At 41.3% G+C, this 72,089-nt stretch overlaps 2 pseudogenes; one reads left to right on the top strand and one right to left on the bottom strand.

The window, feature by feature from the left end:
- Positions 1 to 23,919: 23,919 nt before the first annotated feature.
- On the bottom strand, positions 23,920 to 24,038 carry LOC148514035 (5S ribosomal RNA; annotated as a pseudogene).
- Positions 24,039 to 27,100: 3,062 nt separating this feature from the next.
- On the top strand, positions 27,101 to 27,219 carry LOC148514036 (5S ribosomal RNA; annotated as a pseudogene).
- Positions 27,220 to 72,089: the final 44,870 nt, after the last annotated feature.

Here is a 72,089-nt window from a genome sequence, read left to right on the forward strand (position 1 = left end):
TGTGTGACTGAGGCTAGTCAGGTAGGGGATATTGAGGAGGTTGAGGAGCTGGCGGTTCAGGATCCAATCTCTTCTGTGGAGGAGAATGAGGAGGATCCTCGTCAGTGCACACGGACCAGGACTTGCCGCAATGTGACATTCACTTATGCGCAAAACATGGCCCTGGTGACTGAGCTGCTATGGCATCACCGCCAGCTGTTTGGCCGTGACGCATCCAAGGTGTCCTCCCGTAGGAAGAGCAGCATCTGGCAGGCGGCCGTCACAGCCATAGATGCAAAGGGGCCAGCACACCGCACCTCTGACACATGCCGCATGAGGTTTTATGACTGTAATGTTGTAGTGAGTATTTCTGATGCAAATGTGTTTTAACATGCAAAATAGTTGGGTAATCAATTTTACAATTACAGCCAGAAGAATGGAAGTGTTTGTTATGCTTGCAGCAAAGATTCTATAGTACCCCCATTATTTATATGAGCAATACTGACCACTAATACTGATTTACTATTTGTACATAATTTTATTGACAAAGTACTTTACATACTGTTCCTGACATCATGCGTTGTGTGCGCAGAATGTTTCCGTACAAAATCCAAAAATAAAACATTTGTAAAGGCAGAATAAAAAAATACAGTATATATAAAACATTATTTACATTTTACAGTGCAGAAGAGGTCTTCCCCACCTCAGGCCAACCCTCTGCAGGTATCAGTGTGATGAACAAGTGGCAGGTATGTAATTATTCACTGTGTGTTTGGTGAAGGGACAATTCAAACAAAGGTCTAATTCTTTATAGCTTCTCTTTAGGACCTTCATCCCGCAGGAGACCACCACGAAGGCTGTCAGTGGTGTCACCATTGCCCCCACAGCAGCTGCTGGGGACTCCTGAACGGCCGGTTCTTTCTTCTCCTCAACTTGAAGGTGAGTAACATTCCTATATAGGTGACACAACATACACATTACACAACCACTTACACATAATGTTAGCAGTGTAGGGTATTGTATATTCTTCTTAAAATGCAGTATTTATAAAGTATACATTTTGCCTCAAACAATCACATGTTAGCTATTACATTATACTGCTGTGAGGGAGGGGGGGGCAGCATCGGACCCAGGCCCCCGCCAGGCCCCTCAGAAAGCTCGTGCCCGGGTAATTTGTACCCGCTCCCCCCCCCCCCTCTCGGCACCCCTGTACTTGCGAGGGAGCAATGTTGGTGGTGGTGGGGACGTTACAATGCATCCTAATCAGAAATAACGTCACCATTACTGTATAGTGTGTGGGCACCTTACGTCTTTGTGTTTGGTAAAAATATTACATTTAGTAATGGCCCATACCAACCCACCACTTACTGTGTTTCATGTTTTAGCAAGGAAAAGATCCATGCTAGACAGATATTATATTTGCTGGTATGGTCAACACCACTTACATTTCTAGAGCCTTCAGTAAATGTAGATAAGAAATAATCAACCACATAACAAAAAATAAAATAAAAAAAATCCTTACACACAACTGTACTTTCTTCACAGAGGAGAATATCCAGCAGCCAGCCCCGACACAACAAGTGCAGGAGCCTGAAGCAGAGGAGATATCCAGCAGCCAGCCCCAACACAACAAGTGCAGGAGCCTGAAGCAGAGGAGGATATCCAGCAGCCAGCCCCGACACAACAAGTGCAGGAGCCTGAAGCAGAGGAGGATATCCAGCAGCCAGCCCCGACACAACAAGTGCAGGAGCCTGAAGCAGAGGAGAATATCCAGCAGCCAGCCCCGACACAACAAGTGCAGGAGCCTGAAGCAGGGGAGGATATCCAGCAGCCAGCCCCGACACAATAAGTGCAGGAGCCTGAAGCAGGAGAGGAGGATATCCAGCAGCCAGCCCCGACACAACAAGTGCAGGAGCCTGAAGCAGGGGAGGATATCCAGCAGCCAGCCCCGACACAGCAAGTGCAGGAGCCTGAAGCAGAGGAGGATATCCAGCAGCCAGCCCCGACACAACAATTGCAGGAGCCTGAAGCAGAGGAGGATATCCAGCAGCCAGCCCTGACACAACAAGTGCAGGAGCCTGAAGCAGAGGAGGATATCCAGCAGCAAGCCCCAACACAACAAGTGCAGGAGCCTGAAGCACAGGAGGATATCCAGCAGCCAGCCCCGACACAACAAGTGCAGGAGCCTGAAGTAGAGGGGGATATCCAGCAGCCAGCCCCGACACAACAAGTGCAGGAGCCTGAAGCAGAGGAGATCTATATTTTAAATATAACTGAGATCCCTGTCGCTCTGCGCACACCACCTAGTCAGCCGACTCCTGCACCTCAATTTAGCCCAACATCTCCGCATCCAACCCAGGAGCAACAGTTTGGGGTCAACTGGGCCACCCAGCAAACTACAAACAAAGACCTGCTAAAGAAGCTGGTAGAAAATATGAGCAGTTTGGCATACCACACCAACCAAATCTACAGGTGTGCCAGCCGACAAAGCCAACACCAAAGGCAGCTTATCCATACAATGGATCTCAGCCACAGTGACATGAACAGATACAATAACCAATATCTGCAAATAATTGAAGCTAATTTGTCTAAACAACAGAGCATGCTGCACATGATGGAGACTCAGGCCCAAGCCATCAGGGAGATGAATGCAACTATAGGCCAATTTTCTCAACCTAGTGGCAATCCATACTGCAGGCAGAAGCAGCAGCTCGGGGGGCACAACCCCAAATACCACCCCTCTTAACTCACCATGTAGGCGGTAATCCCGCAGGTAGAGAGCACCTCATCAGCCACAGGCCAGAGCAGCACCAGAGGGCAGAGGGGATAGAGAGTGATTGGTCCACAAAGTGCCCTAATCCTAAATAGAATGATTACATTACATTGAATGGATTTTTTGGTTGGCTATAAGTATTGTGTTTAGCATTTGGTTAGTACACTTTACTATTTTACATTGTTTTGCAAACAGTTTCCTGCAAAAAAAATAAATATTTTAAGCACATTTAGTAAAATGGTGCAAACGTTACTCACATGTTTTTGTCATTATTAAAACACAAATGATTTAAATTTGTACATTATGTCCTGCTTAAATTAAGAACCGACACTTTAATGCCACATATATCAGTGTTTGGGTACTTGGGGCAGTGTCGAACTTGGGCATTAAGGGCCCACAGGGGAATTGCAATGATAGGGGCCCATTGAAATGTGGTGGCACAAAGATAAGGGCTATAGCCAGCCATAGAAAGAAGGAAAGATGAATAACTGCTCCAGTCACCTCTTCTGAGTCATTTTTCTTTCCCTCTGGCACAATGAATGTAGCATGGGGAACATTTTAGCCAGTTAGTGTTTGCTTACAACTATTAACTGGTCAGTTTTAATGCTAGAATCCATTGCCATAGTGGAGTGATAAGTTGTCCAGGACAATATTGCAGCCTCCACTCAATGACAATCCCCATTCACTTCCCCTCTCATATATCCATGAGTAAGTGTGGCTACTGTACAAGCCGTACTTAGGGTACCTCTGGGCTGCAAGCAAATGTGCACAAGTCTATTGTAAGCCCAGGTCGCGAGTTGCGGTGCTGGCAACGCTGTGGAAACGCTATTGCAAGGACGACTCGTGCCCTTTATGAGTCTATGGAGCTTATTCAGACCCGGTCATTAGCTCTACGAGCTCGCAACCGGGTCGATGTTGCTCCAGTGCGCATGTGCATGACGGAGCCAGCTCCGTCGTGCGCATGCACGAGACCCGGCTAATGACGGGTGATCCGTCGTTAGGGGTCTCGTAGCAGACGGGGCGAGCTGTCGATGTTGAGGGAGAGCTCTCTCCGTTTGCTGGGCGGGCCCGGCCAAACGGAGGCATTCTTGTCGGAACGCTTGCCGTTTGGGGGCGGCCCCACTGACCTCATCAGTGATGTCAGTGGGGAGCTTCCTGCTCAAACAGAGCAGGAAGCTCCCTGGGGCTTAAGGTTGACGAGACCCTACCTTAGGGTCTCGTCGTAAGCCCTGATGGTCGCGATGGTCTTGACCATCGTGACCATCACCCTTAGCGGTCATTAGAGCTGTGGGTGTTAACCCACAGCCTAACGACCGACATGGAGGCGGCCGTTCGGGATGCAAGCGGCCGCCCTGTTTCAGAACTACCGCTTGCATCCTACGACCGCCTCTGAATGAGGCCCTATATTCTTTATCAGTAACATGGATATAAATATCAAGAAATCCAAGACAAAATACAAAATTACCATTTTGCTACCTGGACATGTTGAAGGATGGATGTCCATGAGTGTATAAAGCAAGTCATATACTTATAAACAGGATCAAACAAATTGTTAAAACAGAACGATTACACGTTTCATAGATAACTGCTTTAAACACTGTGGCTGTGCATTGGTTGTTTTCATACAGTAGATATTTGCAGCAGAAGGATTGCACATGGGGAACGTCCTACATGGGTACTGTGCAGAATAGGACACCATTTGGCATTTTGCAACTCATTTGTGCAGTAACACTGGCTCTGATTCAGCAGGGATCGCTATTCAGCTTATACACACGTATCACAGTTGCTAATATCAATGGTGATATGTAAATGTTTGCATTCGTATTGCAATCGCAGCCTGACATAAGGACGCCCACTTCCCCTTACTCACATCCGTATACTAAGCCAACAAAGTGAAACAATCAATAACATCGAGTAACATTGGACCCATAAGCACAATAAAGGTAGGTCAGACCTTACTCAGGAATTGCTAACTTCTGCGCACGCTATGAGGCCTCATGATGCATCTGGTATCGCAGTGGATAATTTATGCATGCCCCTGAAATGGCGTGTGAATGCACTGGCACATCTGCAGTCGCCCAATCACCCCCCACAAATGGTACTTCCTGTCAGTCACTCTCTCATGGGTCTGCGTATCCTCTGCGATCGCAGTCCTGATCGCAGCATCTGGTTCGCGCAGTACGATGCATGCGCAGTGCAAATTAATTGGCTGATTGCATGCGTATAAGCAACTGCGATCCTTGTTGTATCAGGCCCATAGTTATGAAAGGTTACCTGGGAGAAAAGGAGACCATCTAAGAATACAGCTGCCAGTATTAAAAGCAGAAATTTGGTGACAAGTGGAATATTGTTGCATTAAGGAGTATAGAATGGGAAATGCAGTGTTTCTTCAGGGTAGAAGAGACGGCCCTCTTAGCTAGTACTGCAGACTACCCATACAGCTCCTCATGTGTGAGTCCACACACACATCAGCTCCCTCCTGCCCTGCATGCATCCACGTTACTTAACTGCGACTGCACTTTGTTAGTAGCAGTGAGCGGCACACTTAGGACCTAATTCAGAGTCGGTCGTTGCGGCCGCACGGTCGTACGCCACCGATGTTCGCTAAACTGCGCATGCGTAAAGTTCGCAATGCGCGTGCGCAAACTAGCCGCTACGATCAGAAATTTCTCCCTCCTTGAACACAGCCAGGTCGGTAGTTTGAGTGACAGATTGAGGCGTTTGTGGGTGGTAACAGGGGAAGGTGCTTGAAAACGGGGGAGTGGAGATCCGAACGCAGGCGTGTCTAATTATGCGAACGGCGTTTTATGGGAGTGCATACGGTTTATGGGAGTGCATAATTAGCAAAGTAGCGTCATGGCACATGTGACATGGGAGGTTTTTTCACTGACATAATCGTAGAGCTTAAGAGAGGGTATGGTCAACCTTAAGCTCTACGACCAGTTCCGATGGTTACCGATGCTCGCGATTAATCCTTATATGCCCGGAGATGACGTGTAATGCGTATGAGAAGGGGGCGTATTTTTTGTCATCCGACCGCTTCCTCCCCTTGGTCGGCCAGTAACCGATCCGAACTAAGGGACGCAACATGCGAGTGCATCATTTGCATATCCGGCCCCTTTTCCCGTACGACCGTGCGGCCGCAACGACCGACTCTGAATGAGGTCCTTAGTATCCAGCAGAGTAGATTATCACCCTGGGGATCTGATGATTTTGGTTTTGGTTGGTGGGGTGTTTTGAGACAATCCCCCCCCCCTTAATTTGGCTCCTATACAGTAAATGGTCAGAACACACCCTTATAGTCAGATATCGCCCTGCACACTTGCCTCGGTTATTCCCCGGCTCTCCTGCCGGCAGTGTCACAGAGTCTGGCTGGTGCACTGCGCTTTCTGTCCTTTGCGCTGTCTGTTCCAGGCTGCTGCTCTTCAGCTTCTTGGCCAGGTCCATTAATTTTCATTGCGTAGTGTGGCAGTATCACCAGAGATGGCGTTGGTGAGCAGCAGATTCTGTGTGGGATTGGAGAGATCCTCCCACACAGGTTTGAAATACTGAGTGGTGATACACCTGCCAGGGGGAGAGAGCTCAGGTGTGAGCTAATGAGAAGGCCGAGCAGTCAGGCTGCTGGGGACAGTCTAGGGGAGACTGTAGCAGCCAGGAGAGCCCAGTGAAGCTAAGCGAGCCATTGGGGGCCAGGAGGCCTGAGTCCGGATCTAGCAAGAGGCAAGGGGGGACCATCAAACTCTCAGACTGTGGTACTATAAAGCAGCGAGGCTGCTGGCTAAGGAAGCTATATCAGGCCAGGAGGCCAGGGTCCAGTTCTGCACGTGGCAGGAAGGACCCCCATTTACAGAGACTGTGTTGGCAGACTAGTTGCACCCTTATAGAGAGGGCTCAAGAAGTGAGCTAGATGCCCTAAACAGGGGGTAGGTTGTTTTGCTATTTTCTGTTTGTTATTTTCTGTATCCTGAATTCACAAGCTGGAAGTAAAAGCATCATTTGTTTACTTGAAAGCCGTGTGTGGACCCTCAATAAGCACCTAAACATTGCACCCATCCACCCTCTGCCGAGCTAAATACCCCAAGTCATCACAGTAGGCATAGCAGTGCGCAAACTAGCAATTGCGATGGAAACTGCATTTGCAGAGGCCTCGCAGACTGTTAATAGAGTAATTGACAGGAAGTGCCGTTTGTGGGTGGAGACAGGGGGGTGGTCGGGTGAACACAGGCGTGCCAGTGCATTGCAACGCCGATGCATGGGCATGCATAAATTAGACACTGCAATCATATACATAGTGTGAGGTCTCATAGTGTGCAGGGCAGTTAGCAATTCCACAGTAAGCACTGGTCAACCGCTAGTATGCAAATGTATCTGAACCTTTTCAATGTTACAATGTGTATACAGTACTTTCCAGGAAGTGCAATTAGCATCAAAACCTGTGTTGAGACCATTAGCAGGTGACAGACATCACATAGTGATTGTTTGGCTGTGTTAAGGCCCCCATACATCAGAGATTGATTGCAGCAATCGTGCAATTTGCAATCGATTGTGTATAAAAATCTTTCCCTTTTAAAATCGATTGCAGATTGCAGAATTGCCAAAATCGATTGAAAAAGGGAAAGATTTTTATACACAATCGATTGCAAATTGCAGGATTGCTGCAATCAATCTCTGATGTATGGGGGCCTTTAGTAGTAGGAATGGTGTAATGCATATGTTCCATTATAAAACAACTCTGCTTTTGCATACTTTTGATCCTTTTGTTTTCAATTCTAATTGTTTAAGTTACTTGCTTTACATGGTTTTTTTGGTTATTTTTACAAATGTTTATTTTTTTACATGAGGACATCATATCCCATCAGACCCCCACCACTCCTCCCCCTCCTTGCCCTTACCACCCCTCCCCTTCTGTCTCACCAACTCTGACTTCTCCCCTGCTTCTGGAGAGGAAGTCATGGCCCTCATCCGGTCCTCCCCTCCTTCCACCTCCCCTCTTGACCCTATCCCTTCCCATCTCCTCTCCCACCTGTTTCCTTCTGCCTGTTCCCATCTGGCTCACCTCCTTAATCTCTCCCTATCATCTGGCACTGTCCCTTCTGCATTCACACATGCTCTTGTCTCCCCCATTCTTAAAAACCTACCCTTGATCCTAACATACTGTCCAACTATCGACCCATCTCTCTTCTCCCTTTTGCTTCCAAACTCAATGAGCGTATTATCTACAACCGCCTTACCACCTTTCTTTCCTCCCTCCCACCCCCTCCTTGACTCATTTCAATCTGGCTTCCGATCTCTCCACTCCACTGAAACTGCCCTCACAAAAGTCAGCAATGACCTCCTTGCTGCCAAATCCAAGGGCCACTACTCTGCTCATTCTCCTTGACCTCTCTGCTGCATTTGACACTATAGACCACCCCCTCCTCCTGCAAATCCTTTACGCTCTCGGTTTACGTGGCACTGCCCTCTCCTGGCTTTCCTCCTACTACTCTGATCGTTCCTTCGATGTGTCCTCTCATGACGTCTCTTCCCCCCCACTTCCACTAACAGTAGGAGTTCCCCAAGGTTCTGTTCTTGGACCTCTCCTTTTCTCCCTATATACATCCTCTTTAGGTGAACTCATTAACTCCTTTGACCTCCAATATCATCTCTATGCTGATGATACTCAAATTTACCTTTTCACCCCTGAGCTCTCCCCCTCGCTCCTTACCCGTATCTCCAACTGTGTCTCTGCTGTCTCTTCGTGGATGTCCCAGCGCTTTCTTAGACTTAACATGTCTAAAACTGAGCTGATCATCTTCCCACCCTCTTCCACTACATCACTTCCCACAATTTCATTATCTGTTGATGGCACAACTATCTCCTCTAGCCCCAAAGTGCGCTGTCTTGGAGTTATCCTAGACTCCTCCCTCTCCTTTAAACCGCACATTCAGCACCTCTCGCAATCCTGCCATTTTCACCTAAAAAATATATCTCCAGGATTAGACCCTTCCTCACCCAGGATGCCACTAAAACCCTCATCCACTCACTGGTCATATCCAGATTGGACTACTGTAACCTCCTCCTAGCTGGCCTCCCAGTCTCTCACCTCTCTCCACTACAATCGGTTCTCAATGCTGCTGCTCAGCTCATCTTCCTCTCCAGACGTTCTACATCTGCTTTCCCTCTCCTTCAAGCCCTACACTGGCACTCCTTCCCCTTCAGATGCCAATTCAAGGTTCTTACATTCGCCTACAAAGCCCTCACCAAATCCTCTCCCGCATACATTTCTGACCTTCTCTCCCTTCACACTCCCTCCGTCCACTTCGCTCAACTGATGCATGCCGCCTCTCTTGCCAACTGATTACTTCCTCCCACTCCCGCATCCAAGATTTTGCCCGTGCTGCTCCCTACCTTTGGGATGCTCTCCCTCTCCCTATCAGACTCTCCACCTCTCTACAAATCTTCAAATGGGCTCTCAAGACCCACTACTTCATCAAGGCCTTTCAGCACTCATCCTAACCCACCTCATGCTCTTCCCTTCCTATCTTCCCCTTCTGTTTCACGCTTGTCTGTCTGCCCCTCCCCTTTAGAATGTAAGCTCTCATGAGCAGGGACCTCTTCCCTCATGTGCTTCTCTTTACATTTTATTCTACTCTTTACTCCCCATTAGGGCACCTAACATGGGACTGCCAACTCCCGGCAGCTTATTGTGAGTGCTTTAATCACTATTTCAGCAATGTATATAAGTCGTGTCCTTGTCCTGAACTATAATGTACTGTAAGTTACTTGTTTCTTGTTCACCTATTAGTTCTATGTACCATGTAAAGGCGCTGCGGAACACTTGTGGCGCCATATAAATAAAGGATAATAATAATAATAATAATAATGTGTTTATAGTGTAGTGTAGTGCAGTGGTGGACAAGCTGGGCACCATGGCATCCTGGGGTGTCTCGGGACACTTGCAGGGGTGCCTGAGGTTGGTGGTCTGGCACAAAATGCAAAAAATGTACTATGTAATGTAAATATCTGGACAAACAGAATGACAAACCTGTCCACCACCACATTCTGTAAGTGAACTGAAGATTGACAGGGAAGCATATTTAATTTCACTATACTACATTTTTATCAAAAGATATCACTAACAAACTTAAACTTAGGGGTGCTTTGAATACATTGCTAAAACTAGTGCACAATAATTCTTTAAATGTTTTTAATCGCTGGTGTACTGTGTTATAGTGTAGTACCAGAGGCATGTATACCAAACTAACCTTCTTAAAAACAATTGTGAGCTTGTCTATATTAAACGTCATGAATAAATACATTTGCATATATGTACGTGTTATGTTAAAAAATGGTAAGGCTTAAAATTGCATTAACATTTTTTTTCATGTATGCATTAAAAATAACAATATATAATTCAAACAAAAATTAGCATTTGCCATTTTATGGCCACATAGACAAAAACATGACATAAACAAACAATGGTTTTTAACATTCTCAAATTTTTTGAATGATTTGGAAGAGGGCCACACTTGCAGATGGGTGATGTTGATATTAATGCGACTGTTGCTGCAACATATGTCCAAACACCACTTCCTACAAAAATAATAAAAACTCCAAATGTGTCTTCAACAACTTAATGAGACCCAACAGAAGACAAGATACCAGTACCAGTCCTTAGTAAAAGAGAGTTGCATAAAAGAGGCAATAGTATCCAGATTTCATAGTAGATAAAGTTCATTAAAGAAAATGGAAAGATCTGGATGTGAAATTTTACAAAAAATCAATATCTGCAAAGACGCTTCACTACAGATTCAGGAGAAGATAAATCCTGGATCTGGGTGGTCCCGCGTGTGCCCTGGCCAGAGCTAGTTTCTAGTTGCCTCTGCCAAAAACCTCCATTCTAGGGCAGGCAAAATTTTAACTTCTTGGGGGTCAAATGTAATATTTCAGGGAGTGGACATCCTGACCTTTTTGCTTGCTGGATTCGCGATTTTGCTCCTGAGTCTGTAGCGAAGCTCACTCCATCTAATTTAAATATATGACAAGACAAATTGTTTAAAAAGCATTAACAAATTTACAAATAACTAATAATTAGATTAAAATATAAAAAAAAAAAAAAGGTAATAAAAAATATAATTAAACAAAATAATCAATAAACACAGTGGTTCACAAACTTCAACCTATGGACCTGACCAAAATAATTACTATAATGTTATCTAGCAGGTATACATGTGTATTCTTTACTCACTGACACATTGCCATATTTACATTTTATAATTAATTTAATAAATGACTCTTAGTTTAATCTTACCGTTTACGCATATAATTAGTAGTATGAAAATTGGAGCTCACAGATTGGATTTTTGGAAAATTTCCAGCCAGATCATTCCATATTCTTTTCCAGGAACTTTGGTCCCACTATGAAACCTGGATAATGCCTCTTGTATCAGCAAATCATTCTCCCTCTTTATAAGACCTAGTACTTGAATCTTGTCTTCATTACAGATTGTTGGGTCTCCATCAGTTGGTACAGACACATTTGGAGGTGATGTTTGTGGATGAGGGATATTTGTTGATGGCCCAGCAACAGGCTCAACATCCACATCTGCAAGTGTAGACATTGCTGCAGGGGCAGCATACAAGTCCTTTCCAAATCCTTCAAGAAATTCGAGAAGGTCAAAACCAGTGTCTTCTTCCATTTTGACCACAAAACAGCTATCACAGAGAGTTCAGAATCCATCTAAGGATTTTTCTTTTATAGTAGGATGTGTACGCGAGGTGCGTAAGAACGTAATTAACATTCGCCTATAAATAGGCAACCCAAGAGCAGGTCCAGCCTTTCAATTGAATGGCAGAGATGCCGCTCATGCGAGTGACTGCTCATCCGTCTGGTAAGACACTTGTGTAGTGAACAGAAATACATTTTGAGACTGTGCAGCATTCTGATATTAAACAAAACTTATACTGTCTCATATGCAGCCATTTTTGTGTAGTCAGCCAATCACAAAGCACCATGGTGTATCTACAGTATGTAATATGAAAATACAGCCAGTGCCATCATGAGAGCCACATGCTTCAGCCGACTTGAACTTCGCCTTCTAACACAAATTATGGATCACAGGCTGGGGCATGCACCACCATATGTGTGTAACCGCACAAAGATGCAGGCGTACCGCGAGGTGCATAGGTGCCTCTGGCGCTTTGGATGCAGATGCACAGTGATGCAATTAGAGCTTCGGTGGTCGGATCCTGAGATGCTGCCAGCCTGATGTCCTGGCACAGTTACGGGCGATCAACGTAGAGTAAGTATGAGTAAATATGTGTATGCAAGTAAGTTAAGTATGCATATATCCATGTTTAATCGCAAAACATATGGCTTGCAACTGCATGCATGTGTGGTTGTTAGACATGTGGACATCTGTTTGGTACAGCCATTTTGTTTAATTTGTAGTGCATTGTGATTGTTTGGTGAGTATATAAGTGTATCTCTCTCTATTTGTTATTAAAAATGTTTTAATTACATTATAATCATGTCCATTGTTGTGTTTTTTATGTTAATTTTAATTGTTTACATATCTTTTTTCAAAGGACAACAGCAAGCTCTTCGAAGAAGATGCCGAAGAGTGGATCGAGCAATATCGCCATCCCCTCCACACTCCCCCTCCCCTGAACAATCCCATTCCCATAGCCACTCCCTCCCCCCTGACCAACATCATTCCCCTAGCCACTCCCTCTCCATTCCACTAGCTACTTTCTCTCCCCTGTTCAACCGCATTCCCCTGCCGAATCTCAATCATAGGGGGAGTCCTGCTTTGCCACATCCTCAACCCCAGGGCAAAGTGGCATAATGGTGAACTGATGAATGTTGAGCAAGGTATATGATAAAGTAGACATAATTAACCTTAGATGTGTAATTAATTTTAGTATTTGCAACATTTACAATGTTAACCAGGCAAATCCTTGAATTGCTTCCAAACAGGCCCCTACAAGGCAGCTAGTCACTCACACTGCAGTTTGGGTGGTCTGAAAGGGAGAGTGCAGGACCCATTATGCACATGTGATTAACGTATATAACATATCCTGAGATGAACATACATCTCAGAATTGAGGCCATACTATTTTGTCATGTCATAATTTCATTGTTAGGGCCACATTTATCTTCTAGTCTCAAACATTCTTGTTGTGTATGTGATTGGTGCTCCAGTTAATCAGCTGATAACTTTTTTTAAAGTCATATGCAACTTTTCTAAAAATCAAAAAGTTTCATGCATGCAGGTACAAGGGCCAATGGACCTCATTCAGAGTCGGTCGAAGCGGCTGCACGGTCGTACGGGAAAAGGGGCCGGATATGCAAATGATTCCCTCGCAAGTTGCGTCCCTTAGTTCGGATCTGTTACTGGCTGACCAAGGGGAGGAAGCGGTCGGATGACAAAAAATACGCCCCCTTCTCATACGCATTACACGTCATCTCCGGGCATATAAGGATTAATCGCGAGCATCGGTAACCATCGGAACTGGTCGTAGAGCTTAAGGTTGACCATACCCTCTCTTAAGCTCTACGATCATGTCAGTGTAAAAACCTCCCATGTCACATGTGCCATGACGCTACTTTGCTAATTATGCACTCCCATAAACCGTATGCACTCCCATAAACCGTATGCACTCCCATAAAACGCCGTTCGCATAATTAGGCACGCCTGCGTTCGGATCTCCACTCCCCCGTTTTCAAGCACCTTCCCCTGTTACCACTCACAAATGCTTCATTCTGTCACTCAAACTACCGACCTGGCTGTGTTCAAGGAGAGAGAAATTTCTGATTGTATCGGCTAGTTTGAGCACGCGCATTGCGAACTTTACGCATGCGCAGTATAGCGAACATCGGTGGCGTACGACCGTGCGGCCGCTTCGACCGACTCTGAATGAGGTCCAATGTCACTGACACCGTGTGGGAGGGCACATCATCCACAGCATAGTTGGTACACACTGGCTGATGCAGATGAATGTTATATTTATGTGTTTGTTTGCTGTGGTATAACAAGTGTGCAAATATGCTGATGTCCTTATTGTTTTTATTTTTAATTTCAGATCCAGAACGTCAGAGGCGCTGGGATGAGGCCATTCGGGGGGAAGTTGGCCAGATAAAAAATTGCCTAAACAAAATGATAGGGTCTCTGGACCGTTTTTTAAATGTCTTATAGTTTTTTTTCTTGTTAATTCATTAACAAGTTTTATGTTAAAAATAAAAGTTAATTTTGGTTTGCAAATACAATGTGTTGTGTAATTATTATTACACATTACTTTATTATAATTTTCAAATTATATATCTATATATACCTTTTGTAAATTAGCCAGAACAAAAGTACAATTAGCATTCATTGCAGGTGCACAACAAGCAATCATTAGTATCAGAACATCGATTGCTGTGGAAACTGCTTTAGCTGCATTTGCCAGTAAATAATCGGTGATTGATTGTGTGCGCTTCAGCTTCCTATTGTAATCGCTATTATATAATGAAGGGACGTGGGCGGCTTCATTTGCTGCTGTGCGTCTTTATTATTCACTGCGGTCATATTGTGGTGGCAGTCATCTGCATGTTCTCGCATGCACAGAATACGTGCGTTCGCAATTTTGTGAACCAAGCTGAATCAGTCCATTGATGTGATAAAATTATTTTAATTTGTCCCTGCATAAATTGACTTTAATGGGGTTTTAGCCATTTCCTAGCTTTAATTATTACAGTACGTGACACATCATAAAAGATCTTTGGTTCAGGGTGATGTCATAGAAACAGTATATATTAGAAGCTTGTGTATTGTAACATTTATAATAATAATAATATTGCTCAGGTCGGGCACAGGAACCCCAATTCCGACAGCAAGAGGTAAGCAGTTGTTTTAATTATTTTTTACTAAGCAGAAATAATTTTGGGAGGGGGCACTATAGAAATGTTAGACATATGTACCTATATATCTCAGCAGATATCAGGACACACAGTACATAATACACAGCTTAATATACAATACAGCAAACATTAGACAGCACTATGATAACCTGTGTCTAGGGGTTAGGTATATATGGTGATAATTATTATAGGGACAACTTTATATTTTATTACTCTCTGACTGACCTTGAAAAGTATATCAATTTTTTTCATTACACAGGGGATTGGTACAGTTATTAAATAAGTGTATTAATCAGACAACAGTGGCCCAAGGCATTGCAGGGTACATCAGCTGACATCGACGCACTTGGGCTACTTCTGTTTAGTAGAGATTGTGGCTGGGGTCTGGCTTTCTGTGCCCAGCGACGGGGGGGGGGGGGGTAGGGGCACAGCCATACCGGGCCCCGAGATTTGAGGGGCCCACAGACAATCCTGGTTGTAATGCCGCGGGCCGTAGCAAAGAAGGAGGAGATGATCCGAGCCTCCTCCCCTCTCGTCTCTGACCCTCCCCTCCTCTTACCTTCTTCTCCTCTCATAGACTGCAGTTGCCGGGGCCTGACGTCACACTGTAGTGACCGGCTGAGAGGTAACCTGTGCTACTGGGCTCTGGCTTTGCCCTGCTGCGGCCAGAAGTTAAGTATACTCCCTGTTTTTTTGTTTTTTTTCTCTTTCTCTCCCCTGCCCTCCTTACTGTATCCCTCACTGATACTTTCCCTTCATGTCCCAGTAAACCCTTCCAACCCAAATAACCCCCTTTACCCTCCTATAGAGACCTCGCTTACCCTCTGCCCCTTCACTACCTGCTTCTCCCGTAACCCACTGCCTCTCACCCTCTCCCTTTCACCTGCTATCCATTACCCTTTGCCTTTCCCTGTCACCCACTGCTTCTCCCTGTCACCCTCTCTCTTTCACCTTTACTGTGTCCACCTTCTTGTCCACCCTCTTCCCATTGTCTTCCTCTCCCTGCCACCCTCGCCCTTTCTTCCTTACCCTGTAATATACTGATTCTCTGTGTCATCCTGTTTCTGCCTGTTACCCTCTCCCTGTCATAAAATGCTTCACCCTCTGTCTATCCCCGTCACCCTCTCTCTCTGGTCAAACCTCTGCTATATGACAGTCACATTGGTTATATTCCTTTGCAAACAGGCGTCCTCCGAACCATGTGATCTTCCTCGTGAAAACTGAATACCAACTGCATTCTAGTCTTCAAAGGTTCCCCATTGCAGAGAGGTAAGGCAGACTCTCAAACGACTGGCCTGTACCTGCAAGGGACTTGGGGATGGGGGGGCCGGCCTAAAATATGTGTGTACTGGGCCCCATCATTTCTGTTGCCGGCCCTGGCCTCAGTCACATAAATGTGCCCGGGTCTGGTTACCATCAATAGCTAGCTGGCCCTGGCATTTAGGGCCTGATTCAGAGCCGGACGCTCTGACCAGAGCGCTCGCTCTGAATCAGGGCCCTCCTCCATTAAAATGGAGCGTCCTCCTGAACGCTCGTATAGCTGTGGGTGACCACCCACAGCATATACGAGCGTCCAAAAAGATGGTCGCGATGGTCTTGACCATCGCGACCATCGGACTTGCGGCGGAGACCCTGCGGTAGGGTCTCCCTGCCACAAGCCCTGGAGTGATTTTGGCTCTATCAGAGCCAAAATCACTCCCACTGACATCACTAGTGATGTCAGTGGGGCCGGCTTCAGACAGTAGGCGTTCCCATGGGAACGCCTCCGTCTGGGAGGCACACCCCCGGCACGCCCACCAAAGGGGGCGTGCTGTCAGTCACCATCGACAGCACGCCCCCTTTGGTGCGAGACCCGGAGCGACAGCTTGGCTGTCGCAGTCCGGGTCTCGCGCATGCGCACGACGGAGCTCCCTCCGTCGTGCGCATGCGCAGTGGGGAACATCAACCCACTTGCGAGCATACTGCCGCTTGCGAGTGGGTCTGAATGACCCCCCTAGTCCATAGACTGTATAGAAATTAGGAAGGTGTGCCATGCTGTCTTATTTTACTTATAACATATATACTCATGTTACACAGGTCTGCTGTTTTTATAATTGTTTTAAATGAGGAATTAAATTAGTAATTGATATATATAATACGAATGAAGTTTATTCTCACTTGTTTCTTTCTGCATAGATATTAATAAGATCCACATATGGAGCTCATCGTGCTGGTTGCGGTTCTTATTCTCATACTGCTTTCTGTGGTTGTTGTGATCTTCGGCATTTGCTACTGGTATGTAATATACTAATATCATATACAAGGTGTTAGATGTACCTAGCTAATAGGTGTATTATTACTTTACAGTATTATTATCATTACACAATATAACAATCATATATATTCCAGTTACACAGCTCTGCTGTTTTTATAATTGTTTTAAATAAGGGATTGATATGTGTAATATGGCTGCAAATTAAATGAATTTTATTCTCCTCACTTGTTTCTTTCTGCATAGATATCTGTAAGATCCACATATGGAGCTCATTGTCCTGATTGTGGCTCTAAGACTCCTGCTGATTTCTGTGGCTGCTGTGATCTTCGTCATTTGCTACTGGTATGTAAGTTGCTAATATCATGTACAGAGTGTTATATTTACCTAGCTAATAGGTGTATTATTATTATACAGTATTATATAAGAAACTGTATTTTGATATGATGGGGACCTGGGCAAGTTATACTTGGGAATGTGGTTACTTCTATAACATGTGACTTGCAGTGTTGTCATTATGCAGCAATACAGGGAGGACAAAGGCTGATTGTCTCTGTAATATATAGTTACCAATATATAGCTGGGAGAATATCTGTTCAGTGTATAGTTGTAACTAGGGGTGAGCGGGTTCGGATTTCTGAAATCCGAACCCCCCCCGAGCCCCCCCGATCCGAGTCAGGCTCGACTTTTCCCGCCTGACTCGGATATGAAATCGAGGCAAAACGTCATCATCCCGCCTACTGGGTCTCGCGGGTTTTGGATTCTATATAAGGTACCCGCGTCAGCGCCATTTTCTCACTCGGCTGTGGACAGTGAAGAGGGAGGGTGGGAGTTAGGGCTTGCTGGGCTGTGTAGTGTAGTGTAGTGTTGTGCTGTGCTGTGCTGCTGTTGTCCATAGGGGCTGTGTCCACTCCTCCAAAGTCCATAGGGGCTGACTGTACTGTATTGTGCAGTCAGTTGTCCATAGGGGCTGGCTGTGTTGTGCTGTGCTGCTGTTGTCCATAGGGGCTGTGTCCACTCCTCCAAAGTCCATAGGGGCTGGCTGTACTGTGTTGTGCAGTCAGTTGTCCATAGGGGCTGTGTCCACTCCAAAGTCCTGTGCAGTGTCCCAGTCCTAAAGGGGTGCTGTAGTGTTGTCCAGGGGGTGCTCTGTCCATCAGGGGTGCTCCCCCCAAGTGCAAAAAAAATAAATATTTTTTCTGTGTTTGTGAATTGTGTGCGCAGTAGCCGCACGTGCATCAACAAAGTAGTGCCAAGTGTGTGCCTGTGTCATAAGTAAAGGGCCGGCTGGCTTGACCGTTAAAGGGTGTTGTAACCCCTAAAGTGCACTCCAAACAAAATAAAAAAATATTTTCTGTGTTTGTGAATTGTGTGCATTGTGGCTGCACGTGCATCAACAAAGGAGCAGCGCCAAGCGTGCGCCTGTGTCCCATAGGTAAAGGGCCGGCTGGCTTGACCGTTAAAGGGTACTGTAACCCCCAAAGTGCACTCCAAACAAAATAAAAAAATATTTTCTGTGTTTGTGAATTGTGTGCACTGTGGCTGCACGTGCATCAACAAAGGAGCAGCGCCAAGCGTGCGCTTGTGTCCCATAAGTAAAGGGCCGGCTGGCTTGTCCGTTAAAGGGTGTTGTAACCCCCAAAGGGTACCCCAAACAAAATAAAAAAAATATTTTCTGTGTTTGTGAATTGTGTGCACTGTGGCTGCACGTGCATCAATAAAGGAGCAGCGCAAAGCGTGCACCTGTGCCCCATAAGTAAAGGGCCGGCTGGCTCATTTCTTAAAGGGTGGTGTAACCCACAGAGTGCACTAGTCTCCAACAAAAATAAAAAATTATTTTCTGTGTTTGTGTGCGCCTTAGCCGCACGTATATATCAATATAACATAAATGGAGGACCAAACTTTCTCCGATAAAAATAAAATAGGGAAAAATCAAGAACCACTTCCTCCTAGTGCTGTTGCTGCTGCTGGGAGTTGTTCATCATCCCAGAGAGGAAGTACGAACACCACTACTTTTACTAAACAATTGACCCTCCAACAGTCCTTAGCGAGGAGGATGAAGTACGACAGCAGTCATCCTGAAGCAAAACGTATAACTGAGGCCTTGACTGCTATGTTGGTGTTAGACGTGCGTCCGGTATCTGCCATTAGTGCAGTGGGATTTAGACAATTGATGGAGGTAGTGTGTCCCCGGTTCCAAATCCCGTCTAGATTCCACCTGCATCCTCAAAGCAGCAGCGACAAGCGTGCGTCTGTCTGTTAAAGGGTGGTGTAACCCTCAAAGTGCGCTCCACAAACAATAAAAAAATTCTTTTTTTTCTGTCCTTGTGAATTGTGTGAGCTGTAGCTGCACCTGCATCCTCAAAGCAGCAGCGACAAGCATGCGTCTGTCTGTTAAAGGGTGGTGTAACCCTCAAAGTGGTATGTATGTATTGGACCAGCCAGTGTGCTGCCTGTGTTATAGTCATGTCTGTGTTACTGTGCTGTACTGTAATACAATATGCTGCTCTATAATATAATGTCATACCTCCCAACTGTCCCGATTTTCGCAGGACAGTCCCGTTTTTTTGGGAGCTGTCCCGCCCGCGGGTTGCAGTGTCCCGCGGGCGGGGGGAGGTTGGGAGGGAGATCTACTCACCGCTGCTGTGCTTATCTGCGCACACAGCGGTGAGCTTGCTGCGCTGTGCGTGCACCACACCCGGCTAAAGATCCATGCTGTGGGCGGTCTGCCATCTGCGACAGGACTGGGCACGCCCATCAGCGTGATGACGCCGGGACGTGTCAGCCGGCCACGCCCACCCTCCCGACTACTGACCACAAGCTGCAGAGAGCTGTAGGGGACCTAGCAATACAAAAGATGCTCGGCCACGCCCCCAACCGATGCCTGACTACGAGTTTTATTCTCTGCTTTCCCGGGGCTGGCTGTAACCATGTGGTATACTTGGGTGACCTACCTGGCATTTAGGATTTTAGATTGAGATTGCAGGTAATAACTATTGGTGTAAAAGGGTCAACCATGTATTTAAAAGGAACAAGGTATTGAAAATTAAAAAAAAATTTAGATGAAGGATGTTCATGTTTTTAATATAAACATAAACATCCTTCATCTATTCATTTTTTTAATTTTCAATACCTTGTTCCTTTTATTATTATTATTATTATTATTATTATTATTATCATTTATTTATATGGCGCCACAAGTGTTCCGCAGCGCCTTACAAAGTACATAGACAAAAAAGTAACCATTGACTTACAATACAATACAATACAATACAGGACAGGACATGGATAAACATTGCTATTTTAGTGACATTAACGCCCGCATAAGCAGCCAAGTGTCAGTTGCCCTAGTGGCTAGTAAGAGATAAATTAAATTACAGTAGGGAGAAGCACAAGAGGGTAGAGGGCCCTGCTCGAAAGAGCTTACATTCTTTAAGGGAGGGGAAGACAAACAGGAGTGACACAGAATTGGGTGGGCCGGGAGAAAGGAAGATGTAGCAGCAAGTTAGGATGAGAGCTGAAAGGCTTTAATGAAGTAGTGGGTCTTAAGAGCTCGTTTGAAAGATGGTAGAGAGGTGCAGAGTCTGATAGGGAGAGGGAGGGAGTTCCAAAGGTGAGGAGCAGCACGGGCAAAGTCTTGGAGGCGGGAGTGGGAGGAAGTAATCAATTGGCATGAAAGGTGGCGTGTATTAAGTGAACGAAGAGGGCGGACAGAAGAGTGAAGGGAGATTAGATCAGAGATGTAAATGGGAGAGGAATGGGTGAGGGCTTTGTAAGTGAGTGTAAGAGCCTTGAATTGGGTTCTGAAAGGGAATGGGAGCCAGTGGAGGGCTTGCAAAAGAGGGGAGGCAGATGTAGAGCGTTTGGAGAGGAAGATGAGCCGAGCAGCAGCATTGAGCACAGACTGGAGAGGAGAGAGATGGGATTTGGGGAGGCCAGCTAGGAGAAGGTTACAGTAGTCCAGTCTGGACAAAACCAGTGAATGTACAAGGGTTTTGGTAGCATCCCGGGTGAGAAAGGGTCTGATCTTGGAAATATTCTTGAGATGGAAACGACAGGACTGTGAGAGGTTCTGAATGTGTGGTTTAAAGGAGAGGGAAGAGTTCAGGATGACTCCAAGACAACGCACTTTGGGGCTAGATGAGATAGTAATGCCATCTATTAATAAAGAAATAGTGGGACATGATGTTATGTGGGAGGGTGGGAAGACTATCAGCTCAGTCTTAGACATATTAAGTTTGAGAAATCGCTGGGACATCCAGGAAGAGATAGCAGAGAGACAGTTGGAGATACGAGTCAGTATAGAGGGGGAAAGATCAGGTGAGGAAAGGTACATCTGAGTATCATCAGCATAGAGATGATAATGGAGGTCAAAAGAGCTGATGAGTTTACCTAGAGAAGACGTATAGAGAGAGAATAGGAGAGGTCCAAGAACAGAACCTTGGGGAACACCTACTGTAAGAGGCTATGGGGGGGAGGAGTCGCCATGAGAGGAAACAGAGAAGGAACGGTCAGAGAGGTAGGAGGACAGCCAGGAGAGAGCAGTGTCACGTAGACCATGGGAGTGAAGTATATGCAGCAGTAGAGGGTGGTCCACAGTGTCAAAGGCAGCAGAGAGATCAAGGAGAATGAGCAGTGAGTAGTGGCCCTTGGATTTGGCAGCAAGGAGGTCGTTGCTGACTTTTGTGAGGGCAGTTTCAGTGGAGTGGAGAGAACGGAAGCCAGACTGAAAAGGGTCAAGGAGGGAGTGGGAGGAAAGAAATGTGGTGAGGCGGTTGTAAACAATACGCTCAAGGAGTTTGGAGGCAAAAGGGAGGAGAGAGATTGGACGGTAGTTAGAGAGAATGTTAGGATCAAGGTTAAGTTTTTTAAGAATGGGGGAAACACGGGCATGCTTGAATGCAGAAGGAACAGTGCCAGATGAGAGGGAGAGATTAAGGAGGTGGGCAAGATGGGAGCAGGCAGAAGGAGAGAGGTAGCGGAGGAGGTGGCAGGGGATAGGGTCGAGAGGAGAGGTGGAAGGGGGGGAGGACTGGATAAGGGCCTTAACTTCCTCTCCAGTCACAGGGGAGAAGGATGTCAGAGTCTGTAAAATGGATGGGGAGGGGTGATCCGGGAATGGAGGAGGTGGAGAGCTGGGGGACTGGTTGGATATGATGTCCTGACGTATGGAATCAATTTTAGATGTGAAATAGGTAGCAAAGTCAGTGGCAGAGAGCAAGGAGGGGAGACGAGGAGGGGGTGGACAGAGGAGGGAGTTGAAGGTGGAAAAGAGACGCTGGGGATTTGAGGACAGGGAGGAGATGAGATTATTGAAATATGACTGTTTAGAGAGGGAGAGCGCAGCACTATAGGATGAGAGCATGAAATTGAAATGGAGAAAATCTGCCTGAGAGCGTGATCTTCTCCACTGTTGCTCGGCGGTTAAATATATGCCTGTATATATATATATATATATATATATATATATATATATATATATAAATCAATAGAAGAAAACAGCGCCAAATTTGTCCACTCTGTTTAACGTGAAATACCTTTCACAAGTGTGTGTTTTTTGTTTTTTTATATTGGTAAATCTAATAGAAATATAATAGAAATATTATACATATATATATATATATATACATATACTATTTGTATATGTAGCACTCCCTTGATAAGTATAAGGTGTCTGCTTGGTCAACAAAAAATGGTGGCCATGGCTAGGCCACCTTGGTACAGGAAACAATATGACAATATAGCTGACCACAAGCGCCTCCTAGTGCATATACAGTGAACCAATTAAACCTGTGCAAATACAATTTTTTGTGTTTATATCCTTGTCCTTATCCAGGACCGTGACATACAAGTGACTTTGTGCAATAAATACAACCGTGTAATATATATGAATAAATATATTTAAAACTGCATAAATAATGTGCATAAAAATTTTTTCATTAAATAAAACAATTCATAGACAACACACAATGACATAAATACACAGAAATAATGGATAAAAAGCTAGTACTAAAAGATAATAAATAGCGATTTTTAGTGAAAAATAAATATATATTTTCTAAAATAAATCGGATTTATAGCTTATCTTTTCCAGCAGTATTTTGGGAAGAGTTCATAAAGTGCAAGGTCAGGGTCCCAACGCGTTTCGTCCTCTGGACTTCATCAAGGGGAAGTGTATGCATAGAGACAGAGCAGGGTTTATATACCTTAAGTACAGGAAGCACATGTCCTCATTTCGTGACATCATTTCCTGTTACCTATTTCAGGTCAAAAAGCCATATAATGTCCAGATTTTAACAATAAAATTTGTATTATGGCACTCATTATAAACAATATAAAACATAGAAAGCAAATAAATTATGTGAGTCAATGTTTTTCTGCTTCATGATTATAGTTCTGTCCAAGTGGAACGCATGTGAGGCGCACCCCGTCATTTCCGGTCATGTGGTCCGCGGGCTGGTATTGGTTTAACATAATGCCAGTCTAGGTGGAACGCAGGGAGAACACAGGATGAGCGCACCGCGTCACTTCCTGTTCCATGTAGTATTGGGTAAGTGACTACCAGTCCCCATATTACATCACCATTAAATAGCTATTAAGATGTTACTTTTCCATCTCCAGGTCCCCACCGGCGGCCATCTTGGTAGTTCTTTCATAACCTGTGGCAGCCATCTTTGTAGTTCCTAGATGCTATGACCAGTGCCATTCAATAAAGAACTGGGAGGAATTAGCATTCTTATTCTGGGATGCTAAACGTCTTTATTGACCATTAACACGTATCCTGAAAAAGAGGAGAAAATTAAGGCAGACACAAATATGATGAGCTATTTAATCAGAGACTCCATTCCCTGATTGTCAATGCAGAAAGTGAACTATACAAAAAGACAATAGTCTATGGATACCAACTAAATAATAGGTTTATATTCAGAAAAATTACATGTTAGATGGAAAGGTGACTGATGCAGGTGCAAAATTGTAAAACAAGACTCGGAGCCATATCATATTCTATATGCCATTTTATTCCCATTCACAATTTTACTACAACACCTGGTCTTCCTAGGAGGTCCCCCATCCAAGTACTGACCAGGCCCAATCATGCTTCGCTTAGAAGATCAGACGAGATTGGGCATTGACATGTTGGTATGGTTGTAGGTATGTGTTCACTTATGCATAGATTTATGGACTTTGCTCCACGAGGACCTGTAATCAATCGCATTTCAGCTTCATCACCCTCCATATCATAAATAAGAACATGTTTTAATAATAATACTGTAGTCCAAACTTTTGCTTCCTTTTTTTTATCTATAAAGTTGTCTTTAATCGCCTTGGTACATGATAACGTATATTATACCGCTATCATTGTGTCTTAAGTCATATAAAAGGAGCTATTTCATAGTTATCGTTAAACCCCATGGGAAATAAAGTGTTTAATTCGAAGATCCAGAACATTTCACGTTGAGCAAGTTTCTTGCCCAGATCTCCCCCTCTCTCTCCCATGGTTACATGTTCTATTGCTTTAAAGGACAATTCTTCTGGGTTGGATCCATGGTGTGTATTAAAATGTCTTGAGACCATGTGATTTTCTACTTTATTCTTGATATTCCTCACATGTTCCTGCATCCTTAACTTGAGGGGCCTCTTTGTTTTTCCCACATATTTAGTACCACATGAACACTCTAACAGGTAGATCACTGATGTAGAATTACAGTTCATGAATTCCTTTATTTTATATTCCTTCGAATTATCATGATTCTTAAAGATCTTCCTTTGTGGATTCAAATATTTACAGATATTACATCGACCACATTTGTAACATCCAACACATTTTGGTAATGTTCTAATGGGTTCTGTTGTGTCACTTCTCAGGAGACTTGGTGCTAACGAGTCTTTAAGGCTTTTGGCTTTCCTGAACACAGTGGGTGGCTTTGGTGGAATCACATCCTTTAAAATAGGGTCCAACAGCAAGATGTTCCAATGTTTTGAAAGTGTCGCCCTTATCTTTTTTTCCTGTCCACTATAGGTGGTGATGAAGGGGATTATTTTATTTTCTTCTTTCACCTTCTGTTTATATATTAGTAATTCGGACCTCACCAGATTTGTAGTTTTTTGAATTGCTCTCCCAATTATTTCTTCCGGGTATTCTTTATTTTGAAATATTTCTTGGTAGATTTGGATCTGTTGATCACACATAGTTGGATTACTACAATTACGTTTGATCCTGTGGAATTGTGAATACGGAATATTGTCCTTCCAACTCTTCAGATGATTACTTTTATAATGTAAGTAACTGGTTGTATCAACTTTTTTAATGTAGTTACTTGTGCAGATCATCTCATTATCCCCTGTCAATACCAAGTGCAGAAATTCTATGGAAGTTCTATTAAAATTGGAAGTAAATTTCAAATTCATATTGTTGTCGGATATATGTGATAAAAACGATTTAAAATTCTCTTCTAAACCTTCCCAAATCATTAAAATATCATCAATATATCTCTTATAAAAAATGATATTATTTTTAAAAGGATTGTTATTATATACATACTCCTCTTCCCAACATCCCATGAATAAATTCGCAAAGTTGGGTGCAAACGTCGTCCCCATTGCTGTTCCACATATTTGTCTGTAAAATTGGTCCAAAAATCTAAAATAATTATGTTCCAAGATAAAAGCCATTAAATCACATAAAAATTCTCTATGTGTTGGGTTCATTGAAGGGTCTTGATTAAGAAAGTATCTACAAGCGTTAATTCCTTTGTGGTGTTCAATACAAGTGTACAATGATTGAACATCTATGGTAACCCAGGAGTAGCTTTCTTTCCATGCTAGGTTTTCCACTGCTTGTAAAACATGTGTCGTGTCTTTTAAGTACGACTCTAAGTTTTGTACATACTTCTTTAGGAAGATATCAACATACTCAGAAATGTGTGAAGTGAGTGATTCAATTCCAGCAATTATTGGTCTTCCTGGAGGCTCTACCATTGATTTATGTACTTTAGGTAGGAAATAAAAAGTGGGGGTTATGGGACTAGTATTCATAAGGTATTGGAATTCGTTTTTATCTAAAATCTCATTGTGTAATCCAAATACCAATAGTGTTCTTAGTTCATCAATATATTCATTAAGGGGATCTTGTTCAAGTAAGATATATGAGTCCTTGTCCCCCAAAAGTCGGTTTGCTTCTTTCAAATAATAAGATCGATCCATAAGTACTAGTCCCCCCCCCCTTGTCAGCTGGTTTCAAAACAATATTTGTGTTCTTTTTCAGATTTCTTAGTGCCTCTTTTTCACTGTTCTTAAGATTCTGCTTCTTTGTTGGCACAAATTCTTCATCGCAAAGTTCCTTTTTCACCATTTCATAAAATATGTTGATGTGACTTCCTTTGGACTCAATCGGATAGTATTTTGACTTCCCCTTCAGGCCAGATTTAGATTTTTGCATCTCAAAGTTATTTACAATTGCATTTTCCTTCTTTAAGTAATGTCTTTTTAGTGTGAGGTTCCTAATAAATTTATTTAAATCAATAAAGGTTTCGAATTTATTCATATTGCTTGTTGGAGCAAAGTTAAGTCCTTTGCTGAGCAGAGAAATTTCAGGTGGTGTAAGTTGATGTTGGGATAAGTTGAAAATTCCATGTGCTGTTGGATCTAATGGTGTAGGTTTCTTCTTTTGTATGTTCTTCCGTTTGCCCCCTCGTGTTCCTCTTCTTCTCCGATTCTTCTTTTCATTGGTGATGCCAATTTGGTTGTTTCTCTGAAAAAGGGCCTTCTCGTGTGTTGCGGAGTGGGATGAGTTCCTGGGGATAAAAAAATCAGTGTCGCTAATGGAATCCAGCCTTTGTAATGTGTTGAATCTGTTGTTTGTCTGTATTCCTCTGTTGTATGGTGATTCATCCTCATCTTTATGTGCCGATGGCACGTGAAATGTTCTGGATCTTCGAATTAAACACTTTATTTCCCATGGGGTTTAACGATAACTATGAAATAGCTCCTTTTATATGACTTAAGACACAATGATAGCGGTATAATATACGTTATCATGTACCAAGGCGATTAAAGACAACTTTATAGATAAAAAAAAGGAAGCAAAAGTTTGGACTACAGTATTATTATTAAAACATGTTCTTATTTATGATATGGAGGGTGATGAAGCTGAAATGCGATTGATTACAGGTCCTCGTGGAGCAAAGTCCATAAATCTATGCATAAGTGAACACATACCTACAACCATACCAACATGTCAATGCCCAATCTCGTCTGATCTTCTAAGCGAAGCATGATTGGGCCTGGTCAGTACTTGGATGGGGGACCTCCTAGGAAGACCAGGTGTTGTAGTAAAATTGTGAATGGGAATAAAATGGCATATAGAATATGATATGGCTCCGAGTCTTGTTTTACAATTTTGCACCTGCATCAGTCACCTTTCCATCTAACATGTAATTTTTCTGAATATAAACCTATTATTTAGTTGGTATCCATAGACTATTGTCTTTTTGTATAGTTCACTTTCTGCATTGACAATCAGGGAATGGAGTCTCTGATTAAATAGCTCATCATATTTGTGTCTGCCTTAATTTTCTCCTCTTTTTCAGGATACGTGTTAATGGTCAATAAAGACGTTTAGCATCCCAGAATAAGAATGCTAATTCCTCCCAGTTCTTTATTGAATGGCACTGGTCATAGCATCTAGGAACTACAAAGATGGCTGCCACAGGTTATGAAAGAACTACCAAGATGGCCGCCGTCCCTATCCGAAGTATTATAACGATCCATAAATATTGGAAGAACAGTGATGGAATACAAACAGTCAAGGAAAAACATTGAACATCTTATGTTAAGAATGGCAAACCTCTGTTTTCCGATTGACCCCGATTAGTGTTTGACATAGCACTCAAAACCATAAAGACGACTGCTACAAGTGGTAAAAGAACTACAAAAATGGCCGCCGGCTTCATGTAAAAGAACTACAAAAATGGCCGCCGCTTTAATGTAAAAAAACTACAAAAATGGCTGCCGCCTTCATCTAAAACGACCTCATGGTCTACTAATACAATTACAAGCGAGCGACACATCCTCCGGTGGGGACCTGGAGATGGAAAAATAACATCTTAATAGCTATTTAGTGGTGATGTAATATGGGGACTGGTAGTCACTTAACCAATACTACATGGAACAGGAAGTGACGCGGTGCGCTCATCCTGTGTTCTCCCTGCGTTCCACCTAGACTGGCATTATGTTAAACCAATACCAGCCCGCGGACCACATGACCGGAAATGACGGGGTGCGCCTCACATGCGTTCCACTTGGACAGAACTATAATCATGAAGCAGAAAAACATTGACTCACATAATTTATTTGCTTTCTATGTTTTATATTGTTTATAATGAGTGCCATAATACAAATTTTATTGTTAAAATCTGGACATTATATGGCTTTTTGACCTGAAATAGGTAACAGGAAATGATGTCACGAAATGAGGACATGTGCTTCCTGTACTTAAGGTATATAAACCCTGCTCTGTCTCCATGCATACACTTCCCCTTGATGAAGTCCAGAGGACGAAACGCGTTGGGACCCTGACCTTGCACTTTATGAACTCTTCCCAAAATACTGCTGGAAAAGATAAGCTATAAATCCGATTTATTTTAGAAAATATATATTTATTTTTCACTAAAAATCGCTATTTATTATCTTTTAGTACTAGCTTTTTATCCATTATTTCTGTGTATTTATGTCATTGTGTGTTGTCTATGAATTGTTTTATTTAATTAAAAAAATTTTATGCACATTATTTATGCAGTTTTAAATATATTTATTCATATATATTACACGGTTGTATTTATTGCACAAAGTCACTTGTATGTCACGGTCCTGGATAAGGACAAGGATAATAACACAAAAAATTGTATTTGCACAGGTTTAATTGGTTCACTGTATATGCACTAGGAGGCGCTTGTGGTCAGCTATATTGTCATATATATATATATATATAGATTATTTTATGTAGATATATATATATATATATATATATATAGATCAGTGGGTGTAACAAGACACGCCCACAAACAGTAAGCCACGCCCCCGCCGGCGCGCGCCGAGGCGCATTGTCCCTCTTTGCAAATTACAAATGTTGGGAGGTATGTAATGTGCCTCTATTTATTGCTCTTGATAACCATTACTTTCTTGCTATGTGCTGTAACTGACAGTCTTTTCTTATTTTTTAACTTTTAGCAAGAAGCAGCCATCAAAAAGAGAGACAGGTCTTATCCAGGAATCTATACTCATCATCAACCCAGGTAACATTAACTAGATAACAACATGATATTAATGTGTCCTTAGTTATCTTTGCTGTTAGTACATTCTGTGCCCTGGTTTTGCGCATAATGGTGAGGAGGGCACCGGCCCTCTGTAATAGGCTGGGACTCTGAGCACTGCAGGAGGAGAGGGAAGGGGTGGCCGCCACACTGCCTGCATGTTCTATTTTCCTTCCTTCCTGGCTGTCAGGTATCTGCAGTCAGTGGCATGAAGCATGCAGGCAGTGTGGTGACCACCCCTTCCCTCTCCTCCTGACCTCAGAGGCCCAGCCTGTCAATCAGATAAGAAGCTCCGCCCCTCCAGACGAGGAGATGCTGCCAAATTACGTCATGTTAAGAAGTAATGTGTGTGTAAGTGTATATGTGTACTGTATATATGTGTTTATGTGTACTATATATATGTATGTATGTAGGTGCGAATATGTGCACTGTATATGTGTGTGCCTGTGTACGTACATAGGTAGATATGTATGAGTGTATATGTGTACTGTATGTGTGTATAAATGTATATATGTATGAATATGTGTACTGTATATGTATGTGTGTGTATGTATACTGTATGTGTGTGTATATGCATAAATGTATATATGTATGAATATATGTACTGTATATGTATGTGTGTATGTATACTGTATGTGTGTATATATGTATGAATATGTGTACTGTATATGTATGTGTGTGTATGTATACTGTATGTGTGTGTATATGTATAAATGTATATATGTATGAATATGTGTACTGTATATGTATGTGCACTGTATATCTATCTATCTGTGTGTATGTGTACTGTATATCTATCTATCTGTGTATATGTGTACTGTATATGTGTATGCATGAATGTATTTATGTGTGAATATGTGTACTGTATGTGTGTGTGTATTAGGGGTGTGCCCCGGACACTTTTCGTGTTTTGGATCTGGATCTTTCTTCGTGTTTTGGATCTAGATTGGTTTTGCCAAAACCACCCTTCCGTGTTTTGGGTTCTGGGTTTTGTGTTTTGGATCTGTATTTTTTTGAAAAAAAGCATAAAAACAGCTAAAATCACAGAATTTGTAGGTTTTTCTGCCCCTATGCTATTATTAACCTCAATAACCTTAATTTCCACTCATTTCCAGTCTATTCTGAACACCTCACACCTCACAATAGTGTTTTTATGTCCAAAAGGTTGCACCGAGGTAGCTGGATGACTATGCTAAGCGACACGAGTGGGCGGCACAAACACGTGACCCATTTAGGCGTGATACTGCAGTGGCAGACAGGATGGCAGTTTGAAAAACTAGACCCCAAACTGTACATAATGCAAAGAAAAAAAAGAGGTGCAAGATGGAATTGTCCTTGGGCCCTCCCACCCACCCTTATGTTGTATAAACAATACATGCACACTTTAACAAACCAATCATTTCAGCGCCAGGGTCTGCCACACAACTGTGGCTGCAATGATTGGTTCGTTTGGGCCCCCACAAAACAAGCTGGCAATTAATCTGTCCCTGCACAAACTGGCTCTACGGAGGCAAGATGTCATCCTCATCCTCCTCATCCACCGATTCCTCACCCTCTTCAGTGTTGTGTACATCCTCATCCTCACAGAGTATTAACTCGTCCCCACTGGAATCCACCACCACAGGTCCCTCTGTACGTCCTGGAGGCTGGTCTCCCTGGAAGAGCTGATAATTCATTTTGATGAACATCATCTTCTCCACATTCTGTGGAAGCAACCTCCTACGCCTTTCGCTGACAAGGTTCCCGGCTGCACTAAACACTCTTTCGGAGTACACACTGGAGGGGGGCAACTCAGGTAAAATAGAGCCAGTTTGTACAGGGGCCTCCAAATTGCCTCTTTTTCCTGCCAGTACAGGTATGGACTGTCTGACATGCCTACTTGGATGCTGTCACCGATGTAATCCTCCACCATTCTGTCAATGGTGACAGTATCATATGCAGTGACAGTAGACATGTCAGAAATTGTTGCCAGGTCCTTCAGTCCGGACCAGATGTCCAAACTTGGTCCTGCCTGCCCTGCATCACTGCCAGCGGGTTGCTTAGGATACCTAAGTTTTTTCCTGGCAGCCCTAGTTGCGGGAGAAAATGAAAAAGGAGCTGTTGACGTGTCACGTTCCGCTTCGGCTGACAGTGTATTCACCAGCAGGTCTTTGCACCTCTGCAGGCTTGTGTCGGCCGGAAAGAGAGACACCACATAGGCTTTGAACCTAGGATCGAGCACGGTGGCCAAAATGTAGTGGTCTGATTTCAACAGATTGACCACCCTGGAATCCTGGCAAAGCGAAGGAAGGGCTTCATCCACAAGTCCCACATGCCGAGCGGAATCGCTCCGTCTTAGCTCCTCCTTCACTTTCTCCAGCTGCTTCTGCAAAAGCCTGATGAGGGGAATGACCTGACTCAAGCTGGCAGTGTCTGAACTGACTTCACGTGTGGCAAGTTCGAAGGGCTGGAGAACCTTGCACAACACGGAAATCATTCTCCACTGCACTTGAGTCAGGTGCATACCCCCTCCTTTGCCTATGTCATAGGTGGATGTATAGGCTTGAATGGCCTTTTGCTGCTCCTCCATCCTCTGAAGCATATAGAGGGTTGAGTTCCACCGCGTCACAACCTCTTGCTTCAGGTGATGGCGGGGCAGGTTCAAGAGTGTTTGCTGGTGCTCCAGTCTTCGGCACGCAGTCGCTGAATGGCGAAAGTGGCCAGAAATTTTTCGCCTCGATTTCAGATCCGAGTCAGGCGGGAAAAGTCGAGCCTGACTCGGATCTGCCTCGGATCGGGGGGGTTCAGATTTCAGAAATCCGAACCCGCTCACCCCTAGTGTGTATATGTATAAATGTGTGTGTATGTATGTATGAGTGTACTGTATGTGTATATGTAGAAATGTATGTGTGTGCCTGTATGTTTGTATGTATATATGTATAAGTGTATATGTATACTGTATGTGTGTGTGTATGTATGTATGTATACTGTATGTGAGTGTATATGTATAAATGTAAGTATATGTATGTGTGACTATGTTTACTGTATGTGTGTGTGTATATGTGTGTGCCTATGTATGTATGTATAAGTGTACTGTATGTGTGTGTGTATATGTATAAATGTATGTATGTGTATATATGTGTGGGGGCGGGAATGCGTGACATGAAACACTGACATGAAATTCCTGTGTTTTTGCTCACGAACGTGCATCAACCCAGGATTTTTCATCACTGGAAACTGCTCAACTAAAGTCCAGTGACCAGGGGATCCAGCATAGGTAGCTTGCAGGGTTGGACGCAGGTTGCTCCCATGTCACCCTGCAGTGTAAACGGAGCGCCCCGGGCCTCGATGACCCGGGTCATGCTGCATGCTACCTGATTGGCCGGCTTCAGTGACGCTTGGAGATTACATCATCGACAAGCATCCACTGCAACGCCGGAAGACTCGGGTCACTGCAGACCCAAGTCTAGTGTGAAAGGTGCCGACCCAGGCACCCAGACCCAGTTGATGGGTGCTGTGTGGGGAGATCTTTATGGGAGCTGATAGAGTGGATAAGTATTAATGGCTGCTGGGAGAGTGAAATAATAAAGGAATGGAGAGAAATAGGTTATTGTATTCTCAGAGGGGATTGATGGGTTCTTGAAGGAATGGTTTAATAGGGGGTAAATTGATTCATAGATTATTGAGGGGAATGGATGATGGGTGGGTGGGAGATGATGGTTGCTGAATGGCTTAATGGGTACAGACAAGATGGGTGAATGGTTTGCTGGGGGTAAATGGGATTTATAAATGGGGTGGAGGACGATGGGCATACTGGATGCCCTGAGTATATACAGTGTTTAATAGCTATACAGACAAGATGTGTTGATGATTAGGTAATCTAGATTCAATCATTGCTGCAGAATTTCTTATTCTGATGTATTTGCACTAGTGTATAGATAACTAGACCAAGTTGTTAGCTTTGTGGTATGTATTGCTTTTTGTTTAAGGATATGTATTGTTAGCTATTTTGTGTATTGGGTGTTGATTATAATCATTGCATACACATTACAGCTATCATTACTTAGGGGTCATTGTTAGGCTGCAGGCCTTTGGTGGCCGGTGCATAATTTTATACTGTAAGTACACTTTACATTTTAAACCTAATTTTGCCATTATTCCAGCACCAATCGAAGTGAAACAGAAGAACACTCTGGGGCCTATTCATTAACACATAAAATTCGACGGAGGTAATTAGGTAGAACTCGCATGGAGTTCTACCTAATTACAGGAGGAATTCATCATTCCTCCTCTCCATAACTATCTATTCCGAAAAGCTGTCATTTCTGCGATGACAGTTTTTCGGGAAATAGATAGTTTTCCCTCACTACACTGCAGTAATTTTGTGTACCCCCCCAACCCCCTCCTCTCACCTCCCCCCGTCCCGCACTTACCTGTCCGCGCAGCAGCCTCCGGCTCCGTCCTGCTGGTCTGTCATGTGGTCTCCCAGCAGACCACAGTGCAGATTAGAAAAAAATATATTATTATTTTTTTTTTTTTCTAATCTTTATTGTGTTCTGCTGGGAGAACACAGTGTCCGAGCAGCATCCGGAGCCAGAGGACGCACCAGAGCGCCGGAGGGAGACGTCGGGGGATCTGTCCAGCTATAAGCAGTTAAGTTTCACCTGCTATTCGCCACCTCCATCAAATTCCGAAAATACATAATTTTCGGAATTTGATGAATACCATAATTTCCACATCCCCATACTAATGTATGGGGAGTGTGGAAATTGACGCAGGGGAACTTAACCAGGAGATATCAGTAATATCTCCTGCGGTAAGATACTTCATGAATACTAAAATAATGTTATTTAAGGAAAATGTCCTTAAAAACGTTAATTTAGTGTTGATGAATAGGCACCTCTAACTTAAAACTTTCAAAAACCTAAACACTATTAACAAAGTTGGATCAAGAAATGTGAGTTTAAAATCTCTTCACTACAAGCACCTGCTGTCTGCATAACCAGGACATTCATCACTGGACTCCCTGTTTGGTCACTGCAAGAACATAGCACTTGCTATTATTTGAGCTGGCTCTCTGGTTTTCACAAACATTTCAATGCATACTGTATCTGTGCCAAAGTCAGTTTACCTCTTTACACTTAGGGCTCTATTTATTAACATTATTTGACTAAAATAAAGTGAAAAAGGGTGTTTTCACACCCTTTTCATATTATTTTAGTATCACCTATAGTTATTACAGGGCAATTGGAGGAGAATTCGTAAAATTCTACTCCAACCCCTAAGTATCACTTATTTTTAGTAAGCAGATCGCATTTCCCATAATTGTAATGGGAAATGTGATCTGGCCAAAGTTACTAAAAATAAATTGTAAAAAAATATCGGGGAAAGCCCTGTGATAATAACGCCAGGTATCCAGGGTCTCCCCCAGTTACTGGACTCCTGCCCTGCTCTGACGGGGAGAGCAGAGTCAGGAGCCGGTCCCAGTGATCAGCTGTGTGGTCTAAACAGACCGCAAGCTGATTACTGCAAAAAAAAATAAAAAATTGGTAAAATTATTTTTTTATTTACCTGACTCCTGGGACCGGTGATCGGGCCTCCGGTGATGACTCCAGTCCGGTCAGTTGGTCTCCCATAGTGCACTGCTGCCCGGTCATTAGGTGATCGGGTCCCAGTGCAGTATGGGAGATCACCTGACCGGAGGCATGGAGATCATCACCGGAGGCCCGGATCATGCAGGTAAGTGTAATTAAGAGGGGGGGTCCGCGATTGCGGGGGGCAGGGCTTAGCGCCGGGGGGGTAGCAGCGGCGGCCGGTCGACGCATGCGTGGGCACTTTGTCACGGTATTTTTTGCAAAAATACCGTGATAAGGCTCCGAAGGGGATTCGCAGGGACAGTGGGTCTCATTTAGAGCCGCTCGTAAGCAGCTGTTCGCTCGTTCCGAGCGATGTTCGCACATCTGCGCATGCGTACGGTTTGTAATACGCATGCGCGAACCAGTCAGTGCGGCCGAAAATCGTTTGTTCGCTATATAGCGAATGCCTGCTAATTTGAGTGACAGGAGGAGGCGTATGTGGGTGGTAACAGGGGAAGGTGCTTGAAAACGGGGAGTGGAATTCAGAACGCAGGCGCGCTTAAAGGTCAAAACGGGCGTTTTATGGGTGTGCATAATTAATACAGCAGCGTCATTGACCACGTCACTTGGTTGTTTTAAAGTCAGAACTGCTCGCAATATAGCGGTAGGAAAAACCAGCCACAAGAATAGCGAGCAGTTCATACACTGTTCGATGTACTCGATTAATCTATTAAATAGCGGACATGACGTATGATGCGAGCGGCCAGGGGGCGTATTTTTAAAAAAAACGACCGCATGTTTTGTTCGCTCGTTCAGACATAGAGGCGTCAACAGACCGCAAAGAGCGAACGGTTCATTTGAATAGCCACCCCCTTTTTCTGAACGAGCGAGCGCTAATAGCGTCCGGCTCTGAATCAGACCCAGAGCTTTATCGCAAGCTCTGTCCCTGCAAGGGATTTGTAGTAAATCCCTGTGATATTGCCTGAATTCGCAATGCGAATTCAGTCGTTAATATCACACTACAACCTGCATTCAATATGCGGATTGTAGTAAATAGAGCCCTTAGAGATAATGTATTTTTACCTTAGCTCTTTTACCTAGCCTCACATCATATACTTACTAACACAGTGTACTTTAATATTGAATTTCTGCCCCAAGTAAATCTCCACTTTTATTCCATTCACTAATAAACTTGTTATTGTGCATACTCATTTTCCAACACTGTACTTTCACTTGCATTTCTGCAAATCTCCTGCACTTTCTCTCACATTCATACTTCATTCATAGTTTCCAGTTTTCCTCCCCCTATTTACCTTATCCACACCATGACCATGTTTTCTTCAACTCCACCTTCACTCAGTGTCTACCTAATCCCCTGCTTCCATCTTTATCCTTCCCTCCTTGTCTCCTCCACCTCCTCCATTTATCTTTTCTGTCTGCCTTCCTCCCACTCCTCTCCCGTTACTTCACTTTTATTCTCCTCTACCCCAACATGGTCCTACTACCCCACCACTAATCCTTCCTCCCATCCTCCTCTACCTGTCAATTCACCCCAACTCCATCCACATCTCATTAAACTGTCTCCCGGCCCATCTCCTACAGGTTCCCTCCCTAGCACTGGAGCCCGCACTATCACTACACTCTATTAATTTCAGTCTCCTACATTAATCTCACCTCCTTGCTACAGCAACCCTGATAATCTCATTCACATCTCTCCCACAAATGCTGTCCCTCTATCCTGTCTTTTCACCCACTCCCTCCTTGACCCATTTCAGTATGGCTTCTGTTCTCTCCACTCCACTGGAATTGCCCTCATGAAAGTCAACAATGACCTCCTTGCTGCAAAATCCAAGGTCCATAACTCTGCTCATTCTCCTCGACCTATCTGCTGCTTTTGAAACTGTGAACCACCCTGACCTCCTGCAAATCCTCTCTTGGTCTACATGACACTGTCCTCTCCTGGAAATCCTCTGACTTCTCTGGATGTTCTTTCTCTGTCACCTCTCATGACTCCTCTCCCCCCCCACTTCAACTTGGAAGTAGGTGTTCCCCAAGGTTCTGTTCTTGGACCTCGCCTAATCTCCCTCTATATGTCTAGGGGAACTCATCAGTTCGTTTGACCTACAATATCATCTCTATGCTGATGATACTCAGATCTACCTTTCCTCCATTGCCCTCTCTCCCTCTCTCCTCACTCCTATCTCCTAACTGTTTCTCTGCTATCTCTTCCTGTATGTCCCAGATATTTCTTAAACTTAATATGATTAAGACTGAGCTGATCATCTTCCCAAACTCTCAAATAACCTCACTTCCCACAATTTCTTTATCAGTTGACAGCACAACTATCTCCTCTAGCCTTCAAACTACACATTCAGCACCTCTCACATTCTGTTGTTTCCATCTCAAAAATATTTCCAAGATCAGACCCTTTCTAACCCAGGATGCTACTAAACCCCTCATCCACTCATTGGCCATCTCCAGACTGGACTACTGTAACCTCCTCCTATCTGGCCTCCCTCACTCCCATCTTTCTCCACTCCAATCTGTCTTCAGAGCTGATGCTTGGCTCATCTTCCTCTCCAAATGTTCTACATCTGCCTCCCTTCTCCTACAAACCCACCACTGGCTCCCATTCCCCTTCAGAACCCAATTTAAGGCTCTTACACTCAGTTACAAAGCCTTCATCCATTCCTCTCCCATTTACATCTCTGACCTCATCTCCCTTCACACTCCTATCCGCCATCTTCGCTCAACAACTGCACATTGCCTCCTGCCAACTGATTACTTCTTCCGCTCCAAGATTTTGCCTGTGCTGCTCCCTAACTCTGGAACTCTTTCCCTCTCCCCATCAGACTCTCCACCTCTCTACAAATCTTAAACTGGCTCTTAAGATTCACAACTTCATCAAAGCCATCCGGCTTTCATCCTAACCCGCTGCTACATGCTTCTTCCTCCCTGTCTACCCCATCAGGGTCACGCCTGTTTGTCTGCCCTTCCCCATTGTTAGCTCTTATGAACAGGGCCCTCTACACTCCTGTGCTTCTCCTTACTTATACTTTCATCTACTCCTTACTCCCCAGTAGAGCACCTAACACTTGGTTGCTTACTCCCTGTTGCTTATTTTAGTGTTATGATCACTATGCAGCAATGTATATAAACCTTGTCCTACGTTGTATTATACTGCAAGTCACTGATTTCGTATTCACTTATTTATGTACTTTGTAAGGTGCTGCTGAACACTTGTGGCGCTATTTAAATAGAGGATAACAATAATAATGTGTGACGTGTAGGTTTCCATTTTGCAATGAAAAATGCACCCTGACCCCTTTTGGAGCACTAGGCCGAGCCGAGCTCTGGATGAGTGGTTTTAATTGAAGGAGGTTGTGAGTGAAAGACTGGGGTTTGGGCTTGGATTCCACACTTCCATGGCGATCTCTGTTTTCTGATGTGTGTCATAATTTTGTAATGTGGCACTGGTATGTGGCATAATGTATTGGAGGCACTGATATGTGGCATATTGTATATTGTGTAAAAAATATTTTTTAGTTCACTGATGTGTGGTACTGTTATGTGTTGGGGCACTGATGTGTGGTACAACTATGTGTTTGGGGCACTGATGTGTAGTACAATTTTTTGTTAGGGTACTGATGTGTGGCATATTATGCATTGGGGCCACTGATGTGTGACATACTGTGTATTATGGCACTGATTTGTAGCATAATCACGTATTGGGCACTGATGTATGGCAAAACCGCCTTGATAAATAGGCCCCATAGTGCATTAAATTTATCTGTGTATATTATTGTTTATTCCACTAGGGGGCACAAAAATCTATATTCACTTACCAAAAATACTGTATATTCGCAGGGAATATACTCGCATCTCTCAATCATTTAAATGTTAATAATCTTTGCCCTCTGTATGTGCTGTGTTGCAAGATGCCATCTGGAATTATGTGGTTAGGAGAGAAGTGTGTGTGCGTCTTTTACTAATATATTATTTTTTATAGGATCTGCTGCGCTTTGAGAAATCAGAGCGATCCTAATCATTACTATGAGAATTACTGGAAGTGATTTCACTTTACCGTTGTGCTCCCATAGGGAGTAGTGCATAGTTTTATATGTTGACATTGATTGTAGGCCACAAAAGACCTACTGTATATGAATGTTTTTATGACATACTACTATACAATATACAGTACTTTATGAAAACATAATATCACATAAATGGTCTGGTGGATACAGTAGATGTGTCATCATAAGGCCCCCATACACAGAGATTCAAAGTTGGTAAGATGAGTTGTACGATTTCCCTTGAAATTCTTCCCTTGAAATTTTTCATAAGATGTGGTCAAATAGTGTACGACTGATCGTTACAATCAGGTTGTACTCAAAAGATCGTAGATCTTTCTGCAAAACCATCTGATCTGCGATCCAACTAGACGACGGTGGGGATGCGCATCGGGGTCGCAGAAGACTCAAAATACAACTATTTTCAAACGATTGGTCTGTCCAACCTGTAGGAACTGCCAAAATCGTGTTAAAAATCGTCCCGTGTATGGGCACCTATAGTCTTTCAACAATTTTCATGTTGTCAGTCTTCTAATTTGTTAAAATAGAAGGAATGGAATCTGGGGAAAGCTTCTGCACCAGTAAATATTTATTTAGAAATAAGTGTGAAACCCCAATATGAAGAGTAATAAATTCAATATTTATGCGACGTCTGGGGCGTGCTGCCAAGGACAAGATACAACATGTAAGAAAAATAAAAAAGAAGACAGAAATGTCCCTTGGTTGGCGCACTAACAAAAAATGTAATAAAATGTAACTTTTATTAAACAATATTAAAATTGTATATATAATAATCTCTCCAGTGAAATATAAAAAATGAAAAACGTCTCAGTGTGTTAATTATTGAAATGAATAGTGTTATTGGTACACCTGCGCGTGTAATGGTGACACAAAAATGGATATTAATAAATAGAAAATCTTTCACAATTAAGTCATAGAATATATGCAAATCCAAAAATAGCAAATCAAAAAATGCATTTAATTGGGACCAATTATATGTGGCATGCTATAACATCCCTAAAAGTGGGATAATATTCTGCAATGTCCACTGCATGTCAGAATTGCCATGATATGCATGTGAGAAGTGGCCGCAATATACTCATATACCTAGATTGCCACCTGTAACTGAAATGCACATGGAATCTAATACATTTAAACAAGGGTTGACTTAACTGCTGCAAAGCCAACAAATAACTTTTAACATCTAAGGGGCTGGAATTATATTCCGTAAAGACTGACTAATATACTTGTAATTAGTCAATTGGCTCAATTAATATAGATTTCATATCACAAATGTAGGAATAGGAGATTGATATATTATCACCTTATCCCCTCATGTTATTCTACTATGTTTTTGGACATAATTGGCTATTCATTAGGCTGCAGATAAACATGTACATGTGCTGTCTGCAGTGTATTCAGCAAATCTCTGGAAAGAAAGCCAAATCTTCAGATATACAATGTTGCAGTGTCACAGTGTCTTGTTATAATGTTAGCAGCACATGTAGCCATTTAAATCATAAGGGTATTTGCATTAGCTTTGACAATAAGAAAACCCATGCCCAAATTAGGGAGTATCTGGGAAAGAAGCCAAATTTGAACAGCACACATGGTGTGTATAAATGATTCTAAGCTTGCTGCTGTTCATGCAGCTATAAATAAATAGGATCTAACATGAATAGCTGGTAACTTAGTGAGTCTAGAAACAGCTCTAATCAGTCACATGGTATACACTATCTGAGCCTTACACTAGCTCACTAATAATGGTTGAATTCAGCAGTATAAGTTATATGAGTATTAGGTTTGACTTAATTAATATAATATATATGAGCATTACATCAGCTCAATAGAGATAAGTGTCTCATATACACAGCGCATATATCAGGTGAGTACTGAGTGAAGTATTATCTTCTTTTTACATCACATCACATCACTACAGACGTTTGAGCAGTAACATATCTGCTCATGCAGCAGTAAAATCCCTGCTGCTGCCAACGTACGTTTCACAAATGAGAGTTTTTTCAAGGCAACCAGAGCATGTTCTGTAATTAATCTTTATTAGGAGAGGCAGCCTATCATAGCATCCCTCTGTGATCACATGTTATCCTGAGCCTATGATAAATGCAAGGGCACACAAGCCAATCATATCTTGCATAATAGGTCACATGTATTTAAACAGCCAATTAAATCATTTATAGTCCAAAAGTAAAGAAATACAGAGATAGATATAAGAAGAGAGAGAAAGAAGAGAGATGAAAATCATGGAACTGGAACCAGTATAAGATGAGAGATGCAATCTCCGTCATGGATTATAAAAACACAGTTAAAGATTGTAATTGTTACATAGAATACAAATGCTTAGATGATAACTTCATATACCTATATATTATATAAGAAACTAAGGTAAGTAATATAAAAAGTGTGTATATATGCAAATTGCATAGAGCATCCATCCTATGTGTACAGTATATATGAAAAATAAAAATATATAAATAAAATAAGATATATTTAATAAAAAATATATAAAAAAGTGCTAATGCCAAATCATACTAGTATATATGTAATCCATGTGTATATTATTACAACACTGAATAATAATAAATACATATAATAAAGAGAGGGCAAAGAAACACTTATTTTATTTAGTGATATGTGAGCTAATAAGAAAAGTGTGTGCAAAATATTATAATAAAAAAGAAAAATGTGATAAAGAGCGAAAGTGCCGACAATGTGAAATGAAGATGAAAAATCCTCAAATAAATCGTGCCAAAATAAAACACATGTGAGAAATATGTATGTAAGAGAATAAATATGTATACATAAAAAATTATGAAATATAATGGTGAAAGTGCATAAATGTGTTAAAAATCATAGATATATGTGAATACTATGAAATGCATTTCAGTGAAAATATTAGGTGAAAAAGAAAAAAGAATGTGTATCCCTGTCCTATAATATAAATTTCCCAAAATAATTAATAACCAAAAATTATATAGCTATGTGATAATTAGAGAAATGGTAAATAACTATTCCATTCATTTAAACCATTGGGATGCATGCTTTTGTTTAAAAAAATCATTTTTGTCTCATATTTTAACAGTTCATTATCCAAATCTCCTCCTCTTCTTCCCAGTTGAATCTGTTTCATACCAAATGCTCGTAAGCCTTTCGGACTTCCTTCATGAAACTTCAAAAAATGATAGGCTACAGGAGATAATGTCTTGAACTTAAGTTTGTCACTGCTGGCATTTTTAATGCTATTAACATGTTCAAGAAGTCTAATTTTAAATGGTCTTATGGTCTTGCCAATATATTTCTTGCCACATGGGCATATTAGTTGGTTTACTAACCCGGAGGAATTGCAATTGATGTAATTATCAATTTTCCACTTGTGTCCAAAATAGTCAAAAAATTGCTTGGAAGGTGCCATATACTGGCAAGCTTTACACTGCTTACAACTAAAGGAACCCTGAGTTGGAAAACCAGATTTTTTAGGGGAAGACAAGTGACTATGTACTAAAAGGTCTTGTAAGTTGCTTGACCTTCTCCAACTCATCGGCACTCGACTGGGGAGTATTTTTGCCAAATCATGATCAGTATGAAGGATAGGCCAATGTTGTTGTAAGATGGTATTAATTTCTTGCCATTTTTTATTAAAGGTACCTATAAATCTCACTGGTTCCTCACTTTTAGTTTTCATTTTAGGAATCAGTAATGTATCTCTAGCCTGGGTGTGTACATCCTTCTTCACCTTTTTCAATAATCTATTGCTGTACCCCCTTGTCATAAGCCTATCACATAATTCACGTTCCCTTACTATATAATTATGATCTTCAGAACAGTTTCTCCTAGTCCTAAGTAATTCACCCTTGGGGACTCCTTTAATAGTTGCTGGCAAGTGGGAGCTTTTGGAGTGTAAAATGCTATTGGTTGACGTAGGTTTCCTAAAGACATCAGATGTTATTCGACCATTCTCCTCGATCTTGATTGTCAAATCCAGAAAGTTGACAGAATCTTGGCTAACTTCTCCCGTCAATTTTAAGTTGAGATCATTCTCATTAAGTATGGTAATAAATTCCTCTAAGAGATCCCTCTCCCCCTCCCAAAAAATCAGGATATCATCTATGTATCTTAAATAGATGAGAACATGATTGGTATATATCTCATGATTGTCTGTAAAAACGTACTCACGCTCCCACCATCCCAGGTAGAGGCCAGCATATGTTGGGGCACACGCTGTCCCCATAGCTGTGCCTCTAACCTGGAGGTAGAAGTTATCGTTACACGTGAAAAAAAATTTTGTGAGTACAAATTCCAACAAAGAAAGTAGGAAGGTTTTTAATGCCTGATCTCTACTCATATTCAGACAATATCTCACAGCCTCTAGACCCTTAGTGTGATTTATACTTGTATAGAGGCTCTCGACGTCATAAGTTGCTATCCATGTATGAGAGTTAACCGTCAGATCTTGTATTTTTGTCAAAACGTCCATTGTGTCTTTTACATAAGAAGGTAAAGTTATGACGTAGTGTCTAAGGTATTGATCAACGAAAATACTTGCCTTTACCCGATACAATCGGACGTCCCGGTGGCACTAGGGGATCTTTATGGATTTTCGGAAGCAAATATAGAGTAGGTACTCTGGGATTATCTACCTTAAGAAAATTGTAATCTTTTCTAGTAATTACTCCACCTGATAATCCATCAGTTATCAACTTCATGTAATCTTGTAGATAATTTTGTGTGGGATTGAAAGTGAGTTTGGTATAACACTTGGTATCTCCCAGTTGTTTTTCTATCTCATCCAAATACATGGATCTGCGCCATAATACCACGTTGCCTCCTTTATCTGAAGGTTTTATTATGGTGTCACACCAATGGGATACCTGATACAATGCTGTTCTTTCACCTGGAGTGAGGTTGTCTGAATTGCTGACAAAGCCCTGACTAGAAAAGAGTCTTTCAAAATCTTTTGACACTAAGTCTACAAAAACCTTAACTGGAGGACAAATTTTGAAGTCTGGAAAAAACTGAGATTTCGGTAATAAAGTGGATGAATTGAATGGTCTTAAGTCATGACTCTCTTGCTCTTCATTCCCAGATTCTAATTCTGCTAAAATCTTAATCATAACAATATCTTCTTCAGACAAGTTGGTATTAGGAGATTCAGTGAGACTAGTCTGTAGGCCATGTGTATCGCTAAAAAATTTTTTTAAAAGAAGCTTCCTTGCAAAAAGTTGGAGATCTTTTTCACATTCGAATCTATTAGGCAGTCGTTCTGGAGAGAAAGATAAACCTTTAGACAGGAGTGAGATTTGGTCATTAGAAAGGGTTTTGTTGGTGAGATTGATAATTTTAAGGCTGTCACTCATTATTTCCTGTACCGTCGTGTTTCTCTCGGATCCTCCATCCAATCTCTCAAATCTCTTTTTCTTCTTTCCCCCCCTCCTGCCCCTTCTAGTCTTGAATTTGTAGGACCAAGATTGTTCCTGATATCCTTTGGAGTACGATCTAAAAAATTCCTGCCCCTATTAGATAATGATGATTGGGAAGGTCCTTCTCCTTCTGAGGAGTCAATCTCTGAGGTTGAATATTCGATGGGCTTATTGTATCTATGTCGTTGTACATGAGTCTTCCATCGATAGACATTGTCCTGTATAAAATCCGTTTTGTCTCTTTGGAACTTTCTTCTTTTTTTCTCAATTATACCATTCTCAAATTCATCCACCTCCCTTTTGTATTTATTGTAAGTAAGTTGGAATTTTTCTAATGATTCAAACTTTTTAAGCTTATCGCTTAGTCTCTTGATGTCAATTGCATAATCATTTAATAAAAGTTCATCATGTTTAATGAGAACTGTTATTAATGATTTAGAGCATTGGGTGAGAGTATCTTCCCATTCTTTATTTAAATCAGGAGTAGCAAGTTCAAAAGTAGGGAATAGTTTAGGTCTTAAACCTCTTGGGGTGATATTGTTCTTAATATAACTATCAAAAGTTACCCTATTCCACCAGGTTTTGCTTTGTTTAAACAAAAGTTGTTTCAACATCAGAAGATCACTTTGCCAATCCCTCCCCAAGGAGTCTTGTAGTTCTCCATTAATATCAGATATTAGGTCCGAATTATTTTGAAGTTTCTCACGTCTTTCCTCCAAGTCTTTAATTAGACTGAAAGTGGCCATATTGAAAAGTAATAATTACTACAATTAATTACAGCTCAAGAATATTAATAATAGGGTTCTTAGTACAGTTCTGCTCTGGCAAAAGGACAAAAATAAAAAAAATGTATATATAGAAAGTATGAATTTCAACCAATAATAGTATACAGAATATGCCTGTGCAAAGAAGCGCAAGAATGCTGGACTAGCCAGCTGTATAACTCGTTAGAATAGAAGGAATGGAATCTGGGGAAAGCTTCTGCACCAGTAAATATTTATTTAGAAATAAGTGTGAAACCCCAATATGAAGAGTAATAAATTCAATATTTATGCGACGTCTGGGGCGTGCTGCCAAGGACAAGATACAACATGTAAGAAAAATAAAAAAGAAGACTGAAATGTCCCTTGGTTGGCGCACTAACAAAAAATGTAATAAAATGTAACTTTTATTAAACAATATTAAAATTGTATATATAATAATCTCTCCAGTGAAATATAAAAAATGAAAAACGTCTCAGTGTGTTAATTATTGAAATGAATAGTGTTATTGGTACACCTGCGCGTGTAATGGTGACACAAAAATGGATATTAATAAATAGAAAATCTCTCACAAATAAGTCATAGAATATATGCAAATCCAAAAATAGCAAATCAAAAAATGCATTTAATTGGGACCAATTATATGTGGCATGCTATAACATCCCTAAAAGTGGGATAATATTCTGCAATGTCCACTGCATGTCAGAATTGCCATGATATGCATGTGAGAAGTGGCCGCAATATACTCATATACCTAGATTGCCACCTGTAACTGAAATGCACATGGAATCTAATACATTTAAACAAGGGTTGACTTAACTGCTGCAAAGCCAACAAATAACTTTTAACATCTAAGGGGCTGGAATTATATTCCGTAAAGACTGACTAATATACTTGTAATCAGTCAATTGGCTCAATTAATATAGATTTCATATCACAAATGTCATGTAGGAATAGGAGATTGATATATTATCACCTTATCCCCTCATGTTATTCTACCATGTTTTTGGACATAATTGGCTATTCATTAGGCTGCAGATAAACATGTAGATGTGCTGTCTGCAGTGTATTCAGCAAATCTCTGGAAAGAAAGCCAAATCTTCAGATATACAATGTTGCAGTGTCACAGTGTCTTGTTATAATGTTAGCAGCACATGTAGCCATTTAAATCATAAGGGTATTTGCATTAGCTTTGACAATAAGAAAACCCATGCCCAAATTAGGGAGTATCTGGGAAAGAAGCCAAATTTGAACAGCACACATGGTGTGTATAAATGATTCTAAGCTTGCTGCTGTTCATGCAGCTATAAATAAATAGGATCTAACATGAATAGCTGGTAACTTAGTGAGTCTAGAAACAGCTCTAATCAGTCACATGGTATACACTATCTGAGCCTTACACTAGCTCACTAATAATGGTTGAATTCAGCAGTATAAGTTATATGAGTATTAGGTTTGACTTAATTGATATAATATATATGAGCATTACATCAGCTCGTTAGAGATAAGTGTCTCATATACACAGCGCATATATCAGGTGAGTACTGAGTGAAGTATTATCTTCTTTTTACATCACATCACTACAGACGTTTGAGCAGTAACATATCTGCTCATGCAGCAGTAAAATCCCTGCTGCTGCCAATGTACGTTTCACAAATGAGAGTTTTTTCAAGGCAACCAGAGCATGTTCTGTAATTAATCTTTATTAGGAGAGGCAGCCTATCATAGCATCCCTCTGTGATCACATGTTATCCTGAGCCTATGATAAATGCAAGGGCACACAAGCCAATCATATCTTGCATAATAGGTCACATGTATTTAAACAGCCAATTAAATCATTTATAGTCCAAAAGTAAAGAAATACAGAGATAGATATAAGAAGAGAGAGAAAGAAGAGAGATGAAAATCATGGAACTGGAACCAGTATAAGATGAGAGATGCAATCTCCGTCATGGATTATAAAAAAATCAGTTAAAGATTGTAATTGTTACATAGAATACAAATGCTTAGATGATAAATTCATATACCTATATATTATATAAGAAACTAAGGTAAGTAATGTAAAAAGTGTGTATATATGCAAATTGCATAGAGCATCCATCCTATGTGTACACTAAATATGAAAAATAAAAATATATAAATAAAATAAGATATATTTAATAAAAAATATATAAAAAAGTGCTAATGCCAAATCATACTAATATATATGTAATCCATGTGTATATTATTACAACACTGAATAATAATAAATACATATAATAAAGAGAGGGCAAAGAAACACTTATTTTATTTAGTGATATGTGAGCTAATAAGAAAAGTGTGTGCAAAATATTATAATAAAAAAGAAAAATGTGATAAAGAGCGAAAGTGCCGACAATGTGAAATGAAGATGAAGATGAAAAATCCTCAAATAAATCGTGCCAAAATAAAACACATGTGAGAAATATGTATGTAAGAGAATAAATATGTATACATAAAAAATTATGAAATATAATGGTGAAAGTGCATAACTGTGTTAAAAATCATAGATATATGTGAATACTATGAAATGCATTTCAGTGAAAATATTAGGTGAAAAAGAAAAAAGAATGTGTATCCCTGTCCTATAATATAAATTTCCCAAAATAATTAATAACCAAAAATTATATAGCTATGTGATAATTAGAGAAATGGTAAATAACTATTCCATTCATTTAAACCATTGGGATGCATGCTTTTGTTTAAAAAAATAATTTTTGTCTCATATTTTAACAGTTCATTATCCAAATCTCCTCCTCTTCTTCCCAGTTGAATCTGTTTCATACCAAATGCTCGTAAGCCTTTCGGACTTCCTTCATGAAACTTCAAAAAATGATAGGCTACAGGAGATAATGTCTTGAACTTAAGTTTGTCACTGCTGGCATTTTTAATGCTATTAACATGTTCAAGAAGTCTAATTTTAAATGGTCTTATGGTCTTGCCAATATATTTCTTGCCACATGGGCATATTAGTTGGTATACTAACCCGGAGGAATTGCAATTGATGTAATTATCAATTTTCCACTTGTGTTCAAAATAGTCAAAAAATTGCTTGGTAGGTGCCATATACTGGCAAGCTTTACACTGCTTACAACTAAAGGAACCCTGAGTTGGAAAACCAGATTTTTTAGGGGAAGACAAGTGACTATGTACTAAAAGGTCTTGTAAGTTGCTTGACCTTCTCCAACTCATCGGCACTCGACTGGGGAGTATTTTTGCCAAATCATGATCAGTATGAAGGATAGGCCAATGTTGTTGTAAGATGGTATTAATTTCTTGCCATTTTTTATTAAAGGTACCTATAAATCTCACTGGTTCCTCACTTTTAGTTTTCATTTTAGGAATCAGTAATGTATCTCTAGCCTGGGTGTGTACATCCTTCTTCACCTTTTTCAATAATCTATTGCTGTACCCCCTTGTCATAAGCCTATCACATAATTCACGTTCCCTTACTATATAATTATGATCTTCAGAACAGTTTCTCCTAGTCCTAAGTAATTCACCCTTGGGGACTCCTTTAATAGTTGCTGGCAAGTGGGAGCTTTTGGAGTGTAAAATGCTATTGGTTGACGTAGGTTTCCTAAAGACATCAGATGTTATTCGACCATTCTCCTCGATCTTGATTGTCAAATCCAGAAAGTTGACAGAATCTTGGCTAACTTCTCCCGTCAATTTTAAGTTGAGATCATTCTCATTAAGTATGGTAATAAATTCCTCTAAGAGATCCCTCTCCCCCTCCCAAAAAATCAGGATATCATCTATGTATCTTAAATAGAAGAGAACATGATTGGTATATATCTCATGATTGTCTGTAAAAACGTACTCACGCTCCCACCATCCCATGTAGAGGCCAGAATATGTTGGGGCACACGCTGTCCCTATAGCTGTGCCTCTAACCTGGAGGTAGAAGTTATCGTTACACGTGAAAAAAATTTTTGTGAGTACAAACTCCAACAAAGAAAGTAGGAAGGTTTTTAATGCCTGATCTCTACTCATATTCAGACAATATCTCACAGCCTCTATACCCTTAGTGTGATTTATACTTGTATAGAGGCTCTCGACGTCATAAGTTGCTATCCATGTATGAGAGTTAACCGATGAGTTGGAGAAGGTCAAGCAACTTACAAGAACTTTTAGTACATAGTCACTTGTCTTCCCCTAAAAAATCTGGTTTTCCAACTCAGGGTTCCTTTAGTTGTAAGCAGTGTAGAGCTTGCCAGTATATGGCACCTACCAAGCAGTTTTTTGACTATTTTGGACACAAGTGGAAAATTGATAATTACATCAATTGCAATTCCTCCAGGTTAGTATACCAACTAATATGCCCATGTGGCAAGAAATATATTGGCAAGACCATAAGACCATTTAAAATTAGACTTCTTGAACATGTTAATAGCATTAAAAATGCCAGCAGTGACAAACTTAAGTTCAAGACATTATCTCCTGTAGCCTATCATTTTGTGAAGTTTCATGAAGGAAGTCCGAAAGGCTTACGAGCATTTGGTATGAAACAGATTCAACTGGGAAGAAGAGGAGGAGATTTGGATAATGAACTGTTAAAATATGAGACAAAAATGTTTTTTTTAAACAAAAGCATGCATCCCAATGGTTTAAATGAATGGAATAGTTATTTACCATTTCTCTAATTATCACATAGCTATATAAATAATTTTTGGTTATTAATTATTTTGGGAAATTTATATTATAGGACAGGGATACATATTCTTTTTCACCTAATATTTTCACTGAAATGCATTTCATAGTATTCACATATATCTATGATTTTTAACACATTTATGCACTTTCACCGTTATATTTCAGAATTTTTTATGTATACATATTTATTCTCTTACATACATATTTCTCACATGTGTTTTATTTTGGCACGATTTATTTGAGGATTTTTCATCTTCATCTTCATTTCACATTGTCGGCACTTTCGCTCTTTATCACATTTTTCTTTTTTATTATTATAATATTTTGCACACACTTTTCTTATTAGCTCACATATCACTAAATAAAATAAGTGTTTCTTTGCCCTCTCTTTATTATATGTATTTATTATTATTCAGTGTTGTAATAATATACAAATGGATTACATATATACTAGTATGATTTGGCATTAGCACTTTTTTATATATTTTTTATTAAATATATCTTATTTTATTTATATATTTTTATTTTTCATATATAGTGTACACATAGGATGGATGCTCTATGCAATTTGCATATATACACACTTTTTAAAATTACTTACCTTAGTTTCTTATATAATATATAGGTATATGAATTTATCATCTAAGCATTTGTATTCTATGTAACAATTACAATCTTTAACTGTGTTTTTATAATCCATGACGGAGATTGCATCTCTCATCTTATACTGGTTCCAGTTCCATGATTTTCATCTCTCTTCTTTCTCTCTCTTCTTATATCTATCTCTGTATTTCTTTACTTTTGGACTATAAATGATTTAATTGGCTGTTTAAATACATGTGACCTATTATGCAAGATATGATTGGCTTGTGTGCCCTTGCATTTATCATAGGCTCAGGATAACATGTGATCACAGAGGGATGCTATGATAGGCTGCCTCTCCTAATAAAGATTAATTACAGAACATGCTCTGGTTGCCTTGAAAAAACTCTCATTTGTGAAACGTACGTTGGCAGCAGCAGGGATTTTACTGCTGCATGAGCAGATATGTTACTGCTCAAACGTCTGTAGTGATGTGATGTAAAAAGAAGATAATACTTCACTCAGTACTCACCTGATATATGCGCTGTGTATATGAGACACTTATCTCTATTGAGCTGATGTAATGCTCATATATATTATATCAATTAAGTCAAACCTAATACTCATATAACTTATACTGCTGAATTCAACCATTATTAGTGAGCTAGTGTAAGGCTCAGATAGTGTATACCATGTGACTGATTAGAGCTGTTTCTAGACTCACTAAGTTACCAGCTATTCATGTTGGATCCTATTTATTTATAGCTGCATGAACAGCAGCAAGCTTAGAATCATTTATACACACCATGTGTGCTGTTCAAATTTGGCTTCTTTCCCAGATACTCCCTAATTTGGGCATGGGTTTTCTTATTGTCAAAGCTAATGCAAATACCCTTATGATTTAAATGGCTACATGTGCTGCTAACATTATAACAAGACACTGTGAAACTGCAACATTGTATATCTGAAGATTTGGCTTTCTTTCCAGAGATTTGCTGAATACACTGCAGACCGCACATGTGCATGTTTATCTGCAGCCTAATGAATAGCCAATTATGTCCAAAAACATGGTAGAATAACATGAGGGGATAAGGTGATAATATATCAATCTCCTATTCCTACATGACATTTGTGATATGAAATCTATATTAATTGAGCCAACTGACTGATTACAAGTATATTAGTCAGTCTTTACGGAATATAATTCCAGCCCCTTAGATGTTAAAAGTTATTTGTTGGCTTTGCCGCAGTTAAGTCAACCCTTGTTTAAATGTATTAGATTCCATGTGCATTTCAGTTACAGGTGGCAATCTAGGTATATGAGTATATTGCGGCCACTTCTCACATGCATATCATGGCAATTCTGACATGCAGTGGACATTGCAGAATATTATCCCACTTTTAGGGATGTTATAGCATGCCACATATAATTGGTCCCAATTAAATGCATTTTTTGATTTGCTATTTTTGGATTTGCATATATTCTATGACTTATTTGTGAGAGATTTTCTATTTATTAATATCCATTTTTGTGTCACCATTACACGCGCAGGTGTACCAATAACACTATTCATTTCAATAATTAACACACTGAGACGTTTCTCATTTTTTATATTTCACTAGAGAGATTATTATATATACAATTTTAATATTGTTTAATAAAAGTTGCATTTTATTAAATTTTTTGTTAGTGCGCCAACCAAGGGACATTTCAGTCTTCTTTTTTATTTTTCTAATTTGTTAACAATGGTGCAAGAAAGAGTGAAACAGTATACTGTAGTTACTGTTATATGAATATACTGCTCAACAGATTTGTGAAGAAGGTGTCAATATGATAAATAATAATAATCTAAAAATAACTCCCATTTCTTATGCCAACACAGACCAAGTACATGTGTCTGCCCAGGAGGAGGTGTCTGCCCAGGAGGAAGGGGAGGAAGAGGGGCCAGAGGAGCCTGATATGGAGCAGGCAACAGGTATAGTAATTGCCACATAATAGTTTGTCTTAATAGTGATTTTTTTTGTGCATTCTGTTTTTATTAAGGATTCCAAAGAGACAAAGAAATTCAGTAATACAGATAAACAAAGGCATATAAATACCCACATATCCATATCAATTATATATAAATTGGAATCCATTTTACATAATTAATTTAAAAAAACACAAATTATTAGAATCATACAAAGAGAACAAAATAACAGAAGGAAAAGAAGGGAGAGAGGGGAGGGTCTTTTTTGCAATAGAAATTACTATAGCTAAATGAAATTAATCCAGATCCAGCTACGTAGTTGGGTAGATTGAAATCATATAATTTTTAAATTCCGCAGAAGCTTTATACTCCAACCATGGAGATCAAATATTAGTAAAATTAGAAGGTTTGTTGGTAGGAGAGAATAAGAGATCTTCCATGGAAAGATAGTAATCAATTCTCTGAAACCAATCTTTACGGGAGTGGGAATTGCGGGAATTCCAAAAAATGGGAATAACTGCCCTTGCTGCATTACTGAGATGGTGCAATAAAGATTTGTTATAATTTCCCAATGGTGTATGTGAATGGTTAATTAGCCAGAATGCTGGGTCCATAGGAACAGGTGAGCCTAGAATTTGGTGCGACGCGGAAATAACTTCTGACCAGAATTTAGATAACTGGGGGCAATCCCACCATATATGTCGCAGGGAACCTGGGTGGTAAGATATCTCCAGCAAGAACCTGACTTCATTGGAAACATAGCATGTAGTAGAGTAGGGTGCCTGTACCATGTCATTAAAATCTTATATTGAGCTTCCTTTACCATTGTGCAAACTGAGCTGCAGTGAGTTTTAAGGAATATAGTTTGCCATTCTTGTTCGGTGAGGGAAATCCCAAAATCTAGTTCCCATTTTTTAGCCCATGGAGGAATAGAAGAGGAAGGATTGGATAAGAGCAACTGGTATATGGCAGAGATTGTGTGGGAAGGGGTAGTTGGTGATACACACAGTTTTTCAAATGGAGTTAGGTCTCTATTAGAAGCTGTTAACCTATCTGCGGAGGTCTGGAAATGGCGAACCTGTAAATATCACCAATATTCAGAATGTGGGATTGACCAATTTTCCTGGAGTTCAGTAAAGGATTTAATGCCTGACCTGTTTACCACCTGGCCAACTCTAAAAAGACCTTCTTTCACCCAATTAGGGAACTGTGCAAGGTTAATACCAGGGTGGAAATCAGCGTTAGCCAAAAATGAAGTGAGGGGGCCAAAACGTGAGGAAATGTGGGATAATTGTCTTAAGGACTTCCAAATAGATAGAGAAGGAGATATTGTCGGATGAGGGGTTTCTGGTTTAGAGAGGAATGGAAGCCAAGGTGTAATTTCGGGAGGGAATTTCATGAAGTGACCTTCCAGCGCAACCCATTGCTTGATCTCTCTACATCTAGTCCATTCAAGAATTCTATTAAGATGTATAGCATGATAGTATGATTTGATATCAGGAAGTTGGAGACCACCCAGATGTTTAGGCCGTACTAAAAGATCCCGTCTAATCCGGGGCTGTTTCCTGGACCAGATTAATTGCTGGATTAAAGAATTCAGCGAACGAAACCAAGAGTCTGGGATCTGAATGGGCAGAGACTGAAAGAGGTAAAGCAATTTGGGAAGCGTGTTCATTTTTACTACGTTGATTCTCCCCAACCACGAAAGGTGTTTTAAATGAAAGTGGGAATAATCTGTTCGAATGGATGGAAGGAGGGGAGAAAAGTTGGTGGCAAAAAGTTGTGACAAATTTTTTGTGATTTTAACCCCTAGATAAGTGATGTGGGAGGGATGCCAAGGAAAATGGAACGTAGATTGTAGTCCTGAGGGTTGAGCGGACAGGTTCAAGGCCCAAGATTTTGAAAAATTAATCTTGAAATTGGACAGTCGTCCAAAATTTTCAAATTCATACATTAAATGAGGCAAAGAAATCACTGGGTGGGAGACAATAGCTAGTAGGTCGTCTGCGAAAAGGGCCAGTTTGTGTTCTCTATCAACTGCCAGGATCCCAGTAATATGAGGGTTGGCTCGTATAGATCTTGCTAATGCCTCAATGCAAAGAATGAAGATGAACGGCGACAAAGGGCAACCTTGTCGCGTGCCATTGTTTATGGAAAAGGATCCAGACAATTCGCCATTGACCCTCACCCTCGCCGAAGGGCATGAATATAAGGTCAAAATTCTATGAAGAGCAAGAGGACCCAATCCCATATGCACAAGCACAGACCTCATAAAGGACCAATTAATTCTGTCAAATGCTTTTTCTGCGTCTGTCGAGAGTTGGATAATTGGGGTCTTCACCTGAGAGGTAGCAAATTATACCAGGCTAAGGACTTTAATAGTGTTATCCCGCGCCTCACGACCCTTGACAAATCCCACTTGGTCTAATAGTGATTTTTAATGTAACATTGATTCCAGTAAAGGTCTCATGTGCTGTATAATGCATGCTGTTGTGGATGCACCAAAATCATACCAAACTAGCCATATCAGCACTATGGGCCTGATTCAGAGATGTACATTAACCTAATGGTTAGCGCACATCTCTTTGGGGTCTGCACATGTGTAGTACCCTTTCTGCGCCTTATAGAATGGATCCTGCGATCTCACTCACAGACCCCTCCCAAGCTGCAGCATGATTGCATTGTATGGGTGGTGAAGAGGGTCATGGCTGGTAGATGCAGATTTCCTGGCCTTACAAGTTACCAGAACCTGGTCAGGCTGCAGCAAGTTTCAGCTTCCGCAGCCTGGCCAAAGGAGCAACCATTGCAACCGGTAATCCCAGGTTGTGACCTTAGTCGCAGATGGAGCAAGGAGTTGATTGTTTCTTACAGACACCTCCTGCTCCATTAGCGTTTTAGATGAACGGAATTGCATAGCCACTTGTGTGTAATACAGTACTGTACATAGATGTCTATTGTTTACATGTAGAATGGATCAATGTTTGATACATTAAATATGGATCCATTTATTTTTACTGTACTGTATTTAAAATGGGGCAGGCAGAGCTGTAACTAGAATTTTTGGTGCCCTGGGCCAGCAAGAACATTCCTCCTCCCCCCCAATTTTCCAAATAGGGACATAAGGCGCCTGCTCGAAATAAGGGATGTGGCCTTATGGGGAATTTAGCATGACAAATCTGATTTGTCCCATATGATAATGAAGGGGTACCGATCCCTCTGTACAAATGCCAGAGCCACTGTTATCCAGGTGTGTCACTGTCAATTACAGTGTGAATCAATGAGTGCAGTGATAATTATGAGTGATGGGTTTGAGTCCCAGGTATGACTATATTTTCAAATATTTGCATTAAACAAAGGAAGATGTGACTGGAGGGAAGGAGGCCAGATGGAGGGGAAGTCGGACAGGGAGGAGATAAGGGCAGCCAGGAGATTCCAGGCATCAAAAAGAGGAAGCTACAAGTGATATAACAGATTACAAACAGAACATTGATAGGCTTTCACCTTCTTGCTGTATTAAGTGCTATATTAAGTGGATGATGTACTGTACATACTGTACATTTATGTGCCAATACCTTATTTTTGCTTTTCACAGTTCAGCTACACCATGAGGAGGGGAAGCTGAGGCAGCAGCGGGCCTATGAGGTGGAGAAGGACCAGGAGCATGCAGACCAAGGCTCTCTCCATCGTCTTCTAAATTAAATTCCAAGGGAAGATCTGTTCTTGGCCTATAACCTTGGCATGCAACAAGAAATATCCACTATGTGTATTTGTTTTGAAAATATTGCCCATTATCTTGTATGGATAGAAAATCTGTGCAAGAAATATTTTTTTTAAGCAATCATTGTTACTGTACTATATAAATTTATACAGTATGTTGCTGAAGTTATCAGAGCCGGCCGCCGCTGACATCCCCAGACATAATCACTGCTCTGAAGGCTCTGCCGCGCTCCCCCCACAGATAGCAGGAGGTAATAAACCTAACCAACAAGCACCCAAACTCTCCCAGAGCCCTCCGGCTCCCTCCTGCAATGGCTGGTGATGGTTGGTGAGCAGGCATTAGCTATCAGGACTCCACGCTGCAGACCTCCTGTGACTATAGGGCTCTATAAAGCATTCAGCCTTTAAACAGTGATGCCTGAGGAGGTCCAGTACACAGTGTAGAAACACGATTTGTCTCACCTGCACCATCATCCAGCTGTCCTATTGTTTCCATTGCAGATAGATTAAAAATCTCTCCACTGCGGTCGTGCCTGGTGAAGCCAGGCACAACATGCACCGTTAGGGGGTCCTTGAGATCTGGAGTTGGGAAACACTATACTAGGTCCCTTTAATTTTCTACCCTGTGTTACAATATATATATACACAATATAATTTTTTCAAATGTATATATTGGAGTGCTGTTTTTTCTGGTTATACTGGATTATGCTATTTCTTTTTTTATGACCGAGCACCCATCACTCTATTGGATTACGGAGTGTGCATGACTTCTCTTTTTATTATCATATATATATATATATATACATATATATATATATATATTTTTTTTTTGTTTGTTTTTTTTGTTTAATCAATTATATTTGGTTTAATTAATGTGTTTATGTCCTAGTCTATTCAGGCATCTGTTTAACTAGGATACACCAGTGAAGTTACTTATTTGTTTTTGTATGATTTATGTGAGGTTGGCTAAACCTCTTTTGTTATAGTTTATACTTTTTATATGTTGTTTTTAGAAATAACTATACTATAAAAGCAATAAAAATATACTGTTGCTGGGGGGCGTGGCTTGGATGCTGAGGAAGGAGGCAGCATGGCGCTGGAGCTCCCCTGTACCTGACTACAATACAGCACCTCCCGCCGTGCCTTCCCGTTCCCCGGATCAGTCCTGCAACTGACCATTCATCAGAGCCCCCCGGGCACATATTCTACCTGCCGGGCGGACTACCTGACCTCCAGACGTGGTACCCTGGGAGCACGCTGTAGCAGGGACGCCAACGCTATAGCTCTGGTCTTCACCCCGGCACGCCGCAATCAGACGCCGCCACCTCTCTCACCGCCGGTCTCTACCCCTGCTCACCACAGCCTGCCGGGACACGCGGGGATGCTGCTGGTCGGGTTTCCACTCCCACTTTACTACTACTATGTGAGAGACGCACAAAGAAACAGGGAGAGCCCCCTGTAGATAGGGACGTTCCGGGTGCCATTTTCAGCCTAACAAACTCAGGCACTTCTTCTTTAGTATTAAGCGCTCTCCTTATACTCTCAAAGTGGCATTTGGGTACAATCCTTACCTGAAGGTACTATGAATAAATGACACAATAGCCCTAGTGATCTGGATTAATGGGCACCTAGAGAGCTCTGCATTAACCCCGGCATTCCATTATATAAAGCTGCGTTAGTGGCATCTTAAATACAGCAAGACTCCTAGTTCTAAGAGGAGTATAAGATTTGACATCAGATGGAGCACTCTGGTCCTTCTCAAAGGCAGCCCAAACAACAAAGAGCCCGCTCTGAGAAAAGGAGAACTGAAACCAACATGGCTGCCTCCTCTGAGGCACAGTACACCACTACAGACATTGCTGCAGACTCTGCTATTTCTCAGCCTGCTTCTCCTGCCTCAGATCTTCAGGCTAACCCTGTCACCTATGGGGAAGTAGTTAAAGCGATCCAGGAGGCTATGGGCCCTATTATGGACACTCATTCAGCTAAACTAACACAAGTGGTCTCAGACATAAAATCTCAGATTAAACAAATATCTCAGAGAGTTCTGACCAATGAAAATTGACTGGGAGCCATGTTCCACGATGTGGAGGAGTCGAAAACTAGTACAGCTTCTCTACAAAAATTACATTACCAAGTATTAAGTAAACTTGACGATCTTGAAAATAGATCAAGAAGGAACAACCTTCACATCACTGGCCTACCCGAAACCCTTAAAGGCACAGAACTGACTCAATTTCTTATGCCAACCTTACCGGAGCTACTGAATAGAACAGATATATGTTCTGATATTGGGAAAGGGCGCATAGAATTGGCCCAGTGCGTGACTAAGGATTCTAGACCACGTGTTGTTATCCTCAGATGCTTGAACTTTCTCCATAAGGACGCCATTTGGAGTGCTTCACATTGACATGGAGAACTTCAGTGGGAGGGTTCTAAATTCTGCATATTTCAGGACTATTCTGCAGAGGTGACGTAAGCAAGGAAAGATTTCTCTCCTCTTTGTTCCCGTATATACAAGGCCAATCGCAAATTTGCTCGGCTTTATCCTGCGAGGTTGCGGCTGTTCAATGGAGATTCTTTTAAGGACTACACTTCGGTTGCTGATGCTGATCTTTTCATATCCGAGGAGATGGCGTCGTCTTCTACACATGACCCGTGAATCTATTGGGACAGCCACGTGAGCAAGGGTCAAAGTGCAGTTTAGTTCACCTCATATTTCTTCATGTAATTCTCTTTGAATTCAAAATTAATACACAAACGCTAATGTAGGGTGACTTTTCTCTATGCTATCTGATTATTAGATGTTTCTATAAAATTCTCTGCTATATCTTTTCTATTAAGATTAGAATAGGATGTTCTAATAAGTGAAATGGTAATGTTATATTACGTTATGCTCTATGATACTTAATTGTTTCACATGCCGAGGTATGCCAAGTGCATACCTAAATTGTTTAAGTGATGTTACTGCGTTCTGATGCGCTGAAAGTTTGTCTATGTTCAAATTTTAGGGTACTTCTCGACCCTTATAGTTTTTGTCTGTTTCTCCCTTTTTTCTTAATTTTATTAACCCTCATGTGTCTTGTCCTGCTTATCTTATGATACGATTTATATGGTGTTTTCGCTATATGATGATGTTAATGTGGTTCAGTGGTTACTACATATCTTTTGTATATCACTATGACTAGCCTTGTATATGGTACCTGGAATGTGGGTGGGATCAATTCCCTGATAAAAAGGAAAAAGATCCTCCTTTATATGAAAAAACTCAAACTGGATGTTGTTTTCCCGCAGGAGACGCATCTCCTCCCTTCTGAGGCGCTTAAGCTAAATATGCTGGGTTAGTCGGTCTTGGCCTCCTCCACATATACTTCTAAGGCTAGGGGGATAGTCAATTTGGTAAATAAAAATCTCAATACAATTATTCATTCGACTACTACCGACCCACATGGCCGTTATATTATTGTAGACGTATCAATCAACACTTCTAGATTTATGCTATGTAATCTATATGCTCCCAATTCACAGACCAAACATTTTTTTTTACATATTCTTTCTAAATTACATATGTGCTCAGATGCGTCCCTTATTCTTGGAGGAGACTTCAATTTAGTTGCCTCAAATATATTAGACAGAAATACTATGTCTACAAGAACCTCTCCCCCAAAAATTGGTATTCCATATATATGTGACCAGCTAAGATTGGTGGATGTGTGGAGAGCATGTCACCCGGTGGAACAGGATTTTACATGCTTGTCTGCGGCTCATGGCACCCTTTCCCGCATTGATTATCTATTGCTCTCCAACCATTTATTTTCCAGGGTAATAAACTCTAAAATAGAACCAATATATATATCGGATCATGCTCTGTCCTGGATGCAGATATCAAGCACTACTAATAGAGGTCCGTCAGTGGCGTTTTCCATCTTACTTGTCTAGTTCTATTAAGTTTTGTAATATGCTGGAGTTAGCGTGGAATGATTATAAATTTAAAAACTCAGATTGTGAACATACTGATCCGCTCCTTTTTTGGCAGGCTTCTAAACCTGTGTTATGGGGTGTTATTTTGTTATACTGCAAACAGAGAGAAAAACAAATGGGATCGGATTACTTGGAATCTCAGGCGAAACTCACATCTGCTTATCATGAATTTAAAATTAATCCTAATCCCATATCCAAACAGTCATATTATCTTCAAAAAACCCTGTTTGACAATGTTTTATCCTCAATGGAGTCTAAATATACTTTCAATAAGGAATCGAGATACTATAGCCATGGGAATAAATCCAGTAGATTATTGTCTAATTTATTAAAAGGACATCACTCTCCTACAATTATTAAAGCCTTAAAAAAAAATGACGGTAACTTAGTCAGATCTAATGCAGATATCACAGAAATTCTTAAATCATTTTACTCTCAATTATATTCTAGTCCGGTCGTGGATGAGTCCAGGAGAACGGCTTTTTGGTCTAACATACATGTACCCGTTATGTCCACAGATCAGGCTTCATCTTTGATAAAACCAGTAACCACAGATGAAATCATGGCAATAATTTCTTCTTTAAAACGCGATAAAGCCCCATGGTCCTGATGGCCTCTCTAATGATTATTATTAGATTCTCTCCTCAAAAATTTCTGAGACCCTCACGGCGGTTTATAATTCTATTTTAATGGGCAATAGTCCCCCACAATATTTTAACTCTGCCATTGTCAGAGTCTTGAAAAAGCCAGGTCGTGATCCAGAACTCCCCAGTTCATACTGTCCGATATCATTATTAAACACAGACTATAAGATTCTCAATAAATTATTAGCAAATAGATTTAAATTAGTCTTGCCATCCATTATTCATGCTGACCAAACTGGATTCATCCACGGCTGTCAGTCTGTTGCAAATATTAGGAAGGTAATTTCAATTATGCAGTGGGTGGAGTCCGCCGGTTGCCGCGATGCCAATGTAATATTATCATTAGATGCCGAAAAGGTGTTTGATTTAGTCACGTGGGACCACTTATTCGAGTCATTGCGGAGGTTTGGGGCACCGGTGGAGTTCACCCAATTAATTGCTAATCTGTGTTCGGACCCTATGACACAGGTAATGGGTAACGGATTTTTGTCCTCCCCGTTTTATATAAAGAGGGGTACTCGCCAGGGTTGTCCGTTGTTGCCCTTACTTTTTGCATTGGCTTTGGAGCCCCTGGCGATTGCTCTTCGAGAATCCTCGCTTTATACTGGTATTATGGTGGGGAAGGTGGAGGCTAAGATGGCATTGTTCGCAGACGACATGCTTTTATTTATATCTAATCTTAGTGTATCTATTCCGGCAATTGTTTCTTTAATTGAGGATTTTGGGACGTTTGCTGGCTATAAAGTAAACTATACTAAGTCTGAAATGCTTCCTTTATCAGGAGACGTAACAGGGTTTGAGTTACACCCAATACTTTCCTTATTTCCAGTGGTCACAACTACTCTCACGTACAGTATCTAGGAGTTCAGATTCCTAAGCTGTTAATTGATTTATACACTGCTAACTTTAAACCTGTTTTGACAAGCATTTCTAAGATATTGTCTGGATGGATAAATTTGCCTTTGTCTTTGTTAAGCAGAACCACCGTAATTAAAAGTATTGTCTTTCCTAAACTAGCATATTTATTGCAGATGCTTCCCTTGAGCCTCACAAAGAAAGATGCCTCTCATGTGGGCTCAATATTTTAAAAATTTCTATGGAGTAATAGAAAACCAAGAATAGCTTATTCTAAGTTGCAGCTGCCTCATTCTGAGGGAGGAGTAAATTTACCTGACCTACAATCATTTAGTAGGGCAACACATTTCAGATATATTTTGGATTGGTTTTGTTGTAGATCTATATTTATAAATTTTGACCTAGAAGTAGAACTATTTTCCCCTTTCTCCCCGGGGGCGCTGCTTCACTCACCCAAGAAAGGAAAGACATTCCAGCTCTGTTATTTTCTACTACTTTATTTTTTAATACATATCATTCCTGGAGGTACACTAATATCAAATAGCAAAGAAACCCTTGTTCCTCCAGGTTTACGACCTTTTGGGGAAATCCAGCCTTTATACCGGGTCTGCGATACATATAAGAGATGGAAGGAGGCTGGAATTGTATCAATCCGAGATGTTTTTGATCCAGGGGGGTCTTGATGTCTTTCTCTGAATTAAAAAATAAGTATGAGTTAGTGGACAGACACTTCTTCATGTACTTGCAGATTAGACATTTCATTAACTCTATGTCCAAACCTATGTCTAACGCTGAGATACCTTACCCTATGCAGACAATTTTTTCCTTTTCTCGTACCAGTCTTTATAGACTTAAACATTATAATATATATCTTAGATTTTCTTGGTATAGAAACATTTGGGAAAACACTCTTAAAAGATGGTCAGAGGATATTGTTGATAACTCAGACGTAGATATCTTACTAGATCATAATTCAATGGTATTTAAATATTTACATACTGCATCATTGCAGGAAACACATTTTAAAACAATGCACAGAGCATTTATTTTACAGGCTCAGAGAGAACATATTGTTCCAGACGAAACTGGCAAATGCCCAAAGTGTAAAATGCAGGGAGCTACATTCTTTCACAACTTTTGGCAATGTGGGAAGATAGCAATATTTTGGCATAAAATTATCAACTATATTAATCAGATATTCAATTTAAATTTATCTAGAGACCCAAAAGCATGTCTGTTGGTAAACTTGTCGGTGTGGGACCTAGGTGTATTGGGAAAAAAGATTATTCCTGTCATAACCGTTATTCTCACTGTTGATTCTCACTGTTGATATTGAAATACTGGATCAAGAGGTCTACACCCTCTCTGGCTGAGCTGAAAAATATTCTCCGCATCATTTATTTTGAAAGACGAGCTACCATCCCGGATATTGAAAAAAGTGTAACCAGATTCCATAAAAAATGGGAACATTATATTGCAGCTTTAGATATATCAGTCCAAACACATATATACAAATTATTTGAATCCACCGCCTGGTTTCTACACAGACAATTAGGCCCTCCTGTTTCATAATCAGAGATATCCAGATGTTTTCATACTCAAAAATTTAAACAGTGATCAACTGTTCACGTTTTCCTTTTCTAAAGGAAGTAGAAAGTATACCATATATACGTGGTTAGGAAATGTCCCCCTGTCCCCCCCTCTTGTGTGTTCCTAACTATGACCCCCTTTTTTGTTGGTATTATTTTTATTTTTGTCTGTTTGTTTTAATTTTCCTGTTGTACTATTAACCAAAGGAATATCTGTTTTTGATGCTGCATTTTATGTAACAAATAATCATTCAAGTTCTGACAACTTTATGTAAAATGTATCATTCTATATTTTGAAAAATCCTTTTTGGAAAAACTTAATAAAATGTTTATAAAAATAATATATATATATATGTATACATACTGTTGCTATATGTGTCCAATTCAAATGTGAATGGGTTTATATGTATATTTTTATCCTTATCAAATTATATATGTTTTAATAAATGTGTTTTTGCTAATTTACTAGTCTATTTAGGCATTTTTTTCAACTATGATACACCAGTGCAGTTACTTCTTTGTTTTTATGTGAGGTTGGCAATACCTCTATTTTTTCTACTGAGGGTGTATACGTATAAATACAGTATGTACATCAGCAGTGGCATCACAAGGGGGGTGCGGGCTGCACCAGATGATGCCCATTGCGGGTGACACCAAAGTGCTGACTCCTTCTCAGTAACAGGAGCCGGGTGCTGCACTATAGCTTTACAAACAGCACTCGGCTTCTGACACAGCGTGGGCCTGGCACTTCACACAGACTGGTCCCCAGGCTCAGTCTGCATATCCAGGACCCCAGGAGTGACTATGGCTGGGATGTACTAACGGAAAAATGCGGTAAAAACACAATTTTCAGGGGTTCTACCGCATTTTCATATGTACTAAGTCCCGGCCGCCCAATTTTCGATGCAGACGGTAACGCCAGGTTTTTCGATACAATAGAACTCAACAATGTTTAATGTAGATATATTTTCCTGTTATATAGCATACACTAGATAGAGGTTAACTGGGGGCAGTTGGAGGTCTTAGGTTCACTCTGGGTCCCTAGGGGTACATAGGTCCCAACAGCTCGCCAGTATATATAGGTTGAATCTCCCATATCCAAATATTCCAAAATATGGAATATTCCGAAATACGGAATTATTTTGGCATGACTTAGATAATGAAACCTTTGATTTTTGATGGTTAAATGTACACAAACTTTGTCTAAGGCACAAATTATTAAAATATTATAGAAAATTACCTTCAGGCTGTGTGTATAATGTGTATATGAAACATAAATTGATTTAATTTCTGTACACAAACTGTGCTTGAGCCACAAAATTATTGAAAATATTGTATAAAATTACCTGCAGGCTGTGTGTATAAGGTGTATATAACACATAAATGCATTCTGTGTATATTTGGGTCCCATTCCCAAGATATTTCATTATTATATGCAAATATTCCAAAATACGGAATATTCCGTTATCCAAAATACCCCTGGTTCCAAGCATTTTGGATATGGGAGACTCAACCTGTACACTGTGTAACCCTTACGTGTGAGGTTTATCAATAAACAGGAATGGTTTATAGGAAAAAAAGAGTGTTTTTCTGTCTTGATCCTGTCAAAAGGAAAATATAACTGGTTTGATCAGTCCAAAATCACAATTTGAAGGAGAATTCTCAATATATGTGAAACAATAATCACATAAATACAAGAATTATGACTTATCTAACTATAAGATTTTAAAATCAATATGTATTGTTATATTTAGGATTTCCATTATCTTATCCTGTTAATTGGTTCGGACAAAAAGATTCTAGAAGAATATAATAATAAAAAAAATCTTATTATCAGATAAGATAATCTTCTGATATATTATTTACTAAAATGACGTGATTAGTAACATTTATTATGATCTACTTTATTCTCCAATGGTGTTACTACTTATGTATCCATATATGTATTTGTTTAGAGGAGTGCATCTTATCCCAAGTTAAAAAAGTTTCTTTGTATAACAAAAAAATTCTGACATGTTACCTCTAAGGTTTTATGTGGTAAAATACTCATTAAAATATATATTGTTTATAAGCTAATAATGGGTTTTAAATATATTCTTTTATTTTTATTTATTCACAAAAGTTTACGATGCTCTTGATATATGATATACCAATTTTATTAATAACTGTAATATAACAGTTTCCATTAACTAATCAAGTCCTCAGAGAAAAAAAAATTGCCAATTGTCTACAAGCCAGTTAAAAGGATTAAGTGGCGGAGGGCTAGGTGCTTCTGACAAAACGGCATGTAGCCGAAAAATGTGTAAAGTAATGCTCCCTGACGTCATACCCGGAAGTAGCTAGCGGTAACACTCTGCAGACTTCTAAGCTGCAAGGAGAGAAGCCGACACAAGGAAACATTCTGTCACGGTTCACACTAGGAGAAGCAGCATGTTGAAAAGGATACAAAACGAATAACTAAGCCGGGACACTGTGCACAGTGAGTCACATTTCCCTGGGATGTATGAGAAGACCGCTAAAGGTAAGAAATAGTGGCAACAACATTACGGTACTAACCTTAGTACCTGGACTATTAAAATTAGGAACTCCAAAAGGAAAAAGTTCCTCTTACACTGTACATCGTTTTATGTACCAAACAACTCCTTAGGGTCTGATCAACAAGTGAGGCAGTTTTGTGACTACGTAAAGTATACCGGACATTGGGGTAGATGTATGAAGCCCAGAAACGGTATCAGCGCACGTTAAGTGCGCTGATACCGTTTCTCCCCGATGTATGATCGGGGGTCTGGGCGGTAAATGACGGGCGCTATGCGCCCCTGTCATTATCTGCGCTGCTATCTACAAGATAGCAGCGCCGACAGCCTGGGCTATGTACGAACGGTCAGATCGTCTGACCGTTCGGCCGGCTGTAGCTGTCGATAACGACAGCGCTGGCGCTAGCCTATCCCCACAGCAGGGACAGCGCTGTCCCTGTTGTGGCGGCTACCGGCTCCAGGGCTGCACGCGAGGATCTCGCGATACTTGCGAGATCCCGCGCATGCTCATTGGAGCCGGCCAGGTCTGACACACATCGCATCAGCACTAGGCTGATGCGATGTGGTTTGTAGCGGGTAGCGCCGGAGGGGGGAGTTAACGCTCCCCCTCTCCGGCCGGTGAGATGTTCACACATCTCACCGGTAGTGCTTCCTGCTTCGCCTCGGTAAAGAGGCGAAGCAGGAAGCATTATAGCGGCACTTAACGTGCCACTATAATACATCTACCCCATTGTATAAACATTGCCAGCTATAAAAGCTACAGTACTGCTATCCTGCTACTAACGCTTATTAACTGCATGGCTGCAGCTTTGACTGCCAGCTTGACACTACATAGCAAACTTTCCCTGCTACTATTGCTGGTTTTATTTCAATTATTTTGGTATATCAGTTATTAATGATTTTTAGATATTATATTTATGTATTTGTTTTTAGGGATATTATTGAGTCTTTTTAGCGGATTGTGTATATTGATAACACTAAAGTTTTTCTTTATAAATATTTTATATCATTGATTAATATTTAAGGTGAGATCAGTGCTCCACAACCTTTTCCCTTTTCTTTGTATACACTACAAATTATAGGAGGGTCAGCTCCTCCAAGTGGTAGTCCATGATGTTTACCTAAAAATATAATTACCACGATAATCTCTTAGCGCCCATGAGGATTTCTTTCTTTGGTTTCCCTATAGAAGCCTATGGGCTTCCTACCGCATCCCACTCCCTGCCGATATCACCCAATGTGAACATAAAGAGGAGTGAACTTCAGCGCAAATAGTGCGGGTGCATCTACAGTAGGAGCCCTGTATATCTCCTTAAACCCCGTTTATCATTTTTGACTAAAGGTGCCCACACAAATAGCGATGTGCTCACGATCAGCCGATGTGTACGATTTCCCTTGAAACTCTCTCCGGCAGCTCTGCACACGATCTGCACACGATTTGGTGTCCAATCTTCATACGATCTATCCTGCATCCAGACTTTTTACAGTGCATCGCATCCTAGATTGTCAGATCTGCCATACTGCACAGCAGATCTGATGATGTGATGTGCGACCAGTGGGGACGCGCAACGCATCGTGAGTGGGGACTCACAATTTACTCACGATTTGGCCATATTTTACATGATCTGTCGTTCCAATGCGTCGGAATCGGCCAAATCGTGTAAAATATCGCTATATGTGTGTGGGCACCTTACGTTTGCTCTGCAGCAGGGGTGGTATATAACTGGCTCCTCAGCAACTGCTGAACCACACACCCCACCACAGCCTTAGCATGCCCTGAATAGTAAAACTCAGGCAGGGCATGCTGGGACCCACAATCCCACAGCAATTGGAGGGCAGCCTACAGCTCCTGTACAGGTTAGCTGGGAAAACTTGTATACCTCATACCTCTGACTAAGCTTCCAGTGTGAGGTATATAATTTGGTGGGAGGTTTTACCTGCTAGTGCAATGCTGGCCATATGTATGTTGCTATACTTGCCTCTTTGAAGAGGCTGAGGACCTAGTCACCTCTTCTGACTCACAGTCCACTGAAGAGGGACATGGTAGCCATACATACTCAGGAGAGTTTAATAGTGGAACATTGGGTTGGGACCTCTTTTGTCTTTGGGCAGAAGTACTGTGCCAGCTATGGGCAGAAGAAATGTGTCTGGTGCGGGCACTGGTACTTTTCTACCTCTGGGCAATTTCAGGGAAAGATCCATTTGTGCCTGAACAGGCATCCCTGAGTGAATTTATCTCCATATTCACTTTTGTACCTCATGTTTTGCTACCTTTGGGCAATTTCAGGGGCTGCTGCATTTCTGATTGAACAGGCACCTGAGTAGTCTCTGGAGGGAGAGGTGTCTATTGGCAGTGATTTGTACCTCACACTCTAAGTTGAAAAAAAAAACATTTATTCCACTTGACAGAAAAATATATTTTTTTTATCATACTTAACAGCTTAAGGGGCCTATTCATCAACACTAAAATAAAGTTTTTAAGGACATTTTCCTTAATTAACGTTATTTTAGTATTCATGAACACACTTAGCACAGGAGATATCACTTGTTAAGTCCCCCTGCATTCATTTCCACACTCCCCATACATTAGTATGGGGATATAGAAGTTAGGCTATTCATCAAATTCCGAAAATGTTGTATTTTCGGAATTTGATGGTGTTACCATACCACTGTGAGGTGGCGTATAGTAGGTAACACTTACCTGCTTCCAGCTGGGCATGTCCCCCCGGCATCTTCTTCCATTGCTCTGGACTCTCCTCTGGCTCCGTCTGCTATGCTGTCATGTGTTCTCCACAGCAGAACACAATAAGGTTTAAAAAAAAAAAAAACGTTATTTTTTTTTTTTCTAAACTACTGGGTTCTGCTGGGGAGAACACATTACAGCATGGCAGATGGAGCCAGAGGCTGCTGCATGGGCAGGTAAGTCGGGGACTGGGGGGAGGTGAGGGGGGGATGGGGGGCAGGTGAGTGGAGGGGGCGGGGGGGACACATACAAAATTACCGCAGCTGTAGGTAGTGCTGCGCATGCGCTGGTTTTATGAATGTAACAGCGCATGCGCAGCACAGATTCCAGCTGCGGTAAGTTAGTATAGAGAGGGAAAGCTATCTATTTCTTGAAAAGCTGTCATCGCAAAAATTTTAGCTTTTCTAAATAGATAGTTATGGGGAGGAGGAATGATGAATTCCTCTGGTAATTAGGTAGAACTCCATGCGAGTTCTAAACCTAATTACCTCCAGAGAAAGTTTAGGTATGATGAATAGGCCCCTCAATAAGAATCGCTGCCAGCAGGAAGAGGCCTCTTTATTTCTGTCTCTTGAACAGAGGAGAGAGGTTACTTTTGGCAGTGACTTTACCTCAGACTCGGAGGTAGAAAAACAAACAAACATTACACTCAACAGGCTTTTAAAATTATAAAGAATAACTGGCAGCACTGTTAGTGGCTCTCCTGTGACAATATGGCAAAACAAGGGGGGATAGCTGTAAGTATTCTGTCAGAGAAACAGACCCAGCTTCCGCCCGTGTCTGCGCTCTACAAAATTCTACCTGAGGGCGGGCTCAAGCAGTCATACGACCATTAGGTCAGAGAGCAGATACTAGGCCCCGCCCTCCTTTATAGGGACAAGCTATTTTTTTTTCACTTTACCATGTTCCAGTGGTATTCGGGAGCAGGGCCGTAGCTAGGGTAGTGCGGCCGGTGCCATTGCACAGGGCACCACAGGTCAGAGGGTGCTGTTTGGGCCTGACTAGCTCATCTACCCACCAGCTGTTGCTCGGTTTCAAAACCTGTTCCCTAGAACAAAGAAAGTTTGCAGGTCATATATTCCTGCAAACTAGGGGTGAGCGGGTTCGGATTTCTGAAATCCGAACCCCCCCGAGCCCCCCCGATCCGAGTCCGATCCGAATAAGGCTCGACTTTTCCCGCCTGACTCGGATCTGAAATCGAGGCAAAACGTCATCATCCCGCCTTCCAAGTCTCGCGGGTTTTGGATCCTATATAAGGTACCCGCGTCGGCGCCATTTTCTCACTCGGCTGTGGACAGTGAAGAGGGAGGGTGGGAGTTAGGGCTGTGTAGTGTAGTGTAGTGTAGTGCTGCTGTTGTCCACTACTTCAAAGTCCATAGGGGCTGGCTGTGTTGTGCTGTGCTGCTGTTGTTAATAGGGGCTGTGTCCACTACTTCAAAGTCCATAGGGGCTGGCTGGACTGTGTTGTGCAGTCAGTTCTCCATAGGGGCTGTGTCCACTCCAAAGTCCTGTGCAGTGTCCCAGTCCTAAAGGGGTGCTGTAGTGTTGTCCAGGGGGTGCTCTGTCCATCAGGGGTGCTCCCCCCAAGTGCTAAAAAAATAATATATTTTCTGTGTTTGTGAATTGTGTGCGCAGTAGCCGCACGTGCATCAACAAAGTAGTGCCAAGCGTGCGCCTGTGTCATAAGTAAAGGGCCGGCTGGCTTGACCGTTAAAGGGTGCTGTAACCCCCGAAAGTACACTCCAGTCCAAACCAAAAAAAAAATTATTTTCTGTGTTTGTGAATTGTGTGCGCAGTAGCCGCACGTGCATCAACAAAGTAGTGCCAAGCGTGCGCCTGTGTCATAAGTAAAGGGCCGGCTGGCTTGACCGTTAAGGGTGCTGTAACCCCCGAAAGTACACTCCAGTCCAAACCAAAAAAAAAAAAATTTTCTGTGTTTGTGAATTGTGTGCGCAGTAGCCGCACGTGCATCAACAAAGTAGTGCCAAGCGTGCGCCTGTGTCATAAGTAAAGGGCCGGCTGGCTTGACCGTTAAGGGTGCTGTAACCCCCGAAAGTACACTCCAGTCCAAACCAAAAAAAAAATAATTTTCTGTGTTTGTGAATTGTGTGCGCAGTAGCCGCACGTGCATCAACAAAGTAGTGCCAAGCGTGCGCCTGTGTCATAAGTAAAGGGCCGGCAGGCTTGACCGTTAAAGGGTGCTGTAACCCCCAAAGTACACTCCAGTCCAAACCAGAAAAAAAATTATTTTCTGTGTTTGTGAATTGTGTGCGCAGTAGCCGCACGTGCATCAACAAAGTAGTGCCAAGCGTGCGCCTGTGTCATAAGTAAAGGGCCGGCTGGCTAGACCGTTAAAGGGTGCTGTAACCCCCAAAGTACACTCCAAACCAAAAAAATATATATTTTCTGTGTTTGTGACTTGTGTGCACTGTGGCTGCACGTGCATCAACAAAGGAGCAGCGCTAAGCGTGCGCCTGTGTCCCATAAGTAAAGAGCCGGCTGGCTCATTTATTAAAGGGTGGTGTAACCCACAAAGTGCACTACTCTCCAGCAAAAATAAAAAAATATTTTCTGTGTTTGTGTGCGCTTTAGCCGCACGTATATATATCAATATAACATAAATGGAGGACCAAACTTTCTCCGATAAAAATAAAATAGGGAAAGATCAAGAACCACTTCCTCCTAGTGCTGTTGCTGCTGCTGGGAGTTGTTCATCATCCCAGAGAGGAAGTAGGAACATCACTACTTTTACTAAACAATTGACCCTCCAACAGTCCCTAGCGATGAGGATGAAGTACGACAGCAGTCATCCTGAAGCAAAACGTATAACTGAGGCCTTGACTGCTATGTTGGTGTTAGACGTGCGTCCGGTATCCGACATTAGTGCAGTGGGATTTAGACAATTGATGGAGGTAGTGTGTCCTCGGTTCCAAATCCCGTCTAGATTCCACCTGCATCCTCAAAGCAGCAGCGACAAGCGTGCGTCTGTCTGTTAAAGGGTGGTGACACCCTCAAAGTGTGCTACACAAACAATTAAAATATTGTTCTTTTTTTTTCTGTCTTTGTGAAATGTGTGGGCTGTAGCCGCACCTGCATCCTTAAAGCAGCAGCGACAAGCGTGCGTCTGTCTGTTAAAGGGTGGTGACACCCTCAAAGTGTGCTACACAAACAATTAAAATATTGTTCTTTTTTTTTCTGTCTTTGTGAATTGTGTGGGCTGTAGCCGCACTTGCATCCTCAAAGCAGCAGCGACAAGCGTGCGTATGTCTGTTAAAGGGTGTTGTAACTCTCAAAGTGCTCCAAAAAATCAAAAATTTTTTTTTAATGTGTTTGTGACTTGTGTGCAATGTAGCCACACTTGCATCCTCAAAGCAGCAGCGACAAGCGTGCGTCTGTCTGTTAAAGGGTGGTGACACCCTCAAAGTGTGCTACACAAACAATAAAAATATTCTTCTTCTTTTTTCTGTCTTTGTGAATTGTGTGGGCTGTAGCCGCACCTGCATCCTTAAAGCAGCAGCGACAAGCGTGCATCTGTCTGTTAAAGGGTGGTGTAACTCTAAAAGTGCTCCAAAAAATAAAAAACTATTTTTTTAATGTGTTTGTGACTTGTGTGCGATGTAGCCGCACTTGCATCCTCAAAGCAGCAGCGACAAGCGTGCTTCTGTCTGTTAAAGGGTGGTGACACCCTCAAAGTGTGCTACACAAACAATAAAAATATTCTTCTTCTTTTTTCTGTCTTTGTGAATTGTGTGGGCTGTAGCCGCACCTGCATCCTTAAAGCAGC

This window comes from Taudactylus pleione, unplaced genomic scaffold, assembly GCF_031769625.1.
Source record: "Taudactylus pleione unplaced genomic scaffold, aTauple2 ptg000262l, whole genome shotgun sequence".
NCBI classification, from domain to species: Eukaryota; Metazoa; Chordata; class Amphibia; order Anura; family Myobatrachidae; genus Taudactylus; species Taudactylus pleione.